Genomic DNA, 72,089 nt, shown 5'->3' on the forward strand with positions numbered 1-72,089 from the left:
TTCAAGGCCTAGTCTGGTTTACTCTTCTGCTGAAAACCTTTGACTGATTCAACGTGCATGGATTTTTGCCTTCTCTGATATTCTCTTGTGCGTCTCGGCAGAACCACAGTTTAGAATGTAACCTTTCTCTCTCTCTTTTTTTTTCTCTTTGAATATATGCATATCCCTTGTCTCCTCAGGACAATGATAAATTTGGGAGAATGGTATCTCAGTTTTACTTGTTTGAGTTAGCATTAGGCTTTTCAGTATAAAATTATAAAGCTAAATATGTTGGATTAACAGAGTAGTAGTTTATTACTCACTAATGTAAAAGGAACCTGGAGCTTGCAGTTTTTGGGTGGTAGGACAGCTCCCCTGTCTTCAAGGACTCAGATTCCTTGCTTTCTTTTGCTCTACCATCCTTAGTATATGACTTCCACCCTCAACCTTGCTTTATTATTCAAGATGACTATCACATTTCCAGCCATCAATTCAGCATTCCTGGAAGGAGGAAAAAGTAAGAGGAATGGACAAAATGGCTGTTCTAAAAGCCCCCAAGATGACTGTGGTTCTTCTATAGCACTTGGCACAGTGACAAGCATCATGTAGCACTATGTGCCAAGAATTGTGCTTAATGCTTTACAAATACCATCTTATATACTCTACCCATTCACTATGTGAGATAGATACTACTGCCCCCTCTTTATGCATTGGTCATTTGAGGCTGGAAAGGCTACATGACCCAAAAGCAGGAATTGATTGAATTAGGATTCCGAACCAGTTTTCCCTAATGCTAAAGATGGTGAGAAGGAACAAACAGTAGCTTTTTCAAATAGGCCAAGTGTCTAGAAATAATGGCACACAATCTTCTGAGCTGATAAAACATTTGGGAAAACAATAATTAGAGGAAATATTCCGTAAAGGAGACCGTGCTTAACTTAGAGTTGGTAGGCTGGGGCATTGACTCCAGACTCTGTGATCCATTCTAGCTGTGTGAACTAGAGTAAAAATTTAACAACTTTGAGTCATATTTCTTATATTTGCACAGAATAGATAATGGACTGTTGGAAAACCTGCTATAGGCTCAGATAAAGCACTAGTTTGTGAACAATCCTGAGCGATGAGAGTCCTGTCCTCTGGGTGCTGTATCTGTGCTGATATACATTCTATGTCCCTATACTGTATTGAAATGCTTCCCTCCCCATCATTCATTACTGTCCAGCTGGAACCGGTAAATGTGACCTGATTTGAAAATAGGGTCTTTGCAGATATAATCAACTTAAGATGAGGTCATACTAGATTAGGGTAGGCCTTAAATCTAGTGACTTGGTCTCCTTATAAGAAGAGGAAAATTTGAACACAGGCTGTCAGAGAGATATGGGGAAAAAACCATGTGATGAAGGAAGCAGAGATTAGAGTGATGCAGCTGTGAGCAAAGGACCATTGAAGACTGACAGCAACCACCAGAAACTAGGAAGAGGCAAGGAATGGTTCACCACTTGAATCTTTTGGGATTTTAAACTTCTAGCCACCAGAACCGTAAAACAAGATCTCTGTTATCTTAAGTCACCCAGTTTGTGGTAATTTGTTATGCCATCCCTAGGGAGCTAATATATTCCCTCTGTAGATGCAACATGTGACTCTCTGAACCAAAAGGTGAAAGTAGGATGAACTCTCTCACCATCATCCTCCACTAACTCACTTGTGGAATTTACATCTCCTGCCCAACAGCTCAAGGTTGTACCATGTTAGAGATCTTAGTTCCTGGGGTGGGAATGATGTCCCACCAGGGGACATACTAGTTCCACTTTAAAGCTACAATTTTAGACTTAAAGCTGCAGTTACAACCTATTCTTTTTGGACACTTCATGCCAGAGTACCAATAGGCAAAGAAAACATAGATGATATTGGTGGGATAATTGATCTTGATTATCAGAAGGAGTTACAATTAATGAAACAAGTCAGAAAGGAGCATATCTGGAATGTAAGGAGTCATTATGGCATTAACTGGTTTTTCTCTGTCCACTGATAATGATGAACAAGTAACTGTTACAACCAAAGCCTGACAAGGGCAAGGCAATTAGGAATGCATATCCTTTACAGATGAAGGTCTGGTTTACCCTAGTAGGCAAGCAACCTAGATCAGCTGAAGTGGCATCTGATGGTGAGGAAAATATGGGATTGGTTTTACTGGCGGGACAGAATGAACATCAATTTTTACTTCAAGACCCGTTTGTTCCACTAACTGTCTTGCATTCATTACATGCAGAGATTGTGGCCATTCACAACCCTAAATAGGACTAAAAGTTTGGACTTAATAAAGATCAAAGTAATAAAAGGAGTGGCTGTATTGGACACCTTTTGTGTGCCATTCAAACCCACTTAGTTCCATCTGTCATTTTAGCCTTTGCTGCAGCAGCATGTTCCATATAATCTTTGACTAGCTTTGCATTGGTGAAACCTGACAACCCTTCTAGTTGGGACTACACTGAATACCTCTTGCTTCCTTTCTTAAGGCTTTGCTGATGCCACAATCTGGGACAGTTGCGGAAGTTGACTTGACATTTATGCCCCTGAGGCCAGTCTTGGCAAGAGGCAAGAGATAATGGGTGAATTCGTCTCCCAACCATACCCAAAGTGTACAGCTTTGTGACTCCCTTCATAAAACCCTTCAGAAAGTCCCATGAGATTGAATCCCAGTTGCCCCTACCTATGGCCAAATTAATTTGCTGTATTGGCTTTTCCTCTCTCTTTCTCTTTTACTCCCTCTGTAACTTATTTTCTCTCCAAGGCATCACTTCCCAAATAAATTACCTGTGTGTCAGCCTTTTTCTTAGCCTTGGTATTTGGGGAAACACATGCTAAGTAAAACAAGATTTAATATTTATTCTGCCTGAGGCATAAATATCTCACAGTGTTTTGATGTTACATTTCTCAGAATACTTGCAGTTTAACTGTGAAAAAAAAATCTATATTCAAAGGACTGACTTCTCATATGCGTTTTTAGATATTAGCGACCCCTGATAAGGTACTTTTGCGTTGAAAGATTTTTTCTTACACTTTTTAACCAAGGCAGGACCTTGAACTAACTTACTTAGTCTTCATTCTGGGTTTTTGACCAGCTTTTATCATCTAAATAATAATAAATCCCAGTAATTTTTTTTGTTTTGAAGAGGTCACAGCTTGAAATAAAAATGCCAAAACCATATTCATGTTAGACTGCTCTACTGCCTTTCACAGTAGGTTTTAGAAAAATGTGCTTATATTTAGCAACCTGACCTCTGACTTCATCCCAACAGGGTTTCACCCATTTTCAGTTATATTAGGCCTTCATGGAGGAGAGCAAACTCCTTCCTGGGGTGACCACAGCTGTATCACTAGTTGTATGTTTATTTTATACAGAACTTAAAACACCCCATTAATTTGGTTCATACTGCTTTGAGAGCTAATTTACTACACTTTATCTGACTGACTTCTGTTTTTCAGCAAGGAGCAGTGCACCTTTTTTAATAATCCATGACATTCAGTCTGAGTGGAGTAGTGTCCTGCAGGAGGTAGCATTGCCTGGCAGACAAGTCCCAGCACCCGGCAGCTAGGACTTCCTTCCAAGTACATGTAAAGGCGTCCCTTGGAGACTCTGAAAAATATTTTGTGGGGGATGGAATACACCAGAATAGAAAGGTTACAGGTCCTGCGTTTGAGGAGGAGTTAAGAATCAGAACAATTTGCTATGCATGTGATTTTTTTTTTCAAAATTGATTCATCTGTTAAGATCTGTGTGAACTCAGTTCACATTATTATTCTCACTTTTAAGTAAAAAGGTTGAGGCACAATCAGGGTAAATTATGTTCTTGAGGGCCAGTCGTGGGAAGGTGGTAAAACAGGAATAAAACTCACAATCTCCAACACAAAATGCTGTGTTAGGCAATATTTGATCCTGAGCAGTGTTCACTGGCTGGAGTTTCAAATCTCCCAGTGTCTTCTTTCCTACAGATTTTGGATAGATTCAATTCTTTGTCAGTCTTTTTTTAAAAATATTTTTAGGGCTCTTTTTCTCTCTGTTTTTATTTCTGTTTTTCAAAGCTTCTCTCACTCTATCACGAGGCATCCATTCCTACTCATGGAACAGGATAGACTCCAGAGTTTAGCCACATGTGACTGCTGAACATTTAAGTACGGCCAATGGGAATTGAGATGAGCATTAAATGTAATATACCTTGGATTTCAAAGGCTAATTATAAAATATTGCAATCATTTTTATATTGATTACATGTGGAAATGACAATGTTTTGGATATATTGGGCTAAGTATATTATTTAAATTAATTTGAACTGTTTCACTTTACTTTTTAAAATGCATCTATCATATTTAAGTCTTTGAAGAATCACCACACTGTCTTCCACAAAGGCTGAACTAATTTACACTCCCACCAACAGAAATACCATTCAACCCATTAATCCCATTACTGGGTATGTACCCAAAGGAATAGAAATCATTCTGTCAAAGATATATGCATGCATGTGTTAACTGCAGCACCATTCACAATAGCAAAGACTTGTATAGCAAAGACATGTAATCAACCTAAATGCCCATCAATGATAGAATGGATGAAGAAAAGTGGGACATATACACTATGGAATACTATGCAGCTATAAACAAGAATGAGATCATATCCTTTACAGGGACATGGATGGAGCTGGAGACCATTATCCTTAGCATACTAACAGGGAACAGGAAACCAAATACCACATCTCCTTACTTATAAGTGGGAGCTAAATGATGTGAACACATAGACACATAGAAGGGAACGACACACACTGGGACCTATCACAGGGTGGAGGGTGGGAGGAGGGAGAGGATTAGGAAAAATAACTAATGGTTACTAGGCTTCATACCTGGGTGATGAAATAATCTGTACAATGAACCCCATGACACAAGCTTACTTATGTAACAAACCTGCACTTGTACCCATGAACTTAAAAGGAAAAGAAAGGCTGGGCATGGTGGCTCATGCTGTAATCCCAGCACTTTGGGAGGCTGAGGCAGGCGGATCATGAGACCAGGAGATCGAGACCATCCTGGCTAACACAGTGAAACCCCGTCTCGACTAAAAATACAAAAAAATTAGCCAGGTGTGGTGGTAGGCGCCTGTAGTCCCAGCTACTCGGGAGGCTGAGGCAGGAGAATGGTATGAACCCAGGAGGCGGAGCTTGCAGTAAGCCAAGATAGTACCACTGCACTCCAGCCTGGGCGATGAAGCGAGACTCCATCTGAAAGAAAAATAAAGTAAAAGAAAAAAAATTTGTTTAAAAAGTGTGACTACCAGATAATTAAAAATTACATATCTATAACTCACACTTGTGACTCAAATTATTTTCTATTTGATAAATAAGCTCTATAGCTTGTCAGTGAGGAGAGAGATATAGGTTAAGGTTCTAAAAACTAAGGCCAGTTAGTAGAGCCCTTGAGAGTACTGAAGACTAAATCACTGAATCTCAGAGTCAATGCAAACTCTGGTTTGCATTGCATAGCATTTAAAACCTCCTTTATTCTGTAAACTTCCAGGAGGCAGAATCAAGGCTTGTCCCATTTACAAGTATAAACAGTGGTACTTAGCTCTATACCTGATGTGTGTAGGAATTCATGAATCCAAAATGGTGGTTGCTGAACAAATTCAAGGACAAGGTCATGTGTGATGTCCATGGCTCTAGTGGGCAGTCATTTCCATGTTTGATGAGGGGCAGAGTCGCTGCTTCAGAAGGCAAGGGGAAGGGGGGAACCATTTTGCTCTTGGTTAATTCTCTCGTTGTGATGTCTTAAGGCTCTGACTTAAGCTATCCTTATTTTATTTTTAATTTCTCCCTGTGTATCTCTCTCTGTAGCTAGAACTCCTGATATAAGATACCCCGGAGTATTTTATGTTGTTGCATAGATTGAGATACCACTGTTATCAGCTCTTCAAAATGTGCTGACAACTGCTTTCATTATTCATTCATTCATTCCCTCACTCACATATTTCATTTAAAATAAATATTTATTTAGTACCTACTTTCCATACAGCACAGTATTAATTATTGTGATCAGATTAAGAAGACAATATCAGAAGTTGACAGTATAAACTCTCTTAAGTAGGGCAGTCTCACTTGTGTATATGTTTTCTCAGTATGACTTTCATAACGCTTTTGCCATTTTGTAAACATATTCTGTATTTACCTTTTTTGTCTTTATCTGTTATGCTCTTTTCATCACCCAAAAGACCCACCATATTATCACTATTTTGAATACTCAATTTAAATTCTTTTGTTTGAAGCCTTTTTTCTTCCTTCCTCCTTCTCATCCCAATAAGATGTGATTTCTCTTCATTGGTGGGAGTTATAATAAAGGGCCCCTAAGTTGCAGTGTTATGGCTACCATTTTAGGTAAAATTAATTGAGACACTGGAGTAATCCAGTCAATGCATGGTCTCAATTGGCTGCTCAGTAGAAAGTGATTTCTCTCATTTAATTTTGATTTATTTTGTTTTGCCTTACTTTAGATATTCATTGAACCTCTCTTGAGTTTCCTCTGCTGTATCTATCCTGCTAATGAGCACACTGAAATGATTTTTTAAAAATTTTGGCTGGGCTCCACGGCTCACTCCTGTAATCCCAGCACTTTGGGAGGCCGAGGCAGGTGAGGAGGTCAGGAGTTTGAGGCCAGCCAGGCCAACATGGAGAAACCCCATCTCTACTAAAAATACAAAAATTAGCCAGGCATGGTGGCGCATGCCTGTAATCCTAGTTACTTGGGAGGCTGAGGTGGGCGAATCACTTGAACCCAGGAGGCAGAGGTTGCTGTGAACTGATATGGCACCATTGCATTCCAGCCTAGGCAACAGAGCAAGACTCCGTCTTAAAAAAAAAAAAAAAAAAAAAAAAAATTCGGATAAGATTTTGTGTATTTCTAGAATATTTTTGACTACTTTCATAACTGATATATTTCTACTGAAATTCTTCATGTGTTCATGCAACTTTTTTCACTAGATTCTTTAAAATATTTAACATAGATATATTAAAATTTGTGTCTGATACTTCCAACATTTGTCAATTTCTGGTTACCGTCTGGTTCTATTCTTAACAGTTTGCCACATTTTCTTGTTTCTTTACATGTCTAGCAATTTATGATTAAATGCCAGACATTATGAGTAAAAGAACCACAGAAACTAAGGTAAATAACATTTAACCTTAGAAAGGTGTGTCAGACTTGTGGGGGTTGGGTGGGAGTTAGTCCCTCTCGTATGTGGTTGACCTGAGTATGAACTTTGTGGTGGCTTTAGTTAGATTCATTTCACTACAAACATCAAATAATTTGAGGGCTGGAACAGAATCTTTCTTTTAGCAGAGAATGTGATCTGAGTTCCTGCAAGTCTCATCTCCATTGTCCCGCTCTGCATTAATACACTTGTGCCTCTAGGGTAGGGATAAGGGATCTCTTGCAGCTCTTCTGTCTCTCGTCCAGCTACAGGTGGCTGCTACTTCACATTCAGTGTAAGGCCTGGAGATTTTAGAGGAATGCTTTGCTCTCAGGCCTCAGTAGGCTCTGTATGCTTTTCTCTCCCTTTCCCAGCTCTTCTATAGCAGCTGCTGCCCAGATTCCATGTGAGGTCAGGAGTCCCTGGAGACTTTCACTTGATCCTCCAGCCCCGTCCTAAGACTTCAGAAGCCTCCCTTTGGACTTTTTTTTGGATGGAGTCTCGCTCTGTCGCCCAGGCTGGAGTGCAGTGGCATGATCTCCGTTCACTGCCAGCTCCCCTCCCGGGTTCACGCCATTCTCCTTCCTCAGCCTCCTGAGTAGCTTGGGACTACAGGCGCCCGCCACCACGCCTGGCTAATTTTTCTTTTTCTGTATTTTTAGTAGAGACGGGGTTTCACTGTGTTAGCCAGGATGGTCTCGATCTCCTGACCTCGTGATCCGCCCGCCTTGGGATTATAGGTGTGAGCCACCGTGCCTGGCCCCCTTTGGATTTTTAACATTTTGAAACTATTCATTCTGTCTTTACCTTTCTGATCTCCTTCAGCACAACTTAACTGCTCCCCATAGTAGCCCCTTACATCATTTATTTTAAAATTGACAAACCATTTCATGTTCTCTCCAAACAGGGCAAGGAGAGTACAGTGAAACTATTTTGAATGTCCTGGGCATTGTGCTGAACACTTCACACACACACACACACACACACACACACACACACACATTTTATTTTTATAATGACAATATTATAATAACTGGTAATATTACCACTATTGTACTGATAATAATAACAACAGTATTATTTTCATCATTGTGCAGATAAAAAAAAACTAGGACTCAAAAAGGTGAGTTCATATATTTATTCAAACATAATTTTGAAGGCTTAATACAGTATTTTTAACGCTAAGATGCCCATTTAAACATTTTTAAAAATTGCAACAAATTTCACAATAGATTTAATGTGGTAGTAGCTCTCCCCTACCAGAATGGTATTATTGAATAATATCTAAATGTTGAGTTGGGAGAACAGGATATAGTGGTGAAAATGCCTCATGCAGACTTCTTGTCTTTATGGAGATGACAGACCAGCTAATCACACAGATCATGGATAGTGGAAAAGGGATTAAAATCTGTATGTCTGCTTCCAAAAATTCCATCTTGACAGCAATCTATGATGCCCCGTTGGTGGCAGTACCCCAGGTGCTGCATTGATTACATATCAATAGCTCGGACTTCACGTTGAGTGCTGAGGTACTGAGTTAATTTTTATTAATTATTGGCTTAAATTTTTTGTCTCAATCTCATCTAGCTTCAACGGACTTCAATTATTGATGATTTCTGCTCTTTTTTCTTGCTTCACTATGTTCCTGACTTAGCTTTTCCATCCTTGGGAACCATTCCTCACCCTAGGTACTATTTATTGTCTGTTTTCGGTGCCGCTATGCTCAGATCCTCTCCTTTCTTTCTGGTGGGAGACTGACTGTGACTCTGTGAGCAGGTGCTGTCCATTAAACACTTTTTTAATCTTTGTTTTTGGCTCATTGACTATTTTGTGCTGGTGGAGCCACTCAGCCCTAATCAGGCTTCTCTTTCGCTATGTGGTTTATACTGGAAAATTTGGCTTGAGCTCTGGCTTCCTGAAAGTTTGCCTAGTTGGCTTTTGGAGGTAGCACCAACCTCTTTGCATGTGATCTGTGCACATGCCTATGATCTCCCTCTTTTGTGTATTACCTGTATCTACAATTCTCCTACCATAACAAGTTAGGAGTAATACATACGGTCACAACAACTGTACAATAAATACTCCTAGGTGTTGTCTTTTGGGAGTGGTGTCTTTCATGCATGGTGAAGTCTTGGCAGTTTTTTTTTTTTTCTTTTTAGAATCTTCCAAAAGAGAAGGTGCAAGATTGTTATTTCACATGTGCTAGAAACACAGTACCTTCAGCCATCATGTGCCTATGATTGTTCTCTTCCACTGCTTTGACTTTCTGCTGTTTTCACCTCCTTTTGTGTCTGTGATACCTAACAAGGGTATTTCACAGCTCAGATGCCTGCCACTGATGTCAAAGTTGTACTGTATCAATGACTCATTGAATTCTAATGTGGCCAAACACCGTGCTTAAGTTTAAAAGTACTTGACGTGAATAAGGAGATGGTGTCCTTTAAACGTGCCCACTGATGAAAGGGAAAATTCTACCTATCTTTGTGCTTTAAAACAAATTACATGACAAGGATGCTAAAGCAGTGCTGTCTTGTAATGCTGTATAATCTGGTGCAGTTCTCATGAAGAAAGTTGCAGTTTCAGCTGTCTTTTTCTGTGACTTGCATGATTCCATTGGCCCAGGCTGAAGGACAAACTAACTGACAGGTATCATGTTGGGCAGAAAATCATGTCCTCTTAGATATACCTGGATATCATAATTGTCCCAAATTTAGGTACCTTACTCTCTCCTTTGGGGAAGGTTTTTCCCAGTTGATTTTTTGGGAGCTCACGCACTGCATACAAATTCTAGAAATACTCAATCCTATAGAGAGGCCATGATACGCAGGAATTCCAGACTGAGCATAGGTTAGATACAAAGTGAAACTCTGTCAACCTCCCTCCTCCACTTTTATAACTCTTTTAGTTGGCAACAAGCTAATTAAAGCTTTTGTCTTCAAGTTTTGCCTTTTATCCAATGAGAGAAGAATTGCATAATATCTTTTTAATGGAAGAAATGAGAAAATCTGCAAAGTAGATCAAAACATTCTTTGCTGTAACTTCTTTGTGTCACTCCAAGTTGCTTTGTGGGACTCTTACAACACTGGCTTTGTATGAGGCGATTAGCATTCACATGTAGTGATCTGTACATATTTGGAATTTGTTAGTATCACATTTGGTGTGTCTGTAGTTTGTAGCTGGTCTTTCCTTGTGCTATTTTCAGAAGCAGAACATCACTATATCCCCAGCATCTGGTAATGAGTTGCTTGCAAAAAGAAGTGACTCTTTTGTTGTGCATCTTCAAAAAAATCAATTGAGATGACTGGAATATAGATTAAAAGGATAAAGTCAGAGTTAATGTATTATGAGGCTAATATTTTCAACATTAAATGTAAAAAAGTAATGTATGGCTTGAAAGGCCTTAAATAGTATGAATAAATTGAGGTAAGTTTAATGCTCACTGAATTGGAAATATTTGAAAAATGCATTAACCATATATATATAATACATGAAATAAATATATAAAAATCAGAGAGACAAATAATGACATGATTTACAAAATAGCATTGCTACACACACTATGGAATACAATGTACTCATTAAACTTCACTAGAGAATAGTCATAATGAAATCTGACATTTTTATTCATAGGCAATAGATTCAATAAGCACCCTTTTGTAAAAAAAATACACTAATGGTCCTATTAAAAATAATGACTTTATGCTTAAGTGCCCATTGATTACTTAAAAACTCACATATAAGTTAGAAGAATAATTAATAGAAGAATCATTTCAAAGTTCAATTTCCCAATTACAAAGTTTGTTTCTACATTTACCATAAGAGACAATATTGTCACAAGCCACCCAGCTGTAATGTTCAATGTTTTCACTACTTCTGCTATTAAGGTCTTCCTGAGGTCACTGCCTCTCACTGCTTCTGCAGGAGTGTGTTGGGCCCCCCATGCCAAGATGGAGCTGTGCCCTGTGACGCCACTGAAAGCCAGACTGTGCAGGACATGTCCTCATGTGCCCTTGGGAATATTTACTTCTCAAATGGAATTAATGTTGCAGAGAGTTGTGTTTAACTCTTCCCAAATATGATCTGCCTTGACAGTCTAAAATTATCGTTGGGGAGATCCTGGATCATGCCCAACCAACTCATTCCTAGCTATCAAGACTTTCAGAGAAGGTATAAAAATAGAGGCAAACAGTAGCCCTACTAAGCAGTCTGCTTACAGTCAATTTTTACTAAAAGGCCAAATAGCCTGTATCTGTTGTGACCCTTTATCTTGGGTGACAAGAAATGCCTAACACCCCAAAGATTACGTTTTGCTACTATGTGCTATGCTCCTAATTTGAGAAAGAGTGAGTATCGAAATGCTTTGGATAATAAAATATCATTGTGTTGGCTTTGCTACTTTAGATTCTGCACTTCCAAGAAATATCAGTCTTCATTTTGCCATTCTAAAAGTAAACAGGGAGATTCTCCCTTTGCAATCTTCCAAATGGAGATTGCATGCCTACATAATAGCTATGCATGTGCTTCTATTAAAAGATGTTGGCCATGCCTGTGGCACACTGTAAGCCCCATGCTCACCAAGAATCTGTGAACCAGGAAATTTCTTTTACCCTTAGATATCCAAAACACACATCATGAATGAGATTTGTCATCTCTGGTTGTAAACCTAAAGATTGTCAGAAACTATGTGACAGTAACATTTGGGATGCTCCAAATTCCAATCAAATCTCCCAGGAATCATTTAAGGGAGGCAGGGCTGAATGTAACTACAGTTGGTAAGGGAAGGCCTAATCCATTTTATTGTAGTCGATCTGGAAAAACAAAAGACAACAACCAGACTTAAAGCATAAACGCAGAATTCCAGAGCCAGAAATTGGCAACATTTGCCTGGGATTGTGTAAAGGAGAAAAACACACCATGAAAGACATCAACTTTCTTTTCACTGTAAAGGAGTTCTCTGTTGTGGCATAGGAATGTTTCATTAGGCCTATGGCTAGCTCTAGACGTTACATTCGGCAACTCTTTTTTCTAAAACAAAAGGAACTATATAAATATTATCTCTACCTGTGAAAACCATTTTTTAAAAAAGGTTGATTTGATACAGACTTTCCCATTACAGTAGTAAAAAACAATTATAAAATAAGCCTGTTTTATAAATAGATACACCTGAAATTATATTGCCAGTAATTCTTTTCTTTGGAACATTGTAAAAATATTTGTGGTTTATACTTCTGTACACACAAATTACATATTTCATAGAGAATATGTAAAAAATATTGTATCTTTTTTATAACAATTATCTTTTAATTCAACAAGGCTTTATGAATACTTACCATGTGCCTCTCTGTAAAGCAGTAGAGACAAAGTACTGATCTTAAGAAGCTTAATAGAAATATGTGTTCAAATGGTTACAGAAAAGGTACCATAAAAGAAGGCAGGGATGTGCTACAAGTATGAAGTCTGACACACACACACACACACACACACACACACACACACACACACACACATATACACCCACCACCCAGGGCATCAATCTCATGAGACATCAGCAGACACTGATCATTTCAGCAGGTGACTGATAGCCAAACAATGTAAACTCTAACAGGAATTCAAGAGGAAAAGGTTCTTTCCTCATTCAATTATTCATCCATTTCCTCATTTATTCATTTATTCAACAAATGTTTTTGATGGCCTACAGTATGTGAGATACCGTGCTAATTTCACTGATTCTACTGGGTGGTGGACATACAATTAGTCACACTCTCAAGAGGAAGAGAACAATTTTTAAAGGTCTGTTGTCCTCAAACTTCTTTTTGGTCAGTCTGAATTTCTCTCTCATCTTGGTTTTCCTCCCATGAAGATGTTCAGTGAGATGTCTTGAAAGCATCTCATGCCCCAATCAAAAGCTGAGGCGAAGCCTTGTTAACTATTGCTAGCCTGGCCTAACCCCTCAGGGAGGACTGTTTTGTTTGGTGGTTTGTTGTTGTTATTCTAGCTCATTTTCTGCTTCCATTATTTCAGTGTCAAGATAAATAAGGTAAGCAATGCAAAGGGCTGGACTAAGAGCAGCCATTTTCTCAGGCTCTAGAAAAAGCCTTCAGCTAAAGGAACAAAGAAACTAGCAGAGCATAGTGAAGACTAGGAAAGGCTACCCCTACAAATGGCATTTAAGTTAAAACTTGTCCAAAGGAAGAACAGAAGAAACTTGGGTAAAGAGTGGGGAAGAGGAAAGGGTATACTGAACAAAAGGATGTTTGAGAAGGGAAAACATGGCACAACTAAAAAACTGAAGGGAAGTTTAGTATGGAAGAAACTCAGGATAGGGTACAGAAACAGGTGGAAGATTTTAAGGAGGGAAGTGTCATTATCTAATTTTACTTTGCAAAGATCAGATTGGACACAAATAGCTGAAAAAAGGTAAGACAATTTTCTAGGGAGAAATAACAGCTACCTAGCTTAGAGTTGTTGCAGTAGAGATGGAAAGATATGGACTTATTGAAGAGATACCTCAGAAAATCTACAGAAATTTATATTGTGAATTGTTTTCTTTAAATTTCTCATAAGGCAGAACCAGAATAGGTGTTGGACAAGGAAGGATAATCATTTTTCTACATGTTGTAAGTTAGGCATTCCTAAAGAAATTCTATCCCCGAATATGATACTTGTAATCTGCAGACCAATGCTTGAAACACTATCATTAATGATTTATTTCTTTTGATAATTGCTATATATTATCTGTTGTCAATTAGATATCTTCATCATGCCCTTCTAAGTTTTACGTGCACTGCAGAAACAACTAGAAGTTACAGGTCCCAGAATCCTTTCCCTTCGTAGTTCTATGTAAGATTCTTTTTTCCAATACGAATAACTCACATGTCATTTAGAAGGTGAAAAAGGAGAAGCCATTATTCTCAGGACACAATTGTGCCAGATGCGAGGGCAAAGGTGAGATTCACAGTGGCTTTTCAGTGAGCTCTTAAGAATCATTCTCATCACTGCTGCAGGCTGACAGTGCAAACTTCTTAGCAGTTTCCTGGCAAGTTTTAAGAGTCACCCACATTGATGTTTGAGTCTAATATCATCAGTGCTGGCTTCCCTGACCTTTGCTCCTGTAGCTTTTCCAAAGATCACACAAACCTGTAATTCTGATATTAAACTTTTTATATCCCAGGTACATTAAATGGCTTCTGTTTTTCTGATGGAAGTCTGATTGAAATAGGTTTCTGTACTAGAAGCGTCCCCAAGGAACAGAACATTTAAAGTGGGTATCTCCAATTAGTTATTTGATCTGATTAGCTTTCGATCATGATTGTTCATGTCATGCAACGACAAAACAGTTGCTTAAATTGTCACCTTCCCCTACCTAAAGTCAAGTGTCTGCAGAAGGTGAGGCTTGAAATAACCAAGTTCTTGTACTAATAGAACTTTATGGTGCATAAAGAGTAGTGTGGATGTGACGACTGGTTCTTCCTGAACTGCAGAATTTGGAGAGAGAAAATCACAAGCTTAAAACCTTACTTATTTATTTATTTATATGAGCTTTACTGAGGTATAGTTGACAAATAATTGTATATATTTAAATAAATGTTTAAGATGGTAAAATTTTGTGAGTATATTTTACCTCCATAAAAACGTTTTAACAAATGTATCGAAGATGTACAACATGATGTTTTTACATACATATACATTGTGAAATGATTGCCACAGTCAGACTAATTAACATCTCTCTCTCCTCACATAGTACTTTTTTATTTTTGTGATGAGAATACTTCTTCCTTTCCCAATTGGATGCCTTTTATTTTCTTTTCTTATCTATTTAAGATTTACTGTCCTAGGAAATTTTAATTTTAGAATACAGTATTATTAACTATAGTCTCCATGCTGTACATTAGATTTCTAGAACTTAGTTAATTCTGCATACCTGAAACCTTGTTCCCTTTGACCAATATCTCCCCATTTTCCCTACTCCCAGTTCCTGGCAACCACCATATTATTCTTTGCTTCTGTGATTTGACATTTTTAGATTCCATACAGAAGTATGATCACGTAGTATTTGTCTTTGTGCTTGGGTTATTTTGTTTAGCATAATATCCTCCAGGTTCATCCATGTGATCACAACTGATAGATTTTCTTCTTTGTTAAAGCTGAATAGTTTTCTGCTATATATAAATGTGTGTGTATATGTGTGTGTGCGTGTGTGTATGTATTTGCCACATTTTCTTTAATCATTCATCCATTGATAAATATTCAGGTTGATTCTACATTTTGAGTATTGTGAATAATGCTACAATGAACAAGATTGTGCAGCTATTTCTTGAAGGTACTGATTTTATTTCCTTTGAATATATACCCAGAAGTGGGATTGGTGGATCATAGGGTAGTTTTATTTTTAGTTTTTTGAAGAACCTCTGTACTGTTTTTCAAAATGGCTGCACCAATTTATTATACATTCCCACCAACAGTGGATAAGAGTTTCCCTTTCTCCACGTCCTGGCCAACACTTAGTTCTTGTTTTTTTGATAACAGCCATTCTAACAGATGTGAGGTGTTATTTCATTGCACTTTTGAGTGGAATGGAACACTTTTTCATATATCCATAAATGACCGTTTATATGTCTTCTTTTGAGAAATGTCTATCAGGTCCTTTGCTCATTCTTTAATTAGGTTGTCTTTTCGCTATTGAGTTGTTTGAGTTCCTAATATATTTTGAATATTAACTCTTTATCAAATGTATGGTTTGAAAATATCATTTCCCCCTTCCATAGGTTGTCTCTTTAATCTGTTTTTTTTCTTTCCTGTGAAGAAGCTTCTAAAGTTGATGTAATCATATTTATATAATTTTGCTTTTGTCTCCTGTGCTTTTAGGGTTATATATTTTTAAAAAATCATTTCCCAGGTCAATATCAATAAACTTTTCTTCTATGTTTTAGTCAAGGAATATTATAGTTTCATGTCTTACATTGAAATCTTTAATGTATTTTGAGTTTATTTTTTTGTACATGATGTGAGATGTGTTTACTTTCATTCTTCTGTATGTGTGTATCTAGTTTTCCCAACAACATTTATTGAAGAGACTGTCCTTTCTGTATTGTGCAATCTTGGCATCTTTTTTTTGAAGGTCAATTGACTGTAAATATATGGATTTATTTCTGGGCTCTCTATTCTGTTCCATTGGTGTATATGTCTATTTTTATGTCAGAAGCATAGTGTTTTGATTACTATAACTTTGTACTATATTTTGTAATTAGGTAGTGTGATGCCTCCAGCTGTGTTCTTTTTACTCAAGATTGCCTTGGCTATAACAGTTTTTTTTTGTGGTTTCATATGAATTTTAAGATTACTATTTTTTCTATTTCTGAAAAAAATGCCATTTTAAACTTTAATAGGGGTTGCATTAAATCACTTTGGGTATTATGAACATTTTAATAGTATTAATGGTTCCTGTCTATAAATATGGGCACTCTTTTCATTTATTTGTGTCTTCATTATTTTCTTTTGTCAATGTCTTATAGCTTTCACCTTATTAATCAAATTTATACCTAAATATTTTACTCTTTTTGATGCTATTGTAAATGGATTATTTTCTTAATTTCTCTTCTGGGACAGTTCATCGTGAGTATATAGAAATGCTACTGGTTTTTGCATGTTGACTTTGTATCCTGCAACTTTACTGAATTTGTTTATAAGTTCTAACTATTTTTTTGGTGGGGTCTTTAGGGTTTTCTATTTATAAAATCTGGTCATCTGTGCACAGAGATAATTTTACTTCTTTCCCAATGGATGTCTTTTCTTTCTTTTTTTCCTCCCCTTCCCCTTCCCCTTCCCCTTCCCCTTCCCCTTTCCCTTTCCCTTTCCCTTTCCCGTTCCCTTTCCCTTCCCTTCCCTTCCTTTCCCTTCCCTTCCCTTCTTTTTCTTCTTTTGTTTTCTTTCTTTTCTTTTTTTTCCTGATTGTTCTAGCTAGGACTTCCAGTACTATATTGAATAAAAGTGGTCAGAATATATATCCTTGTTTTGTTTCTGATCTTAGAGAGAAAATATTTAGCTTTTCACCATTGAGTATGATGTTGGCTGTGGGCTTGTCACATGTAGTTTATGGTCTTGTCTCATACAGTTTTTATTATGTCAAAGTGCTTCCCTGGTATACTTAATTTGTTGAGAGTTCTTATTGTGGAAGGATGTTGAATTTTGTCAAATGCTTTTTCTGCATCTATTGAAATGATCATATCGTTTTTATTCTTCCTTCTGTTAGTGTGGTGTATCACATTTATAGATTTGTGTATGTTGAACTATCCTTACATCTCAGGAATAAATCCCACTCAATCATGGTGTATGAACCCTTAAATGTGCTGGTAATTTCAGTTTGGTAGTATTTTGTTGTCCATTTTTGTATCTATGTTCATCAAAGTTATTGGCCTGTAATTTTCTTTTATTATGGTGTCCTTTGGTATCAGGGTAATGCTGGGCTTGTAAAATGAGAAGAATTCCTTTGCTTTAATTTCTTGGAAGAATTTGAGAAAGATTGGCATTAGTTGTTCTTTAAACGCCTGGTAGAATTCATTAGTGACACACTCAGTTTCTCGTTTTTTTTTTTTTTTTTGCGGGTGCAGGGGAGGTTTTACACTACTGATTCAATATTCTCACTCGTTATTGATCTGTTTAGATTATATATTTCCTCATGATTCAGTCTTGTTAGGTTTTATGTTTCAAGGAATCTATCCATTTCTCTAGGTTATCCAATTTGGTGGTGTATAATTGATCACAGTAGTCTCTTGTATCCTTTGTATTTATGTGGCATCAGTTGTAATGTCTTCTCTTTCATTTATAATTTTATTTTTTTGAGTCTTACCTCTTTTTTCTTAATCTTGCTAAACATTTGTCATTTTTGCTTACTTTTTCAAGAAAACAATTCTTAGTTTCATTTCTATTATTTATTTCTGTTTGATCTTCATTCTTCCCTTTTTTTTCTAATAACTCTAGGCTTAGTTTGTTCTTTTTCATTCTGTGAAATGTAATTTTAGGTTTTCTCATTTGAGAGCTTTCCTTTTCCTTATTGTAGGCACTATTTCTGTACATTTCCTCTTTAAACTGCTTTTACTGCATCCCGTAAAGTTTATGGTGTCTTTCCAATTTTATTTGTCCCAAAATATTTTTTGATTGCCTTCTTGATTTCCTTGTTGAATTATTGGTCGTTTATGAGTGTGCTGTTTAATTTCCACATACTCAAAGATTTGTGAATGTTCCAATTTTTCTCCCATTGCTGAATTTTAGTTCACATTATTGTGGTCAGAAAACATATTTGATATGATTTTCGTTTTAAAAAATTTGTTCAGACTGGTTTTGTGGCCTAACACAAGGTCTGCAAAAAATGTGTAGTCTACGGTTGTTTAAAGGAATACTCTGTATATGTCTGTTAGGTCGATGTGGTCTATAGTTTTATTCAAATCCTCTGTTTTCTTACTGACTTTTTTCTCTGGATGATTTATCTGATATTGACAGTAGGTACTGAGTGCCCTATTATTATTATATTGCTATCTACTTTCCTCTTACATTCTGCTAATATTTGCTTAATATATTTAGGTGCTACAATATTGGGTGCATGCATATTTACAACTGTTATATCCTCTTGATAAAGTGACTCTTTTATCATTATATAATGACCTCCTTTGTATCAAATGAATGTTTTTGACTTAAAGTCTATTTTATCTAAGTATAGTCACACGCTTGCTCTCTTTTAGTTACTATTTGAATGAGATGTCTTTTCCCATTCCTTCACTTTCAGCTTGTGTGTACTCTTAAAGCTAAAGTGTTGCTTGTAGGCAACATACATAGTTGAATATTGCTTTCTCATTTGTTCAGCCAGTCTATGCCTTTTGATTGGAGAAATAATCCATTTACATTTAAAGTAATTGTTGATGGGTAAGGACTTACTACTGCTGTCTAGTTAATTGTTTTCTGACAGCCATTCCTCTGTTTCTTTCTTCCTTTATTGGCCTCTTTTTGTGATTTAACTTTTTATTTTTGTAATTGTATGCTTTGATTCCTTTTTCTTTGAGTGTGTTTTCTACAGGTTTTCTTTTTGTAGTTGCTGTGGGGTTTACAGAAAATATTTTATAGTTATAGCCTATTTTATGCTGATAACTTCAATTGCATTTAAAAACTCTACACTTTATTTTTCTTTTCCCCATGTTTCATGTCACTGATGTCATAATTTACATCTTTTTATATTTTGTATCCATTAATTATTATAGCTATACTTCTTCTTAACACTTTTGTCATTTAACTTAGTTAAAAATAATTTACACATGTCCAATACAGAATGAGAACATTCTTAATGTGATTATATTCTTAACTTTACAATGAGTTTTATTTTATTTATTTATGTCTAACTTTTAGGTTTAGTGGGTACATGTGCATTTTTGTTACATGAATAAGTTGCATGTCATGGGGATTTTGTGCACAGATAATTTTCTTTGCAATCTTGTCAGCATCTGTTGTTTTTTGACTTTTTAATAATAGCCATTCTGACTGGTATGAGAAGCTATCTAATTGTGGTTTTGATTTGCATTTCTCTAATTATTACTGATGTTGAGCATTTTTTATATGTCTTGTTGGCTGTGCTTATGTCTTCTTTTGAGAAGTGTGTGTTTGTGTTCATGTCCTTTGCCCACTTTTTATTGGGGTTGTTTGTTGATTTGTTTAAGTTACTTACAGATTTATTTAGACCCTTATCAGATGCACAGTTTGCAAATATTTTCTCCCATTCTTTGTGTTGTCTGTTTACTCTGTTAACAGTTTTTTTTTTTGTTTTGTTTTTTTTTTTTTTTAATTTACTTGGCCCTGCTCAAAGCAGGACTTCAAAAAATTTGCTTACTAACTCACATCTGTTCCTCTTCGTGGAAATCTTTAATAAAAGGCAAAAGATTTATTTGTTCTGAAGAGAAACCATAATGATAGTTTCCTCACTTGTCAGTTTTTGTTTTTGTTGCAATCACTTTTGGTGTATTTGTTATGAAATCTTTGCCAGTTCTTATGTCCAGAATGGTATTTCCTATGTTTTCTTCAAGGGTTTTTATAGTTTTAGGTTTTACATTTGAGTCTTTAATCCATCTTGAGTTGTTTTTTGTACATAGTGAAATAAAGGGGTCCAATTTTAATCTTCTGTGTATGCTATTCCAGGATCATGTATTGAATAGGGAATCCTTTCCTTATTGCTTGTTTTTGTTGACTTTGTTGACGATCAGATGATTGTAGTTGTGCAGCTTTATTTCAGGGCTCTCTGACCTATTCCGTTGGTCTATGTGTCTGTTTTTGTACCAGTACCATGATGCTTTGGTTACGATAGCCTTGTAGTATAGTTTGAAGCTGGGTAATGTGATGCCTCTGGCTTTTTTTCCCCCTAAAGATTGTTTTGAGTATTTTAACTCTTTTTAGGTTCTGTATATATTTTAGAGTAGTTTTTTCTAATGCTGTGAAAAATAACATTGGTTAGTGTTATAGGAATAGCATTGGATCTATAAGTTGCTTTGGGCATTATGATCATATTAACAATATTGATTCTTCTATCCATGAGCATAGAATGTTTTTCCATTTGTTTGTGTTATCTCTGATTTCTTTCAGCAATGTTTTGTAATTCTTGTTGTAAAGATCTTTTGTTGTAAAGATTTTTAGTCTCCCTGGTTAGCTGTATTTCTACGTAGTTTTTTTTCCTTTTGTGGTTAATATGAATAGAGTTGTGTTCTTTATTTTGCTCTAAGCTTGAACATTATTAGTATGTACTGATTTTTGTACATTGATTTTATATCCCACAAGTTTGTTGAAGTTTATCAGATCTAGAAGCTTTTGGACAGACACCACAGGGTTTTCCTAAGTATAGAATCATGTCATATGTGAAGAGAGATAATTTGAATTCCTCTCTTCCTATTTTGATGTTTTTTATTTCTTTCTCTTGCCTGATTGTTCTGGCTAGAACTTCCAGTACTATGTTGAATGGGAGTGGTGAGAGTAGGTATCCTTGTCTTGTTGTGGTTTTCAAGGGGACTGCTCCCACTTTTTGCCTGCTCAATATGACATTGGTTTGGGTTTCCATAGATGACTCCTATTATTTTGAAGTATATTCCTTTGTAGCCTAATCTTTGTGGGTTTTTAACATGAAGGGATGTTGAATTTTATTGAAAGCCTTTCTGTGTCTGTTGAGATAATCATGTGTCTTTAGTTCTGTTTATGTGATGAATCACATGTATTGATTTGCATACGTTGAACCAACCTTGCTTTCCGGGGCTAAAGCTTACTTGATCATGGTGTGTTTTGATATGTTGCTGGATTTGATTTGTTAGTATTTTTTTGAGGATTTTAGCATGGATGTTCATTAAGGATATTGACCTAAAGTTTTCTATTTTGTTGTGTCTTTGCCAGGTTTTGGTATCAGAATGATGCTGGCCTCATAGAATGAGTCAGGCATGAGTCCCTCTGCCTCAATTTTTTGGAATAGTTTCAGTAGGATTGGTATCAGCTCTTTTTTGTACATCTGCTAGAATTCAGCTGTGCATCTGTCTGGTCCTGAACTTTTTGGTTGGTAAGCTTTTTATTACTCATTTAATGTCAGAATTCATTATTAATCTGTTCAGGGTTCCCATTTCTTTTCCTGTTTCAATCTTGCGAGGTTGTATGTTTCAAGGAATTTATTAGTTTCTTACAGATTTTCTAGTTTGTGTGCTCAGAGGTGCTTACAATAGTTTATGAAGATTTAAAAAATTTCTGTGGGATTGGTGATAGTGTCCCTTTTGTCATTTCTGATTGCATTTTTTTGAATCTTCTCTTTTCCTTTATTAGTCTAGATAGAGGTCTGTCAATCTTATTCTTTCAAAAAACAAATTTTGGTTTTATTGATCTTTTGTATGTTTTTTTTTGTGTGTGTGTGGTCTCAGTTTCATTAAGTTTAGCTGTGGTGTTGGTTATTTCTTTTCTTCTGTTAGTTTTGAGGTTGGTTTCTTCTGTTTCTAATTCCTCTAGGTGTGATGTTAGGTTGTTAATTAGAGATCTTTCTAGATTTTTGATATGGGTGCTTAGCACATAAACTTTTATCTGAATGCTACTTTAGTTGTATCCTAGAGATTCTGGTATGTTGTATCTTTCTTTTCATTAGTTTCAAGAAATTTCTTGATTTCTGCCTTAATTTCATTGTTTACCCAAAAGTCATTCAGGAGCAGGTTGTTAGACTTCCATGCAATTGTATGATTTTGAGAGATCTTCTTATATTAATTTCTATTTTTATTGTACTGTGGTCCAAGGGTGTGACTGGCATGATTTTGATGTTTAAAAAATTTGTTGAGAATTGCTTTATGACTGAGCATGTGGTCAATTTTAGAGTATGTGCCATGTGCAGATGAGAAGAATGTATCTTCTGCTGTTGTTGGGTAGTATGCTCTGTAGATGTCTGTTAGGTGGATTTGGTCAAATATTGAGTTTAGGTACCAAATGTCATTGTTAGTTTTCTGTCTCAATTATCTGTCTAATACTATCAGTGGGGTGTTGAAGTCTCCCTCCATTATCATGTAGTTATCTAAGTCTCTTTGTAGGTCTCTAATAACTTGTTTTATGAATCTGGGTGCTCCAGTGTTGGGTGCATATATATTAGGATAGTTAAGTCTTCTTTTTGAATTGAACCCTTTCCCATTATGAAATGCCCTTCTTTGATCTTTTTGATCATTATTGGTTTAAAGTCTGTTTTGTGTGAAATAAAATAGCAACCCCAGCTCTTCTTAGTTTTCTATTTGCTTGGTAGATTTTCTCTATCCCTTTACTTTGAGCCTATGGGTGTCACTGAATACGAGACAGGTTTCTTCAAGACAGTATACAGTTGGGTCTTGTTTCTTTGTCCAGTTTGCTACCCTGTGCCTTTTAAGTGGGTCATTTAGCATGTTTACATTCAAGATTAGTACTAGTGTGTGTAGATTTGATCCTGTAATCATGTTTTCAGGTTTTTTTTTTCATTTTTTTTAATTTTTATTATACTTTAAGTTCTAGGGTACATGTGCACAATGTGCAGGTTTGTTACATATGTATACATGTGCCATGTAGGTGTGATGTACCTGTTAACTCTTCATTTACATTAGGTATATCTCCCAATGCTATTCCCCCTTCCTCCCTCTACCCCACGACAAGCCCCAGTGTGTGATGTTCCCCACCCTGTGTCCAAGTGTTCTCATTGTTCAATTCCCACCTATGAGTGAGAACATGAGGTGTTTGGTTTCTGTTCTTGTGACAGTTTCTGTCCTGTTTGCTCAGAATGATGGTTTCCAGCTGCATCCATGTCCCCACAAAGGACATGAACTCATCCTTCCTTATGGCTGCATTGTATTCCATGGTGTATATGTGCCACATTTTCTTAATCCAGTCTATCATTGATGTACATTTGGGTTGGTTCCAAGTCTTTGCTATTGTGAATAGTGCCACAATAAACATACCTGTGCATGTGTCTTTATAGCAGCTCTTTGACATGCTGCTGGATTTGGTTTGCCAGTATTTTTTTGAGGATTTTTGCATTGATGTTCATCAGGGATATTGGTCTAAAATTCTGTTTTTTTGTTGTTGTTGTGTCTCTGCCAGGTTTTGGCATCAGGATGATGTTGGCCTCATAAAATGAATTAGGGAGGATTCCCTCTTTTTCAATTGATTGGAATAGTTTCATAAGGAATGGTACCAGCTCCTCTTTGTACCTCTGGTAGAATTCAGCTGTGAATCCATCTGGTCCTGGACTTTTTTTGGTTAGTAGGCTATTAATTATTCCCTCAATTTCAGAACCTGTTATTGGTCTACTCAGGGATTCAGCTTCTTCCTGGTTTAGCCTTGGGAGGGTGTATGTGTCCAGGAATTTATCTATTTCTTCTAGATTTTCTAGTTTATTTGTGTAGAGGTGTTTATAGTATTCTCTTGTGGTAGTTTGTATTTCTGTAGGATCAGTGGTAATATCCCCTTTATCATTTTTTATTACATCTTCTATTTGATTCTTCTCTCTTTTCTTCTTTATTAGTCTTTCTAGTGGTCTATAAATTTTGTTGGTCTTTTCAAAAAATAAGATCCTGGCTTCATTGATTTTTGAAGGGTTTTTTGTGTTTCTATGTCCTTCAGTTCTGCTCTGATCTTAGTTATTTCTTGCCTTCTGCTAGCTTTTGAATGTTTTTGCTCTTGCTTCTCTAGTTCTTTTAATTGTGATGTTAGGGTGTCAATTTTTTATCTTTCCTGCTTTCTCTTGTGGGCATTTAGTGCTATAAGTTTCCCACTACACACTATTTTAAATGTGTCCCAGAGATCTGGTATGTTGTGTCTTTGTTCTCATTGGTTTCAAAGAACATCTTTATTTCTACCTTCATTTTGTTATGTACCCAGTAGTCATTCAGGAGCAGGTTGTTCAGTTTCCATGTAGTTGAGCGGTTTCAAGAGAGTTTCTTAATCCTGAGTTCTAGTTTGATTGCACTGTGGTCTGAGAGTAAGTTTGTTATAATTTCCGTTCTTTTACATTTGCTGAGGAGTTCTTTACTTCCAACTATGTGGTCAATTTTGGAATAAGTGTGATGTGGTGCTGAGAAGAATGTATATTCTGTTGATTTGGGGTGGAGAGTTCTGTAGATGTCTATTAAGTTCACTTGCTGCAGAGATGAGTTCAATTCCTGGATATCCTTGTTAACTTTCTGTCTCGTTGATCTGTCTAATGTTGACAGTGGGGTGATAAAGTCTCCCATAATTATTGTATGGGAGTCTAAGTCTCTTTGTAGGTCTCTAAGGACTTGTTTTATGAATCTGGGTGCTCCTGTATTGGGTGCATATATATTTAGGATAGTTAGCTCTTCCTGATGAAGTGATCCCTTTACCATTATATAATGGCCTTCTTTGTCTCTTTTGATCTTTGTTGGTTTAAAGTCTCTTTTATCAGAGACTAGGATTGCAACCCGTGCTTTTTTTTTGTTTTCCATTTGCTTGGTAGATTTTCCTCCATCCCTTTATTTTGAGCCTATGTGTGTCTCTGCATGTGAGATTGGTCTCCTGAATACAGCACACTGATGAGTCTTGACTCTTTATCCAATTTGCCAGTCTGTGTCTTTTAAATGGAGCATTGAGCCCATTTACATTTAAGGTTAATATTGTTATGTGTGAATTTGATCCTGTCATTATGGTGTTCACTAGTTATTTTGCTTAATAGTTGATGCCGTTTCTTCCAAGCATTGAAGGTCTTTACAATTTGGCATGTTTTTGCAGTGGCTGGTACAGGTTGTTCCTTTCCATGTTTAGTGCTTCCTTCAGGAGCTCTTGTAAGGCAGGCCTGGTAGTGACAAAATCTCTCGGCATTTGTTTGTCTGTAAAGGATTTTATTTCTCCTGCACTGATGAAGCTTAGTTTGGCTGGATATGAAATTCTGGGTTGAAAATTCTTTTCTTTAAGAATGTTGAATATTGGCCCCCACTCTCTTCTGGCTTGTACGGTTTCTGCCTAGAGATCACTGTTAGTCTGATGGGCTTCCCTTTGTGGATAACCTGACCTTTCTCTCTGGCTGCCCTTAACATTGTTCCCTTTATTTCAACTTTGATGAATCTGACAATTATGTGTCTTAGAGTTGCTCCTCTCGAGGAGTATCTTTGTGGTGCTCTCTGTATTTCCTGAATTTGAATGTTGGTCTGCCTTGCTAGGCTGGGGAAGTTCTCCTGGATGATATCCTGAAGAGTGTTTTCCAACTTGGTTCCATTCTCCCGGTGACTTTCAGGTATACCAATCAGACATAGATTAGGTCTTTTCACATAGTCCCATAATTCTTGGAGGCTTTGTTCATTTCTTTTTACTCTTTTTTTTCCCTAAACTTCTCTTCTTGCTTCATTTCATTCATTTGATCTTTAATCACAGATACCCTTTCTTCCACCTGATCGAATCAGCTACTGAAGCTTGTACATGCGTCATGTAGTTCTTGTGGCATGCTTTTCAGCTCCATCAGGTCATTTAAGGACGTCCCTACACTATTTATTCTAGTTAGACATTCGTCTATTCATTTTTTAAGGTTTTTAGCTTCTTTGTGATGGGTTCGAACATCCTCCTTTAGCTCAGAGAAGTTTGTTATTACCGATCGTCTGAAGCCTTCTTCTCTCAACTCATCAAAGTCATTCTCTGTCCAACTTGTTCTGTTGCTGGTGAGGAGCTGCGTTCCAATGGAGGAGAAGAGGCATTCTGATTTTTAGAATTTTCAGCTTTTCTACTCTGGTTTCTCCCCATCTTTTTGGTTTTATCTACCTTTGGTCTTTGATGATGGTGATGTACAGATGGGGCTTTGGTGTGGATGTCCTTTCTGTTTGTTAATTTTCCTTCTGACAGTCAGGACCCTCAGCTGCAGGTCTGTTGGAGTTTGTCGGAGGTCCACTCCAGACCCTGTTTACCTGGGTATCACCAGTGGAGGCTGCAGAGGAGAGAATATTGCAGAATGGTAAATGTTGCTATATGATCCTTCTTCTGGAAGCTTCATCTCAGAGGGGCACCCGGCTGTAAAAGGTGTCAGTCGGCCCCTACTGGGAGATGTCTCACCATTAGGCTACTCAGGGGTCAGGGACCCACTTGAGGAGGCAGTGTGTCCTTTCTCAGATCTCAAACTCCGTGCTGGGAGAAGCACTACTGTCTTCAAGGCTGTCAGACAGGGACATTTAAGTCTGCAGAAGTTTCTGCTGACTTTAATTCAGGTATGCCCTGCCCCCAGAGGTGGAGTCTACAGAGGCAGGCAGGCCCCCTTCAGCTGCGGTGGGCTCCACCCAATTTGAGCTTCCTGACCACTTTGTTTACCTACTCAAGCCTCATCAATGACGGACGCCCCTCCCCCAGCCTCACTCCCACCTTGCAGTTCAATCTCAGACTGCTGTGCTAGCAGCAAGTGAGGCTTTGTGGGCATGGGACCCTCCAAGCCAGGCACGAGATATAATATCTTGGTGTGCTGTTTGCTAAGAGCATTGGAAAAGAGCAATGTTTGGGTGGGAATGTCTCGATTTTCCAGGTACTGTCTGTCACGGCTTCCCTTTTCTAGGAAAGGGAATTCCCCGACCTGTTGCAGTTCCTGGGTGAGGTGATGCCCTGCCCTGCTCTGTGGCCTGCGCCCACTGTCTGACAAGCCCCAGTGAGATGAACCTGGTACCTCAGTTGGAAACGCAGAAATCACTCGCCTTCTGTGTCTCTCACGCTGGGAGCTGCAGACTGGAGTTGTTCCTATTCGGCCATCTTGGAACCTCCCTTGTTTTCATGTTTTTAGCTGGTTGTTGTATAGACTTGATTGTGTAGTTGCTTTACAATGTTAATGGTCTGTGTACTTAAGTGTGTTTTTGTGGTTGCTGGTAACAGTCTTTTGTTTCCATGTTTAGCATTCCTTTAAGGACCTCTTGTAAGGCAGTTCAGATGGTAATAAATTCTCTTAACATTTGCTTGTCTAAAAGGAATTTTATTTCTCCTTTGTTTGTGAAGTTTAGTTTGGCTGGATATAACATTCTTGGTTGAAATTTCTTTTCTTTAAGGATGCTGAATATAGGTCCCCAATTTCTTTTGGCTTGTAGGATTTCTTCTGAAAGGTCTGTTGTTAGCCTGATGGTGTTCCCATTTTGGGTGACCTTCCCCTTCAGTCTAGCAGTCTTTAATATTTTTTTCTTTCATTTTGATCTTGGACAACCTGATAACTATGTGTCTTGGGGATGGTTGTCTTATACAGTATCTTGCAGAGGTTCTCTGAATTCTCTGAATTTGAATGTCAACCTTTCTAGTGAGGTTGGGGAAATTTTTATTAACAATATCCTCAAATATGTTTTCCAAGTTGCTTGCTCTCTCTCCCTCTCTTTCAGGTATACCAATGAGTTGTAGGTTTTGTTTCTTTACATAATCCCATCTTTCTCAAAGTTTTTGTTCATTCTTTTTTATTCATTTTGTTTGTTTGTTTCCAACTGACTGAATTGATTCAAAATGGTCTTCAAGCTCTGAAATTCTTTCCTTAGCTTCGTCTATTCTGCTTTTAATATTTCTAATTGTATTATGAAAATTCGGGAGTGAGTTTTTCATCTGCATAAGATCAGCTTGGTTCTTTCTTAAAGGACTATTTTGTCTTTCACTCCTGTATCCTTTTACTGTATGCCCTAGATTCTTTGAATTAGGTTTCAACTTTCTCCTGAATCTGGATGATCTTCATTGCCATTCAGATTTTGAATTCCATGTCTGTCATTTCAGCTATTTTAGCCTGGTTAAAAGCCATTTCTAGGGAGCTAGTGCAGTTATTTGGAGGAAACAAGAGAGTCTGGCTGTTTGAGTTGCCAGAGTTCTTGTACTGATTTTTCCTCCTCTCAGTGGGCTGATGTTCCTTTAATTTTTTTTTCTGTTGAAAGTTTTATTTGCACACACTTAGGGTAAATGAAAATTTTATGATTTGGGTAAAACTTCACTCTTTGGAAAGTAATATTTTACACAAGGAGAAGTTAAGGATGCTGGCTCCCAAGACAAAGCTTAGATTCAAGCCTGGTTTCACCATTTACACCAATCCTCTGATTTTGCTCAGTTTCCTTATGATATAAGGCACTCAGTAGCACATGCCCAGCACACAGTAAGTGCTCAGTAAGTATTGGCACTATGAAGTTCAAACAGCACCACTGGTAAACTAAGTTCAGATATCAGAGGTAGACACTGTTCATACATCCTCACAGCTGAGGTGATGCCATCGTGAAATTTTTATATCAAGAGGCCTTTGGTAAAAATGATGAGAAGAGCAGAGGAATAGACTTCCTGTAGCACTCAGAAATAAATGTTAAAGGAGCCTATTTAATACTATAGTAACTTCTGGACTTCCAGAACAGTGAAAAAAGAGGCTGGGGTAAGGAAGATAAAAGGCCTCCCACCACCCTGCATGCTGACCTAGGGGATGCTTGCTTCTACTCTGTGGTTAGACCCTCCAGATGGCAAAAAAAAAAAAAAAAAAAAAAAAAAAAAAAAAAAAAAAAAAAAAAAAAAAATGAAAAGCATTCTTCATCCTTTAACCTAAATTATCCCCATGGCTCAATCTCTACACGTTCATCACCAAAGAGAACCCACTTCTCTCTAAAATTTCTGCTGTTCACATAGGTAAACACTACCACAAATGCTCTCCATTCATCTGAATGAAGATGCCAAAGAAGGACTTTCACTGCAGGTTTGTTTGTTGCATTCAAATTATACAATGTAAGGATAAAGTATACAATACACAAAACCCCCAACATCAAACAAACAAGTGAAACAAAACACCAGCATCACACATTTCCTCTAAATTCACAGTACAAAAGCAAATATGGAAATGATTTGGTAGGGAATAAACCATGGCATATTTTCTTCTTCCTCAAAGAAAGTCACATCAGTCATTAATATTTGTTTCCCTGTGAAGTTCATTGTTCTAATTTTTCAGGTCTCCTTCAATTCTTTTTTTCCTCTTTTTTGTTTTTTTGAGACAAGATCTGACTATCACCCAGGTTAGAGTGCAGTGGCACAATCAGACCTCACTGCAACCTCTGCCTCTCGGGTTCAAGCAATACTCCAGCCTCAGCATCCCGAGTAGCTAGGACTACAGGCCCCTGCCACCACACCTGGCTATTTTTTTTTTTTTTTTTTGCATTTTTTGGTAGAGAGGGGATTTTACCATGTTGGCGAGGCTGGTCCTGAACTCCTCACCTCAAGTGATCTGCCTGTGTCGGCTTCCCAAAGTGCTGGAATTACAAGTGTGAGCCACTACGCCTGGCCCCTTGCTTCAACTTGTAAACTTTAGAAAGCTAAGGAACAGAAAAATGACTCTCATCCATAGGATTTGACATTCCAACCTTTCATTCACTTAGTGGATGGATACAAAAACCTGCTACATGTCAGGCTTTGCACCCTCCCTCTCTTTGAGAGTTGGCCGACGGCTTTAGTAAGAGTGAGTTGGGAACTGTAACACATATGTTTACTTAACTTTATTTAATATTTCCCTTTTTTAAACTATAGATTCAGCTCTGACTATACAACTGTACATTTCTAAGTATTTTTTCTTCAGCAGTTACAAACCCTTCATCCAGGATGGTGTAAGTATAAAATAGAAATTGCAAAAAGACAAATTATTCTATTTTCCTTGGAAATTTAACTTTGGTCCTGTTTCTATCATGGGACTATTTTCACAAACCCTAAAACTAATCTACAAAAAACTATTACTGGTCTTTTTCCTTACCAATTGGTAAAATTTCCACAAAATTTTAATCAGTAGCAAACCATGTAACAAGCTTGTGTTTTAACATAAAACTGTGAGTAACTATTTGAGAATACCTACTTTGGTTAAACTTCATAGAAAAAAAAAAAAAAGAAGAGAAAAAGTTGAGGAAAACAGCCCCTTTTTCTGCTTAAACTCACGAATGGCAGATTCACAGTGGGCTGGAACAGAAACAGCAGGGCTCTTCAGAAACTCCAGGATTTTTAAAGACAAGTTCTCACTATTTTTCCCAGGCTGGTCTCAAACTCCTATACTCAAGCTATCCTCCTATTCCTGCCTCCAAAGCAGATAGGATTACAGAGCATGCACCACTGTGCCTCACTTACATCTTTTGATTAAACTAACAGTAAAGGCTAAGTGCATTCAGACTTATAAAATCCATGAATGAGACCCCTCATTCCCTGTGGTTCTCTCAATTCAAGGTAGCATGATGTCATCTCTGAAGTTGTTCCTGAAGATAAAGAGAGGGCGGATGGCCAGGGCTAGAGCATGATCCATAACAAGGCTAAGTAAATGGTTATAAAGTGTAAGACAGCAGCTCTCTATCTCTGAGGGGCATCAGAAATACCTGCATCTTTCTCTCTCTCTCTCTCTCTTTTTTTTTTTTTTTTTTTTTTGATATGGAGTGTTGCTCTGTCACTAGGCTGGAGTGCAGTGGCGCAATCTTGGCTCACTGCAACCTCCGCCTCCCAGGTTCAAGTGATTCTCCTGCCTCAGCCTCCCGAGTAGCTGGTACCTGCATCTTTCTAAACATATGAGTGCTTGGACCTCACTCCCTACCTCCAAAGGTGGACGTCCAGGCAGGTAGGTCTTGCAAAAGTTTAGTCAGCAATTCTGATGTGTGCCACAGAGAACTAACGATTGGTGCAATGCTTCAGCCATGCATATGCACAACCTTTATTTGGAGTAAGTGAAGGTAATTTATCAATGGTTCATTTTATAAGATCACCACTGTAAGTATTCCTTCATCGTCTACCCTGGTGGCAGATTACCCAGCAACAATCATGGATAAAATGTCAATTCCCTTCATAACCAAAGTTAGAATTTTAGGTGAACGTTTGCTTTTCACACTTTGTTTCTTTTATGTGGTAGAGCTAGGATGTACTTGTTAACTTCTTATTTGTAGCTAGTTTCACTGAAAATTCTTCTGGTATTAGTGTGCTGCTAAATCTCTTGTTTTAAAGATAAAGAGATTTGTACATTCTTAAAAAAAAACTTAAGGAAAACATTAATCTTAGCAATTTCTGACAAAAAGAAAAAAAAAAAAAAAAAAACAACAACCCTGTTTCTAACTTACCACTGATTTTTACTAAACTTTAAGCTTAGTTTATGCAACAGGATCACAATTTATTTCCCCAGTTACTCACACCCAGATTGTTTCAAATCCCCAACAGAGAAGTCCAAATCATCATGCTGTAGATTCCTATGCCTTAGCTTCTGCAGTGTTTCTCTGCAAAGAGGCCAGAATGATACCAGAATTCCTGTCTTCACCCTTGGAAGACAGATTATACTTTTTGATAATTACAAATTTTGCTTTTTGATTTATTCTTGGACAAGTTCTCATATCAAGTAGCAAATGCTCTGTCCCCTTCTGAGAGCTCTCCGGATTGTTGTAGATGAGATATCATTAGTGATCCATTCATTCGCTATGTGAATATTGCTCCAGTGTTTTCACAACATGCCAGATTTGTGGATGAATTTCTGAGCATCATTTCCAGCCTGAGTATACATGTGAACTCATATTCTGCCACAATTTGGGTGATGTCTTCTCCCTTCCACAAATTGGGAACACCAAAGGACTCCAATAATCTGTCCCACACAACAGCTTGACCTTTGTCATACCTTTTGTTTTGGACTCCAGGGATTTCTTTCAACTAGAATCCTGTTTTTGTTCAGTGCACTTCCTCTTTTGTCCAGGCCTTTCTAGTGTACGCACATTCTGCTGGTTATCACAGTTACTAACCTCCAGTTTCTCCTGATGTTGTATAAGCACCTTAACATCTCTATCTGCTCCTTCTGAAGACTTTTCCATGTATCAGCTTCCACCCATTTGGCATTCTTGGTGGCAAGTTTTGACATGATGACCCAGTGATGGGCAGGAATGAGTCCATTCTCCTGGTATTGCCAACAGGAGAGATTAAGTCTTTGACTACTCTGTATCTTCCTGTTCCACTCATGTGGTCCTTGGCCGGCTCAAACAACCTGAGGTGCATGTTGGTGATTGGATTAAAAGAATCACAAGCAAGGAGAACCCACTTCAGTCTTCTCTGAATTTTCCATGGTAAGAACTTGAAGTTGTTGATTTCAGTAGAAAACTGTGATGCCTCCCTTGTCTTTTCCATGCTTCTGGATTTGATGCCTTCCCTGAAGGAATGTCTAGATGCAGGGTTTTCCTTAAAGACCCTCTCGGCTTCACTAGGGAAAAACCTTAGAAAGGTTGCGGTAGGCTCAGTCAAGGGAGAAAATGTTTCCTCAGTCTTTACAGTTACTATTCTTTGGATGGGGCCTTTTGCTTCTATTTTCTTTGATGCCCTTGAGAATTTGCCTGTGGTATCAGTTGGGTTCAGCAGACTGGCTTCATTTCTGGATGATTTCAGAGGGACAAGGCTCAACTCAGCACTCCTGAGCCATGTGCTCTAACCCTGGGGGCTGGAACAAGGCCCACAGCTTTGTTCCGTGGCCTATGAAGTGTTAAATACCTGCTGTGCCAGAGGGGCTGAGGTGTTCCTGGTTCACTGGCAACAACACTCCAATGGGAGTGCTGGCAAAATCACTTCACCGGAGTAGTGGCAGAGCAGTTTGTGCATGTGCACTGATGGCAGTGGGATGGTAAAGTCCACCTATGCATGCTGGCAAAGCAGTGGGAGGAGGCTTCACTTGGGTGCATACTGACAGGGTCTAGTCTACAGAAGGTCTTCTACAGATAGGCGGGGTCTGCCAGCAAAGAGACTATGACAGTGGTCACTGTGATGCACCCTGGTTGGGCATCCGAGGCTGCACTGCCAGTGGCACAGTGCAGGCAAGTGGGCACAGTCAGGCTGGGACTTCGAGAAAGATTGGCAGACAGGGTGGCACTCAGATCAGAGTGGCTCTGTCTTATGGGCAAGAGAGCTCTGCTCTGTCCAGCTCCAAAAGTCAACAAAGGCCAAACCTTCTTGAGGAATGTGGCAAGCCTTGGGGGATTGGCACTCCTGGTCATGCTCCACTACAGCCATTCCCATGGCAACCTTTCTGGGCTCCACACAGGTTGGAGTCCTGCCCCTGCCAACTCTACAAGCAGCTCTCTCTACCAGCTCAAATGTTTGTGGGGGTCATGGGATCTCCTGCAGCTAGCATTCTGGAGGTCCATGGTGAGAGTAGGCCACTCCATGCCTATTTAACTAATCCCTTCCCCAGGAGCCACTGGGGGCCAGGAATGAGTCCTGGTGCCTGACAACTTTCTTTAGAGTTCTCAACTTCCTCCCCCTTCAGCCTAATTTCTGCATCCTCCCTTTACCCACTCTCAATGCCTGCCTTCTAAAGATCTGCTTGGGCTGTGCTGGTCTTCTTGATGGCCTGGTTTTTCAGTGGGAGATACTCTTCCTGGCTGCATCTAATCAGCCATCGTGACTCTCCTCCTTTGCTTACAATGAATTTTGTACTTTCATATGTTTTTATGTTGTTAGTGTCCTTTTGTTTCAAGTTGAAAAACTTTCTTTAACTTTTTTTTTTTAAGGGAGGTCTAGTGGTAATGAACTCCCACAGTTTTTGTTGGTCTGGAAAAGTATCTCTCTTTCATGGCTAAAAGATAGTTTCACTGAGTATAGTATTCTTGGTTGACAAAGTCCCTCCCCTACCCGCTAGTCAGCACTTTAAATATATCATCCCAAGCTCTCCTAGCCTACCAGGTTTCTGCTGTGAAATCTGCTGATAGCCTTTGGAAGTTTCCTTGTATATAAATGAGTCACTTTCTTCTTGCTACCTTCAAAATGATCTGAAATTTCAGAATAGAAGCAGTGGGTGCATACTTAAATATCAGAAATAAGGTGGGGAAATTCAGTTTAATGGTCATGAAGGCCCACTATTACTTGAGCTGTATAATAAAATATTAAGCATGAAACCTTCTAGGCCAACCTCTTTGCTAGCAATGGATTTCTTTTCTTTTCTTTTCTTTTGAGATGGAGTTTCTGTTGCCCAGGCTGGAGTGCAATGGTGTGATCTTGGCTCAGTGCCACCTCCATCTCCTGGGATCAAGTGATTCTCCTGACTTAGCCTCCTGAGTAGCTGAGATTACAGGTGTCCGCCACCACACCCAGCTAATTTTTGTATTTTTACTAGAGACAAGGTTTCACCATGTTGGCCAGGCTGGTCTCAAACTCTTGACCTCAGGGGATCCACCTTCCTCGGCCTCCCAAAGTGCTGGGATTACAAGCATGAGTCACTACATCTGGTCTAGCAATGGATTTCTTTTACAGAGTCACTTGTGCTTTGGTTCCAATAATGATTTATAATTTCCCTGTGTTGTGAGATATGGACAGCGGTTTGGCACACACAGAATTAACATTATTGTCATTTCCATGTCTAGGTTTATGAGCAAGACCCTTTGGCTAGCTCATGGGAGCCTTAAGAAATAAGAATTAGACAAGGCTCAGTGGAAGAGTGAAAGCTGTTGTCACTATGGAACCATCTCGTATATTTATTGTTCTTGTTTGCTAATTATTTTTTGTTTTCCTTTTCGTAGCCTCTGTGACAAACTCATGACCCTGTTTCTTTGCACTAAAATCTCTGAGCTTTTTTTTGTGTGTGTGGTTCACTGAATTCACAGGCACTGTCTGAGTGGCACCAAGCATTAAATTTATCTGAGCAATTCATTGGCCTTTTTATCTATGAGACTACCAGAAAATTTAGCAAAGAAAAAAAAAAAAAGACATTATTAACTGATGCCTACAGACTATTCTCTTGCTCAGTAAATAACACTGAGCTCAAGTCAATATGGCTGCTACAGACCTAGTCCATGATATACCCCAAGGCTGAAATTATCAGAGCTAAATGGGCAGAACCTGGATATGAAAATTTGGGGCAGGTACTTGAAGCTGGACTCAACTACTAATGGTAGAAAAAACAGCCAGGCAAGTAAATCTGGGTGTCCAAAAAGCACAGTGATAGATGATTTCTGACTCTTGCCCTTCCTATTGGGAGTACAGGGGCACCTGGTGCTATCTTTATGGGGTGTTGAGTGTCATTGTCTGAGACTGAGAATGCAGAACAATGAGTGTATGAATGCTGAGGAAGTCAGAAAGATTACCAGGTCTTAAAAGCAAGAGGAAAAGCTCATTTGGGATATGGAAGTAGAAGTTCAGAGTTTGAGGGAGAAGGTTCAGCAAGAGCAAAACAAGAAAAATGGAGTGGAGCATGAGAAACTTACATTTAACATCCAGGAAGAGTAGGAGTCATTCCACCAGCAGATGAAGAGTAGTTGGTGAGCAGATATTATTGCCTCAACCTTGGGTTCTGTCTTCAGAGGTAGGGCTTTAATTTTTGAAGAGAATTTCTGGGAGCTATGTATAACTTTTTTTGGAGTAAATGAGGGAAATAGGATACTGGAGTAGAGTTTCAATTACAGTGAAATTATGGAAGTTCAAAGCTTGGATACGGGCAGTAACTTTTTCTTTTTCTTTTCAAATTCATGTTTTTGAAAAGCAGAAATGTTTTCATAAGAACCACATATTCTAGATACCAAAACCAGGGTAATAATTTCAATTACAAATTCACTGCTTCATTAAGTCTTCCTGTGGAATAGAATAGATTCTAAGACCTGGGGTATAATTGAATAGAGGCATTCCCAGCAATGAATAGTGGAGCGTGCTAGACAGTTTGGAACAGTTTATACAAGAACCATAATCAAATGGGAAACAAATAATTGATGGGTATCCACCATACACAAAGAACTAGTCATTGAAAAAATCAGGTATGTAAATGTGTGTGTGTGTGTGTGCATGTGTGCCTGTATATGCATGTACATTTATGTGTTTGTGTGCATGTGTGTGTTTGCCTTGGAGGTGAGAGATAAGATGCAAAAAATAAGATGTTTAAAACTTGGCAAAAGCTTGACAAAAGCTTTTGTTTAGCTCCAAATCTCGTTGAGAAAATATCATAACATTCACTTAAAAAATAATAAACATTGTGATTGAATAAGTGAAAAGAAGGTCAAGGTCACGGGGACTATGGTGTTCAGAGAAGCACTAACCAGAGAGATATATTTGAAACTCGACTCAGTTGGAAATGTAGGATTTGGGTAGGTAGAGAAGAGGAGAGAGGGCATGTGTAGTGAGAGGAAAGGCATTAAATAAGTGTGTGGAGGTGGAGGTGTGTTGACACGCCAGTGAAGATGCCACTATGAGTGGCATAGAAGGTTTTTATAGGAGAGTAGTGTAGCTTAAGCCAAAAGGAAGACATGGAGTTCGTATTCTGAATTTAAACCATTATTTTTGACTCTTTTATTACAGTTTGATGTTTGTCCCATCATAGCTACCTTTCTGTTGTTTTTCTGCTCATTTTGACTTCAACTAGGAATTATATGGGGTAAGGAGGTTTTAGGCAATAAATAGCTAGCATTTCGGTGTAATTGATTCTTGGAGGTATATTTTAAATTTCTTAATTTTAGTGCTACAAAAAAGTGTTTTCTTTGTTTTGTTTGTAGTACAACTAATAAGCTAATAAGAGTTCAAGATTTGAAGCCAGGTGGCCTTTTCTAAATCCTGTATTCTCTCCAATATATGCTGACCCTCTAAATATCCATTCCACCCTGCTTGAACCCCTCTCGGTTGGATATATACACACACACATATACATGTATATATATGTGTATATATACACACACAGACATATATATGTGTGTGTATATATATGCCATATACTGAACTCTTGGGTGCTTCAAGCACCATGCCAGGTATTTTCTACATTAGAATATACAAAACTACATAAGGAATGTGTGTTTGTTTGACCTGCATTTAATTGTACAAGAGTATAAAGCCTTGTTTTCTTTTGTAAGAAGTCATCAATGAGTGAATGGCATTGTGTGTACACAAACTTCCAGAAGGTTGACAGGTGACAGTGATTGACTGTGTGGGTGGGTATTCCAATGAATGCTGAAATGGGAATGATGCATGCAGAAAGTGCGTGAGAGGGAATGTGGTTGTCTTTGACCAAAGTCAATTAGTCAATTGGGTCTACATTAAGGATAACAGCATGGCAGGATATGAGGGCACAGCACTTGGAGTCTTGGTTTCCATTTGGAGGGTAGGGGATTCAATCAGAGTATATAGGCATGGCCTACTATCTTAAAATTATTGCTAAAGGCACAGCAATTACTCTATATGATAAGCTTGGGATAGTCTTCTCTCAGAGGCAAAAAAAATCCCTAGTCAAATCTGCAAAAGAGTTGTTATGCTCTTTGTGTGTTGTCTGTGTGTGTGTGTGTGTGTGTGTCTTTCAAAGCCAGCAGTAAAAGGCCAAGTAAAGCACTGCAAGGCAACATAAATGATTTAAGACCCAACGATTTTGCCAGGGAAACATTCAAGACGGAGTCTAATCCTTTAATCTAACCCCAGTCCCTTTAAAAGCTTTGAGCTAGGAGTTGACTCAGCATGTCAGTGCCAAGAAGATCCATTGACCCTGAGTTCAGTGCTGAGAAATTGAGAAATGTTCTTTTTAATGTCTATTCAATAAATACAGCATCCACCTTGCAAGGGGCTGCACAATCCTCTTCAAATCCATTATGGGATGTTCTTGTGGGCTGACAAGTTGTCCTGAGACAACAGTGGCCATGAAATGAGGTTAACCCTTCCTGTGGAATGTAAATCATCACAGCCACTGCCATTGCTGGCTCTCCTAAGACCTTGGAAAGAAGATGCTTGAATTGATATGAGAACCCTGTGGTGTTCATTTCCCTTCAGACTAAGGCTATCTTTTACAGAATGCATTACCTCATACACAGAGATCTACATATAACCTGCAAAATGGTATTTTAAAAAACAAAAACAATGACAAAAAAGACATCTTTCCTAGAGTAAAGACATTATTTCTGTCTTTACTTGGAGATAGAGATCAGATTTCTCTCACCCTACGTGGCATGGAAAATCTCTATCATGTTGCTTGTGAATACTGTGGCTATGCTTTATAAATTCCTCATAAAAACATGTGAAAATGATGTGTGATAAAGAATAGTTGTGATAATAACAGGTGAATCGAGAAATCTGAGAAATGTAGTTTGGGTGCTGAGGTAATAGATTTTTGTGCACATTTCAGTGGTTTATGAGACAAATGGGAGACAATATATAAAAATCAGGACAATTCCAAAAAATGTTTAATGGAGGCTAACTGTCCTCCTATGAGGCCATAGGGAAAAGTGACCTAGAAATAAACACACTGACAAATTTCTCCAGAGTTGGACAAAGTCAAGGCTGAGGCTCAGTGCTTTGGATTTTTGGCATTATAATAACACATTCTCTGGCATGAAATTATTCACTTCATAGCAACGTGTGCATGTGTTGAATAAATATTTGTGGATTGATAGATTAGCTGGTTTGCTGTATGTGTTATCACATTAACCAAGGTAGACTAATTGTCTATTGTTTGCCAAATTGCTCATCACTGTGGGATCCATTCATTTAGCAAGTTCTTATTGAACATCTTCTATCTATCAAGGACCCATTAAAACTTAAAGTAGGGTTTTGGATAATTGGGATAACAAAGACAATTTGCAAGGTTGCCAAAAGTGCTTTCCTTGAAGCCAGTCTTACAGAATTTGATAGGTATTTTGTGGAAAATGGTTTCTATTGTCAAGTTAGTTTGGGACACACTAATCGAAATACAGAAGTGCTTTTACCAGAATCCCTCTCCAATAATAAGCTTATCTTAACTGTCAATCTCAAGAAGGGGGGATACAACAAGTAATGTTTAGTCAACTTTTGACCATAAAGTTGTCCTTTTTCCAAAAAAAAATATATTTCTTAGAAATAGTGTCTGTAGAGCATACCTTGAAGAATGCTTTCCATTGAATTCAAGTGGGATGACTTTCTCAAAGCAACTAGAAGAATTTTGCAGTCAACCTTGATTTTCTCCTTTGTGTCTGAGAAGTTGCTAGCAATTTGCTTCAGTGGACTCTGAGGAGGCCAGATTTATGCCTCCCAACAGAGTAAAGTGACTTCAGTGTACAGATTGCTGGTGTTGAGAAATGTAAGCTCTGGGGATAAGGGAGGGTTTAAGCAGCCAGGGAATATCTCAGCAGAAAAAAAATGACTACATGGTTCTGCCCTTCTCCATCCCTGCCATGTTCCCCCTGGGTCTATTTAGATCAGGGACAGAGCGCTATGCCCAGAGCTGGGCTGCCTGTTTGCAGGGTTAAGAGTGATTTCTTCTCCCTTTTTGCACTTTCATGTGCCTCTCACTGCACACCCTCACACCCAAGAGTAGAGGTCATATTAATATTGCTTAAACTGACTTTGTCTCCCTTATTGCAGAGGGAAGAGGTATCCCCATTATCCTAATCAGTATTACCCAGCGAGCAGGTGTGGGAGAGAATGGACATTTATTATATTCCATGGCCCAGGTCGGGTGCTAGCATTTTATACATTGACTGTTGGGGCAGGTATTATTTTTCTCATTTTAGAACCAGGGTTAACATAAGTAACTTACTGTAGGTTATGAAACTAGTGAATGGTAAAAATGGGATTGAATCTGGTTCTGCCCAATTCCAAAGTGCACTGCACTATAAGATAGATGCATGTACAGTGCTTTACAGGAGGCAAAAACTTCCACATGAGGCATTTCATTTGAATTCTGATCAGTTTTATTAAATCAGCTTGAAGATTAAAATAAAAATAGAAGAGATTCCCACTTACCCAAGGTCACACAGCAAGTCAAAGGCTCAATGAAAAAGATCCCTATCTAAGCGTGGGCTAGACATCCAGTCTTAAAACGGAGGATGACTTAGGTTGCATTTATTATAATTGTGACTATGATTTATAAATTCATAATGATTCATAAATAATATCCTCCCATTTAATCCTTGAACATTCTCAGAGTAGAATTTTATTATTTTCTGTTTATTTCAAAGAGGAATATAGGGACAGAAAAAGCACTAAGATGTGATCATCATCAAGGCTAGATACAATGCTAACAATTTGGCAGTTACTATTTTATTTAATCCTCAATGATCTTAATCCCCATTTTACAGAAGAGGAAAGTGATGTTTCAAAAGCTTCAGGCTTCTTCAGATTCTAGAGCCTCAATTGTCACCCACTGCCTGCCTGCCTCCCAAATTAAGACTCATCCTTAAGACTTCTGTTTCTGATTCACACTCTCTTTCCAATATAGTCATAAACTGTCAAAAGATATGGATGTAAAGTGAGAGCAAATCAATAACCCAAGTACCTTCTCTATGAGAGAAATCATGTGTGTGCATGTCAAAATATGTGCATGCATACGGTCATAAATTGAAACCCAGCACACTGTGTCTTAAACAGTTCATTTGTTTTAGAACTGTGAGTTCAAGGTTCTTTGTATGTCCCATCTCCACGGCTTTTGCTCATCTTTCAGTGAAATCCTGTCATGAGTCAATCTCTATATCCAAGTCCTCGTGAGTTTTCCTGATTGATTAGGATGGAGTATCTGTGACTCGATCAGAACTGCATATTGTGAATAGTGTGACAGCCCCGTGTGTCACCCTGGGACTCCGTCATTGCAGTAGCTGGAGTCCCAGATTGGATTGCGTCCGAGCATTGACAATCCAGTATTGATGTTCATGTGACACTGGGAGCTACTGTAACAATCTTTATTTTATCTGTGGCTTTTGCTCTCGGGCTTGGGTTGAGCCCCCATAGGGCTACCATGATAATCAACACCTCTAATTAGCACTTAGAAATGTCTGGCTCCCAAGGCTGTCATTAGAAGACAAGCTTGGTATGCAAAATACTGAAGCTCTTACATTTCCCAAGCAAAATTTTCCTCCCAGGCCTATGTCATGGAGGGTGCTTTCAACACTCTGCCAGCAGGAGAACTCCCTCCCTGCCCCTCTCATTTAGGAAGAGCTGAATTCAGAGGATGAGGTCTGCTTAGGCAATTGGGAGGCTGGAAATTAGACATCATGTCTCATACCTGATTCTTGCGCTCACAAAGGCAGGTCCCTGACTTGGGTCTCCACCAACTCTCCACTGCAGTGATTGGGATGATGATGTGTGCAGTGATCAATGCAAAAGAAAGTAACAGGAAAACTTTTCCTCTGTTCTACCCTCTCTTTTTCCTTTTATGAATGAAATGGTGGAGGAAGAGCTAAGCAGTCTCATACCTCAGTATTCAACAGGCCAAGGGGACTACTACGAAAGATGTTTCCATTCTACTCACTTCCACCTTTCCTCCAGCAGGGAGAGGCAGCAAGATAGCTGCACTGAGGAGGTTTTATATGGGGAGGGAACCATGGTGTACCTGAGAAGGGGCTGGCAGTTTATTTTCCACAAGCCATCACCAAGTCAAGTTTAAGCTAATGCTGATAACAATTTATTGCCATTATCATTGTTGCAGAGCAATGAGAGAGCATTAGGACACCCATCTGCAGCGGATGTCTTTGACTCCCTCCTCTAAATGCATTAGCCTCTTTAATCAGCTGATGTCATATCATGTCCCCCATGCAATTTTTAGAGAGTCATCCTTAGATGACTTCATTTATTTTGAAGGACAAGTCAAATGTAGGAAATAGTAAAGAAGAGGGAATGAGGAATAGTGAGACTGGCCTAAACCACCATTGAAAGGGCTCTGCTGCCCTTCATTCTTACCTCCATCCCCATCCCCTACCCAGTTCTTGCAACCATGGTGGATGGATTTCTCCAGAACCAGATCCAGGGCAAAGTTTTGTGAATAGAAGAGTGGCTAGAAAAGTCCAGTGAACCTTCCGAACATTGCCAGGGATAGATGTAGAAGACTTGCTTTGTGGTCTTCTCTGATCTGCTCACTGTCAAAGTGTTCGGGTCATTATTTTGGTTTCATCTGAAGGAAACAACAGTATTTACTTCTTGAAGGTTGGAGGCAATGACCTCTGAAAACTCCTTCCAATCTAAGGATTTAGGAAAATAGCTTTTGTACCATGTGTTCTTTTTCTTTTTTCTTTTCTTTTCTTTTTTTTTTTTTGAGACAGAGTCTTGCTCTGTTGCCCAGGCTGGAGTGTAGTGGTGCCATCTCTGCTCACTGTAACTTCTGCATCCCAAGTTCAAGCAGTTTTCCTGCCTCAGCCTCCTGAGTAGCTGGGACTACAGGTGCATGCCACCATGCCCAGCTAATTTTTGTATTTTTAGTACAGACAGGGTTTCACCATGTTGGCCAGGCTGGTCTCGAACTCCTGACCTCAGGTGATCTGTCCATCTTGGCCTCCCAAAGTGCTGGGATTATAGGCATGAGCCACTGTGCCCAGACCATCTTTTCATATTTTTAAAAACAAATTTGACATCATTACTCTCATTTGCAGAATAAAGCTTCAGGCTGGTGTCTACTTTCTCTTATGAATATACCTGTGCAGTCCTCATCTAGTTATCAAGATTGAAAAGTGAGCAGGTGCTACTCACAAATAACCAGTTTATTTTGTTACCTTTCCACCCACCCACACACACACACACACACACACACACACGTCCACCCGCACAATTTAACTGAGATCTATTACCCTGACAATATTTTAAGTCAAAAAACTGCTTATAGTAGTATTTCAGTTCTTCTCTTATGAAGGAAGTATGATTCCTATTCAAATTCAGTTCTTAAGCACCTAATATTTATTGGGAATGGTTCTAGGCATCTTTTTGCATACACTATCTCTTAAAGCTACTTTAGCACTCGAAATGAAAACTTGAGGTTCTTATTCTTTGTATTTTACACATTAGGAAACTGAATTATGAAGAAAGTGTAATTTACTCAACAAAAAGCAGGCAAGGATTTGGGATTGAAATGCCTTTTGATTTTTCTTCAAATTAAACAACATGAAGGTAGGTTATTTTCATTTTCCCACAAGGCTTAATCAGGCGCCACTTTGCTAAGAGCAGAAGAAGCAGTCTGGCAAATGTCTGCTCACTGTGGAGTAGCAGGTGTGGTGTGGTGAGTTGGGGGTGCCACCTAATCTTGAGCTCACAGGTGGTGTAACTAGGAACAGGCACCCAACCACTTGAGCCTCAATATTCTCTGTAAAATAGGGATTAGTGTACCTTCCTTAAAATTGATGATGGTAGTTGGTAATGAAGTAAAGCACCTGCCAAATAGTAGGTACTCAATACAAATGATTTCCCTTCTTTTGGACAATGATAAAATTGTGCTTCTTCTGATAATAACAGCTAGTATTTCTGGAGCGGGTTATATTTTGCCACACACTTTCAGATATTCTTTTTTTTTTGAAATGGAGTCCTGCTGTGTTGCCCAGGCTGGAGTGCAGTGGTGCGATGTCGGCTCACTGCAACCTCCATCTCCCAGGTTCAAACGATTCTTCTGCTTCAGCCTTGTGAGTAGCTGGGACTACAGCTACTCACCATGTCCAACTAAATGTTTTGTATTTTTAGTAGAGACAGGGTTTCACCATATTGGCAAGGCTGGTCTCGAACTCCTGACCTCGTGATCCACCTGCCTTGGCCTCCCAAAGTGCTGGGATTATAGGCATGAGCCACTTCACCTAGCCCAGTATTCTTTACTCTGTCACCTCACCCCTCTAAACAAGTAAATATCAGAGGTAGTCACAGACTAAGTATTTTTGTATTGTTACCTATCAAGTAGTTTATTCTAAAAGAATAAAAAATAGAACCAGTGGTTAAGGCAGACTTGGAAATGGGGGATGTGATGTTGTTTTCTTGAATGAGTACTTGGGAAAAGTAGGAGGTGGGAAATTAGCTTTCTACTTTTTATATCCAGTTGAAGCATTCATGTTTGTTTCCACACCTGCCTTGTCAATATGACCAGGATGAATCCTGTTTTGTCTGTTTACTTGATATTTACCCAAGTCTGCCATCAACAAGAAAACACATCTCAGCATCTCACTTGGCAAGAGGAAGAATTGAGGCAGCAAAGCAGCTGTCATATTTATTTCAGTGGCAAAGCAGGTCAGGAAAATTGATAAAATTAATCATACAAACTAGCAAACATCAGGAGTGAGAACGTGAAGAACAGATGAGTTCTTGCTTCATTCCAGGCTGCACCTGCCCTTAGTTCTAATGGAATCTGTGCAATCAGCTGATGAAAGCAAGGAAAGAGGGAGTTGTGGCAATGGAAATAAAGGCCTGAAGAGAAATGGGAACATGAGCAATTATTGGGGCAGGTCTTAGTCTGTGGACCTGTGGTGTCTGCGAAACTCTATTAAGTTGTCTGAGGCTGCGGAAAATCCATCTTTAGGTGTCCCATGAAGAGAATAAGTTCAGGACCTAATATTGGCTTGGATCTATGGCAGATGATCCTAACTTATTTGGGCAGCATTTCTTTCCTGTTATAAGAGGAAGCATGGCTTTTACTGTAGTAGTTTTTGACTCTAGATGTGCCTTAGTGTCACCTGGAGAGCTTTTAAAACTACTGATGGCCCCCCAGTCAGCCCCAGGTGAATTGAATCAGGACCCAGGCATTGATGATTTTTATAAACTTTCCAGGTGAATTCTAAGAGGAGGCCAGTGCTGAGAGCTCCTGGCCTATAGCAGTGGTCCACAAACATTAGCATTCATCAGAATCATCTGGAAGGCTTGTTAAAACTGAGTTTGCTGGGTCCTATTTCTGTGGTTTTTGATTCAGTAGGTCTGGTTTAGGGCTTAAGAATTTTTATTTCCAGGTTGGGCGCGGTGGCTCACGTCTGTACTCCCAGCACTTTGGGAGGCTAAGACGGGTGGATCACGAGGTCAGGATATCGAAACCATCCTGGCTTACACGGTGAAACTCCATCTCTACTAAAAATCCAAAAAAAAAAAAAAAAAATTAGTCGGGCATAGTGGCGGGCACCTGTAGTCCCAGATACTCGGGAGGCTGAGGCAGGAGAATGGTGTGAACCCGGGAGGTGGAGGTTGCAGTGAGCTGAGATTGCGCCACTGCACTCCAGCCTGGGCTACTGAGTGAGACTCGGTATCCCAAAAAAAAAAAAAAAAAAAAAAAAAAAAATTTATTTCTAATAGACTCCGGGGGATGCTTACATTGCTGATCAGGGACAATGCTTTGAGAGCCACTGACTAGAGGAAATGGCACGAGGTTCTTTTTTCTGATCCTGTATTAGTCTGTTCTCACACTGCTGATAAAGACACACCCAAGACTGGGTAATTTATAAATAAAAAGAGGTTTAATGGACTCAGTTGCATGTGGCTGGGAGGCCTCACAGTGGAAAGCAAAAGGCATGTCTTACATGGCGGCAGAAAAGAGATAAATGATAGCCAAGTGAAACCCCCTTATACAATCATCAGATCTCCTGAAACTTATTCACTACCAGGAGAACAGCGGAAACCGCTCCCATGATTCAATTATCTCCTACCTGGTTCCTCCCACAACACATGGGAAGTAGGAGAGCTACAATTCAAGATGAGATTTGGGTGGGGACACAGTAAAACCAACATTTATTAGCTGTATTACCTTAGGAAATCATTTAGTTTCTTAAACTCACAATTATAATAATAATCATCTTTCTTATCTCAAAGATTTTGGTAGATCAACTGAGATAATGTATATGGTAATACTTTGTAAATTATAAAGCATAGGATAAAAATTAAGTTTTACTAATTTCTATTCAAATTCTCATTATGCTTTGGGCTTGTAGGCTTGTAGATCCAACTATGATTGTGACAACTTAAAGCAAGGGTCATTGATTCACTAAAAAGGTAATTAATAAGTACCATTATGTACCCGGCCCTGGATTGAATGCTGGAGATGACAATGACCATGACAAATGGATCTCTTCCCTCATGAAGCTTATTTTCTGGTGCAGGACCAAATTCACCTCTTTATGTACGGCCAGTGGGCTAGCTATGGTTTTCACATTTTTATAATTGTTTAAAAAACTGGAAAATTATTTTTTGATGCACATAAACTATATGGCATTCAAATTTTAGTGTCCATAAGTGAAGCGTTATTGGAACACAGATATGATCATTCATTTTTGTATTTTTAACAGCTGCTTTCATGTTATAATGGCCAAGTAGAGTAGTTCAACAAAGACTATATGGCCCACAAGGCCTAAAATATCTACTATCTGGTCCTTTACAGAAAGTTTGTGAACTCCTGTTCTAGTGGAAGAGTTAAACTCCACTGCAGCAAAAACTGAATGGCAAGCAAACAAAATGAGGGACAGAATAACAGACAGGAGGCCGGGTGCGGTGGCTCACGCCTGTAATCCCAGCACTTTGGGAAGCTGAGACAGGCGGATCACTAATCCCAGCACTTTGGGAAGCCGAGACAGGCGGATCACGAGGTCCGGAGATCGAGACCATCCTGGCTAACACGGTGAAACCCCGTCTCTACTAAAAATACAAAAAAAATTGCCCGGCGTAGTGGCGGGCGCCTGTAGTCCCAGCTACTCGGGAGGCTGAGGCAGGAGAATGGTGTGAACCCAGGAGGCAGAGCTTGCAGTGAGCCGAGATCGTGCCACTGCACTCCAGCCTGGGGGACTAAGCAAGACTCTGTCTCAAAAATAAATAAATAAATAAAGAGAATAACAGACAGGGTGCTCTAGAGGGGCCTCTCTGAAGAGATGACCAGGTTTTTAGGTCCTGGTAAAATGAAAGGAGTTAACCAGGCAACACTTCAGGGAACAGAATAGCATATATAAAGGGCCTGAACTTGGCTTTTTTGAGGCAGTCTAAGAAGACCAGTGTCACTGAAATCAGATTCAAGGGGGCGTGGTTATTACTAGTTCAAGATGAAGGCATATACTCTCAGGGGGCAGATCGGGAAGGACCTTGTATGCCTTATGAGCTTGATTTTATTCTACGTACAATGGGCACTATTTTAAGGAAGGGAAGAAGGTGATGATAAAAATAGCTAACTTTTTTTTTTTTTTTTTTAAGATAGAGTCTCACTCTGTCGCCCAGGCTGGAGTGCAGTGGTGCAATCTTGGCTCACTGCAACCTCTGCCTCTGGGGTTCAAGCCATTCTCCTGCCTCAGCCTCCCAAGTAGCTGGGACTACAGGCATGTGCCACTATGCCTGGCTAATTTTTGTATTTTCAGTAGAGACGGAGTTTCACCATGTTGGCCAGGCTGGTCTCGAACTTCTGACCTCAGGTGATCTGTCCACCTTGGCCTCCCAAAGTGCTGGGATTACAGGCATGAGCCACTGCACCCAGCCCAAAATAGCTAACTCTTATTGAGCACTTACCATGTGCCAAGTGTTGTTCTGAGGACAGTACAATCTTCAAAACGATGCTATTAAATATTGTTATTATCCTCATTTTACTGATGACGAAAGTAAGTTACAGAGATGTTAATCACCTAATGTCATGCAGCTGGGAAAGTCAGACCTGGGATTTGAACACAGAGTGTGACTTCTCAGTTGTTTCATTTATTTATTTTTAACTTTTATTTTAGGTTCAGGGGTAAGCTGTATATCTGTTATACAGGTAAAGTCTGTTACGTAGATAAATTGCATGTCATGGGGTTTGGTATATAGATTATTTCATCACCCAGATAATAAGCCTAGTACTCGATAGGTACTTTTTCAATCCTCGCCCTTCTCCCACGCTTCAAGTAGGCCCCAGTGTCTACTGTTCCCTTCTTTGTGTCCATATGTACTCAGTGTTTAGCTCCCACTTACAAGTGAGAACATGTGGTATTTGGTTTTTGTTCCAATGTTAGTTTGCTTAGGATAATGGCCTCTAGCTACATTCACATTGCTACAAATGTCATGATCTCATTCTTTTTTTATGGCTGTGTAGTATTCCATGGTGTATATATTCCAAAGTTTCTTTATCCAGTCTACTATTGATGGGTATTTGAGTGGATTACAAGTATTTGCTATTGTGAATAGTGCAGTGAAAAATTTATACATGCAAGTGTCTTTATGGTACAATGATTTATATTCCTTTGGGTATTTACCCACTAATGAGGTTGCTGGGTCAAATGGTACTTCTGTTTTAAGTTCTATGAAAAATTGCCACACTGCTTTCCACAATAGCTAAACTAATTTATGTCCCACTAGGAGTGTATATATATATTTTCTTTTCTTTGCAACCTCACCAGCATCTGTTATTTTTTGACTTTTTAATAATAGCGATTCTGATTGGTGTGAGATGGTATCTCATTGTGGTTTTGATTTGCATTTCTCTAATGGTTAGTGATGTTGAGCATTTTTTCATATGCTTTTTGGCCACATGTATGTCTTTTTTTGAAAACTGTCTGTTCATGTCCTTTGCCCACTTTTTAATTTTTTTTTCTTGTAAATTTGTTAAAGTTCCTTATAATTACTGGACATTAGGCCTTTGTTGAATGCATAGTTTGCCTATATTTTTTCCCATTTAGTAGATTGTCCCTTTACTCTGTGTATAGTATCTTTTGCTGTGCAGAAGCTTTTCAGTTTAGTTAGGTCCCACTGGTCAATTTTTGTTTTTGTTGCAATTGCTTTTGGCATCTTCGTCATGAGATTGTTGCTAGATTCTATGTCCAGAATGGTATTTCCTAGGTTTTCTTCCAGGGTTTACAGTTTTACATTCAAGTCTTTAATCCACCTTGACTTGATTTTTGTATATGGTATAAGGAAAAGGTCCAGCTTTATTCTTCTGCATGTGGCTAACCAGTTATCCCAGCACCATTTATTGAATAGGGAGTCCTTTCCCCATTGCTCATTTTTGTCACTTTGTCAAAGATCAGATGGCAGTAGGCGTGTGGTTTTATTTCTGAGCTGGCTATTCTGTTCCATTGATCTATGTGTCTGTTTTTGTACCAGTACCATGCTGTTTTGGTTACTGTACCCATGTAGTATAGTTTGAAGTCAGGTAATGTGATGGCTCCAGCTTTGTTCTTTCTGCTTAAGATTGCCTTTCTCTATTGTTTTGAAGGTATAGTAAGAGAAGAAACAAGCCAGTGGGGAAGCTATTCCTCAAGTCTAAGCAAGAGGTAGTATGGACCAGTCTGAGAAGTTAGCACAGGAGATAGGCAGGAATAGACAAGGCTGAGATATGAGAGGACCTGTGATTGTCTAGCTATGAGAAGAAAGAGAGAGAAGGGCCAAGGACAATGTAAAAGTTTCAGGTGGATGGCTGGTGTATTCATTGATAATACTATGGCCAGAAACCTTGTCAGATGATATACGTTGATTTGGGACAGTAATTGCAAATGCATGCAAATATATATTTGTTTCTTACTCCCCTTAGGACTATAATAACCCGTTGAGAGCAGATATAATGCTGCCTCCATCTATCTCTAGCCTGCAATATAGTGTATGGCATATTGCAGTTGTCCAATATAATTTACAGAAAATTGAACAAATTTTAGTATTTTATTCATGTTGCATAAATATAGGTTGACTAGGCTAAGCCAAACTAAATTTTGACTAGCACACTGATATTTCAATGTTTGAACATTAGTATTCAGGTGGATTCGTTTATTTTGGGAAATTGTTTTTTGGCTTCATCATGTCTAAAACTTTTGCCTGACCAATTATTGAAATTGTCTGTGTATTCCTCAAAGTACTTATAACTCTTAAACTTAAAAATAAACATAGGTAAGAAGAGCACATAGAAATGTATGGACCTACAGATCCTTCAACTGCAGCTCACAGATGAGGATCAGGTCCATTTGAAACAATTAATGTAAGATCAGTTGAGACCATTGTGGATCCTCAGTGACCTTTCCCTTCCCTCGATTCTGATGCCATGACCTCTCCCGACTCACTGGACCCCTTCACATTCTCCAAGATGTCACCCGTAGGTTGCCAGGCAACGCTAACAAGGCTGGTCTTTACCCTGCAGTTAGGCATCAGCTGCTGTCATCACATTTTAAGTTATTATTACTATTTAACAAAACAATGGCTAAGGCTTGTGTAGCTCTCAGTGGGGTACCCTCTCCGGAGAAAATGCTCATGTAGATTTCCTGGGAAACTAATTTATTTTCTTTTCTTAAAACAGATCACAGTTAAGTCTGTAAAAGATAGAAAAGGTCTAGAATGGGGTGGAATGGAGTGTGCTGCTGGACTGATGAAAAGACACAACACAGGGAGTCTTGAGCAGATAATCAGTATGTGCAAATTATACGTAGGAATGGAGCAGAAGGCACATTTATTTTCTGACAGTTGCTAAGACTACCAGTGTTTTGGTAAATTCCTGAGTATGAGCCTGAACTTGAATTATAGAAACTGTGTACCCAGGAGCCAGGCTTTCCAATATTGAGGATGGGCTCAACAAGCAGTATTTTCGTTTCTTAGAATTTTAGGGAATTTTTGGTTTTAATTCTTTACCAGTGTATGACTAACACAACCATAGCACAATTCCTTGATCATACTCTTTACTTGGTAAATATTTGTGGATTTGGGTTGTGAATATAACAAACTTTTTTCATTGTGCTTAGAGCTTGAATTTATCAGTCAAGCATGTATTCAAGCTTCTACTATTTGTCTTTCTATATGCCAGAGACTCTAAGATACATAAAAAAGTAGAAGACCTGACTGTGTAATGAAGTGCACAACTTATTTGAGACCATAAATAAAACAATAGTTAACATTTATCGAGCACCTACTATAGGTTCAGGCACAGTGATAAACACTGTTAGCCCCTGTCTCTGGTCTTTACAACAGCCCTCCATGGTAGATGTTGTTGCCTATGTCATCCTGTCCAAGGTCACACAGCTACTTATTGGGGGAATCAAGTTCTATACCAGGTTGGCCTGGATCCAAAGCCCTCATATTTGTTCCTGTGTCTGTGGCACTAGCACACATGAATATACCTATATATACATATAAATATAGATATATACATACCTACAAATGTGAATATACCTATATATAGGTATATTCATGTGTGCTAGTGCCCCAGGCACAGGAAATATATATTATATATACATACACACACATATATGTGTGTATATATACACATATATGAATGTACATATATGTATATATGTATATACGTGTATATATGTATATCCGTGTATATATACATGTATATATGCATATACGTGTATATACGTGTATGTATATATACATGTATATATGCATATACGTGTATATACGTGTATGTATATATACATATATACGTGTATACGTGTATGTATATATACATATATGTATCTACGTGTATCTATGTAAATCCAGGTATATATACACATGTATATGTATATATGTGTATATATGTATATCCATGTGTATATATACACATATATACATATATACACACATACGTATATACATATATGTGTGTATATATGTGTATATATACATATATCTGTATATACGTATATGTGTGTATATATGTATATATGTGTATATATACATATATATGTACATGTATATATGCATGTATATGTGTGTATATATGTGTACATAGATGTATATTCATATATACATGTACATATGTGTATATATGTATACATATATATGTGTATTCATCTGTTCATTCATCTAATATCTATAAGAGTTTAACATATACCTGCGAGTGTACTCAAAGCATCAAAGAAAGGGAGAGAAAGACATGGTGCACTATTGGACAACACAAAGTTCTTGACTTAATGGAGCTTACATTCCAATGGAAAGGAAGACAAGCAAGTAACCAAGCAAATAAGCACAAGGATGAGCAAGCAAGCAAGAATCTATAATATCTTATAGTAAAATATGCTATGACTAAACTGAAACAGGCTAAGGGGACACGGAGTTAAAATGACCTGCTCCAGTTTTCATATTATAAACCCAGAATTGCTGACCTCTAGTGCAGGGTACTTTCCACTTCAGGATACCCTGGAAAAAAACAAAATCTCAAAGCATTCCAGATCATGGACATGGGATTTAGACTACAAAATTTGCTAATTGTGTTTTCTTTAATATTACAATATGATATTCCATTTAGAATTAGGACAAATAACTTTGAGACAGAAAGTCAAACCAAAATCATATCTTTGTGATATATGTAACTTGACCATCTGCCTATTATTAGAAGCCCGATTCTTTGCTAATGTTGATAGCTGTGATAACAGTAGTAATGAAACAATAAACATTTTTGAGTGCATACTATATGATAGGTCCTGTGCTACTAGTAAAAACAACAAGGAACACAAAACCTTGCTTTTGCCCAGTGTATTATGACTGAGAAGAGAAGCAGCACTAAAGGTCTTTTAAATTCTGTTGCCTATGCCTTATCTCCCACACCCTGCCAAATAATGCAACATTGAAAGTAGTAAAAAATTGCTGCCAATGCGAAGAGTAATTTTAATATTAAAGAAGAACAACCCAGGAAGACACAATCACTAACAAGCGTTAAAAAAAGGCAGAACAAACCCTCGTATAGAATCTTGCTGACAAGTGCTATTAAATATTAATTCTATAGACCGTGGAGACATCATTAAACAAACATATACACCCTGATGCTGAATGTGCACTGGTCCAAGCATTTGTTTTACATGTGGTGGTTGGCTAGGTGTAGTCTTTTGTGTTGTTTTACCAGGCAAAAGACAATTTTCCCCCTACTTCCATTAATTGTATCCTTACCCATCACTGAAATTCTCATTGCCTTTTTGGTTATTCGTCTTGTCTTTGCCTTTCATTTAATTGGAAAGACATTTTTTTAGGGAGAATGAAGGGAGTTACCTGTTTTAAGGCTGTCATGCATGGATAAAAACGTTTCATGTTTAGATAGTGATCTAGATTTAAAGAACCAGTGCTACATGCAGGGCATTTAGAGAAATTCGAGCACTGCATGACCTTTGCCAGTTTCATATCTCTTTCCAATTTCACTTCAAGACTCTTTAATAAAGATCCTAAATATTAGGGAAGAAATAAAATTCTAACCCATAGAAGCTAGCAAAGTTTATCTATTCAGTTTATTTCTAAAATAGGACTGTAATTTAAATACCATAGATGTGAAGGGATAACTGTACCATATTTGGAATCATAATCGCAGAGCTGCAAAGGGCCTTAGCATTTAGTGCAGTGGTTCTCAAACTTCAGTGACGTCAAAACATCCTTGTTAAGGTACAGTTTGTCACCCCCAACCCCCAGAGTTTCTGATTCAGTAGGACTGGGTGGAGGCTCAAGAATTTGTATTTCTAACAAATTTCCAGGTGATGCAGATGCTGCTGGTTTGGGACCACAGTTTGAGTATCACTGATCCAGTGTAACTCTCACTTTTTACAGATCAAGAAACAGACTTGGAGAAGTTGCTACGATTTTCCTAAGGTTACCCTTTAGCTAACAGCTAATTCTCCACTGTAACTTAAGTCTCTGGGCTCTACACCATGCTTTTCCCACTTTGCCATGGAGAATTTGAGAGATATTATGGGGAGATCGTAACTATGTTACTCTATCAGGTTTAGTCATTCTACTGAGGAATCTGAGACCCATTCAGGGGAAGCATGAGAGGCCGTCTAAGGGATCCCCCAGCCTTACTGTTCTCTTGCATGGCAATAACCAAGTTTTGGATGTGACATGTCCAGGGCTGAATCACTATGCAGTGATTGAGATGGAATGAAAATCCAGCTCTCCAGAATCCCAGAGTGGGCTCTCTCTGCCCCTCATCTCACCAGATGAGGCAACCATGGTCAGCCTCTTGTGCCAGATGTTGGGACTACCTCACAAAATGGTAACTATTATCACCCATTGTCAAGGAAGACTTCAAGCAGATCCATAGCCTGGACTTACATTTCAAAACCTAGAGAGTATACCATGAATAGGAGCTCTCCAGGTTGCCTTATGGCCTTCTTGGGCCTTTTGCCTTCATGGACCTCTTTTTCCATGGGAGGCCAAGGCAGGTGGATGACGAGGTCAGGAGTTCAACACCATCCTGGACCGGGCACGGTGGCTCACGCCTGTAATCCCAGCACTTTGGGAGGAGAGGCTGGCGGATCACCTGAGGTCAGGAGTTCGAGACCAGCCTGGCCAACATGGTGAAATCCCATCTCTACTAAAAATACAAAAATTAGCCGGGCATGGTAGCGGGCACCTGTAATCCCAGCTACTCGGGAGGCTGGGACAGGAGAATCTCTTGAACCCCAGAACCGGAGGTTGCAGTGAGCCAAGATCGCACTACTGCACTCCAGCCTGGGCAACAAAGAGAGAAACTCCGTCACAAAAAAAAAAAAAAAAAAAAAAAGGCCAGCCTGGCCATGATGGTGAAACCCCATCTGTACTGTAAATACAATAATTAACCTGGCATGGTGGCGGGTGCCTGTAATCCCAGCTACTTGGGAGGCTGAGGCAGGAGAATCGCTTGAACCCCGGAGGAAGCAGAGGTTGCAGTAAACCGAGATTGCGCCACTGCACTCCAGCCTGGGAGACAGTGAGACTCCATCTCAAAAGAAAAAATAAATAAATAAAAACAAAGTAATAAACATGACCTTTTACGACTGCATTGGCAGAAAAACACATGCAATCCAAGCTGGCTTCATTATTTTCTATCTACTATTATTTCTTCTGATTTTAACATAAATTAAAACGGAAACATTTGCATGGGCTCCTCCAAGTACCGAAGGCCCCAGGCACGGTGTCACCGGGTGCCTAATGGGCAAGTGGGCCCTGGGTTGTTGGCGATTCAGCTCCGGGATTTGCATTGAAGACAAGGGCCTTTGAGTCCGATTCTGGGGGCAGCAGCCACCGCCAGGCCGCCCCGCGCAGCTCTCAAGTGGAGCAGCCCGGGCGCCTGCAGAGTCCGGGAGCAGGGCGGCGGCGGCGCGCAGGGGAGCGGCCGGGATCTGCAATTCCCGGGCGGCGGGGCGGGCCCCGCCGGCTGCGGGTGGCTGGAAGCGCGGCCCCCAGAGCTGGCGGCGGCGCCTGCGACCTGCGTAAGCCGAGGAGGCGCGGCCCAGGCCCCCCGAACGCGGCGCACACAACAGAGAAGAACACGGCGCAGTTTTTTTGCATACAATTATAGTGATGGCATCATTTTTTTTGAAACAAACTGTCCATAAATGTCACTGAAAATCCGGGTCTCCTTTTATTAAAACTGAAAAATGTGTATAAATGTAAATAACAAATGACTGATACAGGGATAAGAACACCACAGCGGCTGCTGGCATCTCTCTTCTTTCTCTCTTTTTTTCTCTCCTCCTCATGTAATTTGCATTAATAAAGAGGCTGTTCCTTGTCGGAATGTGTTTCATCCGGTTTAAAATCCCAGGGCGATCCACTAGGAAGAGCTCTGGGAGAATCCAACTGTCAGAGCCGACAAGACAAATGAATCCCGGTGTCAGGAGCGTGTGGTTCAACGATGACAGATTGAGAAGAACTGTCCCCCTCTCGACAGGCGGGCTTCATTTTCAAATTAATAAATCTGAATAAAATATTTTTCCTTTCATTACGAGCGGAGCCTGTTTGACAGTTCCAGTGACAGGAGGGAGTAGCAGTGTTGATGAGAACAGTTTGCATGAATTCCACCTGGGCTTTTTCTGTTTTATTTTTACCTGCAATCTCTTCCCTGTTTGCCTCTCTCCTTACCCCCTCCCTTACCTCCCATATTTTCCTTTTCCCCTCCCTTCTATTCCATTCTATCTTCTGTTTCCCCTCATATTCTTGTCTCATGATCCTTCCCTACATTCCGTTCCCCTCTTCACTATTCTGGGTCTCTGAAATGTCACCCTCTTCTATTTTTTTTTTTTTTTTGGCTATTCTTTTTATTCACCTGCAGGCTATTGCCCTGATTAAAGTCCACAGCATTATTTCACTTTTAAAAATGTCCACAACTAATTATTATGAAATATTTTCTTTATTCCTGTGTTCGCTTAGTACTGATCGTATTATGATAATAGCTCAAGTCTAAGCTAGAGGAAATAGCCGATTTCTCTAATTTAGAATTCCAACTTAGGAAACCTCATCATTTTCTCTTCACACAAAAATAAAAGCAACCCTTCCAAACAGACAAAAACATAAAAAATAAAAAAAATCCCTTTGTTGTTGGTTTCCCTCCCAAAGCCAAAGGGATGAGATTGCATATACTTTAGGAATTGTATCTGCATTGGCAAATCTTAATGCATGGGGTGACAGGCTGTTCCTCTTAAATAATTTAGGAGCACTTTCTGGGAAACAATATGTGATCATTAGAGAAATACTATTGAGAAAAGTGACTTCTTGATAACAGAGGGGTTTTTGTTTTTGCATTTGGTAGAGAATCCAGTCACAGCAGGCAACTTTCAATGTCCTGGTTCTGCCGCCTAAGATCCACAGAGTTGGAGGAAAATTAGTCTGAGTGCAGCAGTCAGTGTCTCCCAGATCCCCCACCTTAAATGCAGAACTCTCTCCTCTCCTCCCTCCTCAACCTGGAAGGAAGGAAGGAGATCTGCCAAAGTCGCCAAAAGAAAATGGTAGGGGTGCCAGGAGATCCTGAGGTTTTAGCTTAAGGGTCTAGTCTCTAACCCTGATTTGTTCTATTCTGCCCATCTGTTGTTCCTATTCCTTCCCATCCCTCCACAAGGTGATGGCTTTGTGGTGCAATTTTATAGGACAAACGTAGGTCCCAGGGTTGTATATCTGATGTATATCATGGAACATCTGCTGTCTTAACTCCCAGTAGTCTCTGAGAACACAGGCCATAAAGATACCAAGCTTGTGTTTGAGTAAATGGATGTAGGTGGACTCTTCAAGCAACAATGTGAGATCGTAGAAGCTTACAGGAGAAATACATGTATTATATATATGTGCATATATATGTATACATATATAAAATATGTAAATATATACCATTTTGGATATGATACTTAGATTATTCGAGTCATAGGAATTAAAACAAGGGAAAAAATGAGCAGGGCTTTCTAATAACCATGTTTAATCAAGTATGGAAAACTGCACTAGATAGGAAGACAGAGTATAATACTCAAATATCTCAGAGACATGTCGTCTAGCTTTAATCTTGTTGAAATCCTAGCTTAATTACTATGATAAATGGAAGCGCCATCTATACTAAAAGGTCCAAAGCAAGTCATTACTGGTAGGATGGGAAGAAGTTGATGGTCAGCATCAAGATTCTAGAAATTCTTATATAAATTGTTATGGTTGCTTTATCATTCATTTCCTCATTTGCACTTTTTCCACGTAGATAAAAAATATCATTCTGCTAATACTGTCTAACAGTGACTTCAAAACACAGTTTCAGGCTGGGTATGGTGGCTCACACCTGTAATTCCAGCACTTTGGGAGGCCAAGGTGGGTAGATCACTTGAGGTCAGGAGTTTGAGACCAGCCTGGCCCAAATGGCAAAACCCTGTTTCTACTAAAAATACAAAAGTTAGCCAGGCGTGGTGGTGGGCTAACTCAGGAGGCTGACACAGGAAAATCTCTTGAACCTGCGGGGCAGAGATTGAAGTGAGCTGAGGTCACACCACTTCACTCCAGCCTGGGCAAGAGTGAAACTCTGTCTCAAACAAAAAATAAACAAAAAAACAGACCAGGTGTGGTGGCTCACGCCTGTAATCCCAGCACTTTGGGAGGCCGAGGCGGGTGGATCATGAGGTCAGGAGATTGAGACCATCCTGGCTAACATGGTGAAACCCTGTCTCTACTAAAAATACAAAAAATTAGCCGGGTGTGGTGGCAGGTTCCTGTAGTCCCAGCTACTTGGGAGGCTGAGGCAGGAGAATGGCGTGAACCTGGGAGGCGGAGCTTGCAGTGAGCCGAGATCATGCCACTGCACTCCAGCGTGGGCGACAGAGGGAGACTGTGTCTCAAAAAACAAAAACAAACTGAAAAAAAAACCCCTACAGTTTCATATCATCTAGATTTGAATGTTTAAATAGCTATTATAAAGATATAGAAATGTGAATATTCCAATATTTTTTACATATATTCATTTGATTTTCACAATAACCTGGGTAGACAAGAGGAGTATTGTAATCTGCATTTTAGAGTTTACAGTTTACAGGAAACTGAGTGTCAGAATTAAGTGACTTAAATGAAATCGTTTGGCCCACAAATAGAAGAGGAGGAACTGATTTTTTTTCCCTTACTCCAAGTGCTATTACCTTTTCACTAAATTATGCTGCACTCTGCAGTATGTGTATGCAAAGAAGTCTTCATGTATATCACACAATAGTAGAATTGATTACTATTAATTCACCAATGGTTGAAAATTGCTGCCCTCAAGTTTTGGCGACCCACATTCCAGTATGCTGATTGATTTGTATCTGCCTCTCAAAATCTTGTTTTTCAGAATTTTTCTTCCATTTTATTTCTGGATAATATTTAGGTGGCTAAGAAATAGTCATATGAAGACTGCCACTTCTCTCAGGCAAGTGTTGTTATTGACTACTGTATAGAAAAGAAGCCTACAACAATGTGAAATCCTTCGTCGTATTGAAAGAGGATAAGATCATAATAGATACAGTGATTTATATATTTATTCTTTTAAGATGTAGTTTACTTTTAAATTGTGTGAGGACAGGGAATTATACCCTATCACTGTGATTCAGTAAGCTGGTCACTTATTGGGTATTGGATTTTTTTTTTTTTAATAGCAATCTCACTTGCTTCAGCCTTTATTAATAAAAATGGGTGATAATTACTTTCACAGAAAGACTTGAATATAATATCTTGAATCTTGACTATAATATCTTACATTTACATCTTATAATTTCAGGGCTATCACAAAAACATTGCTACTTGTTCTTCATGAATCAGGCAGAAAATGAATGAATAAATGAGTGAAAAACACACAGGTAACAAAAGTCTTCATCTCCATGACAGCCCTGTAAGGTAGGCATGATTATTCCTTCACTGCTAAGGACAATCTGAGAGATGAATGGCTTAGAATGGCCAAAGAACTAACATGAGACAGAGCCAAATTCAAATCCAGGTTGTCTCAGTGTAGGGTTCTTTCTACTATATCGTAGGTACGTTTTGAATCAAATTTCTAAAATGACCTTTGTAGGCTGGGGTTGGGTCTTTCATGTTACTAGAGCAGACAATCAGCTTGGCTTACTATGTAATGCACTCAAGGAACAATAGTATTTCGCACTAGCCCATGCTTGGTAATGCAGAGGTAGTGAAAAGATAAAATGGGGTCACACCACTCCATGGGTCCCCTTTCCATTTAGAATTCATTAAATGTAAATCAATAGTTTACTAAGCAGATATGGCCCCAGGCTTAGCATACAGTTGTAACTCCCTGAGCCCAAGGCCGCTGTGAACACCAAGGACACTGGGAACATAAGAGTTCATGGCAAGCACAAGACAGCCCAGGCCAGTGCAAGACCTTCTTCCTTCCAGGTCTCCTGGGTGGTGCTGCAGAAAGTCAAATGATGACCGCTTCTTTTGCCTCCTTACATAAAGGAAGCACTAAAGGAAGTTGGAAGTGAAGAGCAAGGTCATTCACTTAACAAACATTTTCTGAGCATTGTGCTAGGATATGAGGCTAGAAAGCTCAGCAAGACTCATTCCTGCCTTCATGTAGCTGACAGTCACACAAAAATACATAATTCTGTGTGCTAAGTTCTTTAACAGAGTCATGTTCACTATGCTCTGGGAGCAGAGGATGAAGCCACTAACTTTGGGTGGGGGATTCATGGGATTTCTTTTTGATTGATGCAGAGAAACAGGAGAATTTCATTGTAAGGCACATGCAACATATGGAGGTGTGTAAAGCCCGTATTAACCTTATATTTCCATTATTCTTTTATATACATTCAATTTCCCACTTAAATTGAATTGCTTTCATTTTTGTAGTAATAATAACTGCCATTAGTGTTATCACTATACCATCTATTGGACATCTACTGAGGGCCAGGCACTGTGCTATGCCTTCTATACACTTCTCATTAATCCTGACAATAGCTTTGTAAAAGTATTTTTTTTAATTTTTTAATTTTTATTTTTTTTCTGTTCTATAGATGAGTCGATTGAGGTTTAGAAATCAAGGACTTATCCTAGGCTATGTGACTAATATACAGTAGAGCTAAGATTCAAATAATAAATTTCTTAACTTCAAAGTCTGAATCATTGATTACAAGGCATAGTATCACTTATCCCATATACACAATGTCTCAATGCTTTTGTTCATTTGCCTAGAATTGCCTTTCTCTGTATTTCCACTTGTCAAATCTCACTCGGGCTCAGTTCAAATGTTTATTTCACCATGAAATCTTTCCTGATTTTGTATTGCTAGAGTGATGGCTCCACATCAAGGAGATCCTTGAACCTGGAAATCAAGGCAATCATTTTAGAATAACTGCAAATTATGATCTAAGAGCTCGCAGTCCTGCCTTGAGACAGACTTGGTCCATTGTGTCCCTCCCTCAAGAGATGTGAATCACCATTCTTCCTTAAACATCTCCAGGAATAGAACTTCTACAGTCTCTCTAAGTAGTCCATTTCTTTTGGCAAATCAACATTTTCCTTGCTTAATCTAAATGCATTCCCTCTTGTTTGGTATTCTGCAGTGGTAGAGGCTACCTGTTCATAGATAATGCACCATCTGAAAACCATCCCTAGGCTGAAAAACAGTAACCAAGCAACCCTTTGCCTTCTCCTTTCTGACTAACCTTTTGCAATTCTTGTGACCTTTCCTCCAAAGTCTATTTTTCATCCCTTTAATCTTTTTGTCACTGCCCTTTTTCACCTTTAGCGTCAACAGCAAGGAGACCAGGTTCTGACACACAAAAATGCCACTAGCAGGTGGCAGGCAAATTGGCATGCTTAGCACAGCCCCGTGCACCCTCCAGGGATTAATAATAAATACTATTTGATGATGAAATCTGAGTGCATTTTCTTTTCAATGAGACAGTGTCAACTGTTTTCTTCTGAAATAGAAATGAGCAGAATACAAAATTCAACAGCCTTCATTTTTCCCCACTCAGGAGGCTGTTATTACCGATCTGGTTGGCATTCTTCCTGGTTCAGCCCAGACAGGAAGAATCTTAGCAGTGCCATTGCCCGTTCCCTTGATAATTAGCTATGATTTATGAAAAATCGATGATGAGTACTTTGAATACTTTGTTTTCTCTATTTCCTGGTCTGACTGGTATATCTTGAATTTGTTGAAGTAAATGATTTTAAACATAAACTAGACTCCAAGTAGAAAAATCAAAGCACAAAGATCATATACATGTGTGTGTGTGTGTGTATATATACACATTTTTTTTAAGGTGGACAACTGTGCCAAGGTTAGCAGGATTTATCCTTTTGACATTTACTGAGCACTTTCTGTATTCTCAGGTTAGAGTGGCTTGGGGAGATGAGTGTGAGGAAAGAAGAGAGGGTAGATATATCCTCAGGGTAATCTAATCCAAATCCTTTCTTTCCCAAATAAGCAATCTGAGGCTCAGAGAGGCTGAGTTACATGTACATAATTACCCAAGTGTTTATTGGTAGAATTTGGGTCAAGATTTCATGTCTCATTATGCTTACTTCAGGTCTATTTCTAGTATTACTCTGCTACCTCTGTTTTCGCTTAAAAAGCACTAAGTCAGTGCTATGGCAGAAAGAAGTACACAATGGTGGTTAAGACATTCAAGGAGTATGAAACCCAAAATATGGATTAAGTCAACTTGGCATTGATCTCTCTAGATTTGGAATGGAGGCCTGGAGTACTGCTCACTGTGCCTCCCTTCCCCCTCCCCCCCCCCCGCCCCCCGCTTCTAGAACCTGGGACTTTGAAGAGCAGATAACAAAATTATTTTTTCTTTGAGATGCAAAGAAAAATATGATACTCTTTCTTTCTGGGTCAAGGAAAGTCCACATTAGTTAATGTTGAATGTCAGAAAAATGCTGAGTTAAATGATAATGCCAGATATAAACAAACCAATAACATATACACTAAAAGTATGAGCACCTGATTAATTGCCAGATGAATAATACTATAAATGCTGTAAGACTGTAGATGTGGGAGAAAAACTCTGGATAAGGAAGAGAGAAATTTTGGCCACCTCTGCAAGAATGTATAATCTGAATATATAAAAAGGAAAGGCAAAAAGCCTTTAGGGAGATACGGGGGAGATTTTGAATCAAGAAAATGTAAAGTGCATTTGGATAATAATGAATAAATCATTTATTCTACTGGAGTTTTGATAAAGTGAGTTGTTAGAGATAATACTGAAAAGGCAAGTTTGGGTCAGACAGTGAAAAGTGCTGAAAGTCAGGCCAAGGAAAATGGAATTTATTTAAACTCCTTAGAAGAGGATTGTTTCAGTATTACGCAGTGAGGCAGCCCTTAATAACAAATCCACACAAGCTTCCAGGGTTGACTTTAAATTTTTAAATGACTTTCACACAATCTCTAATTTATGAACCGACAGTGACATCTACCACTTGTTCTAGTTGAGTTTGGCAAGAAGTTTTCAAGGGTGTGCCCTTCCCCCTCATCTCATTTCCAAGGCATGGCAGACATTGTTCTCCAATCCTATCACAGCAACTGACCACAAAATACTTCTTTACACTGTGCTGCCTCCACTCACTAGGGAATGACACACGGCATAAAACCAATTTGTTCATCTGACTTTAGTTGTATAGCCAAAATATGACTTCCTGAGCAATATTAGCTGCATCTTCCTATCTATAAAATGGGGTTGGTACTCAGATTTTATGCTCCTTATTGGTAGGCATGTGGCTATTCTAATTCACAAAATATTAAATGTAAATACCACATGTAAAATAATCAATGGAGATTTTATGGATCTATTGAAAAATCTAGGACCTATGGGCAACGTGAAAGGAGACTAAAATGTATTATTGCTATGTGATGGAGGTTAACTAACAAACATAATAAATCAGAAATTGTTAGGAATGTACCTATCAATATAATTAGGGTACACTATTTAGAAAGACAGTCGACTGGAGAATTACTTGGTTCAGAATTATTTGATTGTATTTAGCAGTCCATATGACGTTCACGATTGTTATCTGCTTTGTGGTCAAAGATAAAAAACAGTGTTGTTGCTAGACGTAGAGTAAAATATTTTCAAAAGGAGGATCAGTTTCTAATGACGAAAAGCAAGTTATTGGAAGAAACATTAACAACAGGACAGAGAGACAATAAAGGGAATTCATAGCTACCATCATATTATGGAAATATGGTAAATCTTTGAATAGAATAGCTTAGAAACTTCCCTTATATACTTATCAAAAATGTAAAAAATCCTGGAAAAACATTTTAAGTGCCCATATGAGAGAAATAATGTGCTAAATTTGGGCCCTTTTAGTAAGACTGTGATTTGGAGTAAGTCACTTGCTGAGGACCAAGTGATTTTCTGAAGATGATATAACATGTAATATAAGAAAGGTACTCAATTTACCGTATAACACAGAAAAAGTTGTGAAGTGTTTGAGGCTAATCTCAACCTGAACTTTCCAATTTTGTAACTTTGGAATTTCCTGTCACACAAACCAGAGTGTTTTTTTCCCTCAGTAATTCTCCACAGAACCTTTACAAGATGGCCTGCAGGAACTCCTTTTGTGTGGTGGCTTTGATCTTCTACTGCACTGTTCACAAGACAGGTTAGCAGTTTGTCTGTATAGTATATAGTTTTTAAATGATGGCATCTAAATTATATTAACTGACAAATATTTGAATTATTTTACCATTTATCAAATGTTTTCACATACATTTATCATAAATTTAAAAATAAAACTTTATGAGATAAACAATAAATCTATAACCTATCATGGCCGTAGCCAGAACTTGAACCTAAATTCTCTGGCTCCAAATTCTATGTGCTTTCTAATCTATCATGCATCCAATGTATCATATATAATTTACCATCCAATGCAAGAAACCTGGAAATTTTTAGTTGAGTTTCTTGGCTTATTTCACTCCCTGAAAGTAGATGAAAAAGAGTCAACACTTAAGTAAAGGTCACAATATTTATACTCAGCTTTAGTGCCAGAAGGTGCCAGAAAAATAAAATATGAAAGTCCCTGAGGAATCAATGATGACAAATTAAAATCAATGACTCCTATGGACAAATCCATGTTAAATAAAAAATATTCTTTGTGTTTGAAAATGCCTAAAACACTTTGTTAAAAAAAGTGTCACCATCATTTATGACTCCTAAGTTGGTTGGGTGACCCTAGCAACGTAGAGATTCAATCTCGCTTTTCCTGTCTGTGAAATGGAGTTAATGGTACCTGCCATCTCTGTTTGCAAAGAGACTGTCAAGATAAGTGATCCTATGGATGCATGGCTCCTTGGAGTAGGGAAGTTGTATAAATCCAAAGTATTATCATCAAGACGCTGACTGATATTTACATAGCTCTCTTCTCCAGGGCATAACAGGCTTTTATTGCTTTACAGAGCTCTAAGAAATAGAACAGTAATGCTCTCCCCAGACTGGAAGCTGACCAATAGAGTGGAGAGGTGGCTGACCTCTGCATGGCACAGTGAGGTGATAGCCTTATTGTTGAGTGATGTTGATTAATATTTGTCTGTTCAACAATTAGTTCAGTGAGTCTAGCTTGCTGCTGCCTATCACTACCGTAATGAAAGACCTCCTGTTATAGAAAAGCTCATAGTTTCCAGGACGAAATTTAAACTAAACTTTTTTATTTTCTTGCTGCTCTTAAATTTTCAGATAACTTTCTCCTACACTACTTTCTGGTTTCAATAGAAACAGCGGGAAAATGCTGACTGTGCAATTCCTGGCCATCAGAACAGGAGAGGGCTTGAATGTCGTCAGAAATATTGGTTTCCTTGAGGCTTTCAGACATTTTTTTCTAACTACATAAATAGCTTAGGGGTGAAAGAAAGAGAAGGCAAGTGATGGGGACGGAGTTGACAAGAGGGTAGAAATGTTACATTTTCAAAAGAGAGGTAGGTAGGATAAATCTGCTCTTCCTCATTTAAAAAAAAAGGTGTGTGTGTTAAGTAGGAAAAACAGGAATGGTGAAGTAAAATAGTGGGTATCAGGAAATTGGCAGATCTGGGTCCTATTCTTAATTCTGCCACTGAATTTGATCTTGAACTAGTTATTTAATCAAACTTGGCTTTCATGTTTGACTCTAAAATTAGAAAGGTATACTAGAAGATCTTTAAGTGATGTTTTAGCTCTAAAATTTGCTTTGTTTCCCAAACATCACAAAATCACCTGCTGCATTGGCTGAATGTAATTAACTCCACCCTCTCTGCCATGAGAGGACTTTTGCATATGGAAAAGTCACCATGAGAAAAGCTCCAAATCTGGAAGCCCCAAATTCATCATTTGGCTTTTTTTTTTTTTTTTTTAATTGTGAACTGTTCCATGAGGCTCCAATATCCTTTTTCAAGGTTGAATTTCTCTTGATGACAGAAGGAAGACTCTTATATGGACTTGGGAATCCAAGGGTATCTCTCTGTGACCCAAAGAACTTAGGAGAGAGTTTGTTTTATTCACAGGATCCAAGAATGAGTTCCTATCTCTATCAGCTTTGTATTCCAGTAGCTTTGAATCCCGGGTTTGCTAATTCATTTACATACGTATCTCAGCATTTAACCTCAACACAAAGCTCTGGAAAAACAACAAGAAATACATGAAGAAGAGATAAAACTGCTAATTAATATGCTGAAGTTCTAAGATAATAAGTCAACATAATTGGAAATCTGGATGCCTGAAAATTTTGGTTGACCTAAATAATTTATCTTAAATGACCAGAAATCTTTCAATGAGTGAAAAATTTATCTGATTGGGTCTAGGCAGAAACTGATTCACTGAGCTAAGGTTGTTAGCAAATGGCTCATTATTCATTCAATGCAATTAATTTTAATAATGATAATTCAAAGATACGCTGTTAGAAAAACAAGGCTCTTGAATCACCCACTTTTGAACCGTACTTTGTGTCTTCCTAACAGTATGTAGTTCTTGACTAACACACTAAATATTCTTAGGCAAATATCTTAGATCATTTTCCTGCCAGAAATAGTTGAAATTCTATTTTTCCACCTTAAACAAGTAGTTAATACTTCCACTGTGATGTTGTAATAAAATCCATTAAATTTACAGGTGCTTTTCATTTTACAAATTATTTCAAGAGCAGCCCTGATTCTTGAGAGGGATAAATTGAGCATCAAGAAATTCAAGCCTTCTCTTCTCTCTAGTTGAGATATTTTCCTTTTGATTGTGCCTTGAGATCTTGGTGCTATTTCATAATGCAGTTACCATAGGAAATTTCTCTTGTGATCTTCCTGGTAGTGGCTATAGAGAAATATCAACTGAATATCAATAGTATACCCAAAAGTTTTAATTTGCTTTTTCAGACTACTTTACCTTGGATCGGAACAGTTATTGCTTTCTTAGTGAATTCAATTGCAACTTCCAGTTTATATACACTTCATAGTTTGAACCGAGGTAGGATGACCATAAAAAGTGGAAAATCTCAGCTCTGATTTAAACTAAAGGTTATGTGTAGGTATTATTTTCATTCTACAAATGAACAGTTGTTTTAATTTGCTGGATGATTATGGAATTATCCCTCCATGGCTAGCCAGCTCAGGACCAAAGCTTAGAATATTAATCAAATGGAATTGAACAATTCTCTCGTCCAGCTTCACATTTTGAAGCATGGAAACTTTACTTATAGAAGCTGTAGTTGTTCCCCATCCATTTTTATCTGTTAATCCAATGTATTGAACACTGAGCATTCTCACAAATATCCCCAGGTGATGTCACATGTTCCAAGAACCTCTTTGGCCAAAGGCTCTCCAGTCCCCTGGGTTGGACTACAAGGAGCCTCAAATTCTCTCTCTCTCTCTCTCTTTTTTTTTGAGAAGGAGTTGAGAAGGAGTCTCACTTTTGCCACCCAGGCTGGAGTACAGTGGCACTATCTTGGCTTGCTGCAACCTCTGCCTCCCAAGTTCAAGTGATTCTCCTTCTCAGCCTCTCCAGTAGCTGGGATTACAGGCATGTGCCACCATGTCTAGGTAGTTTTTATATTTTTAATAGAGACGGGGTTTCTCCATGTTGGCCAGGCTGGTCTTGTACTCCTGACCTCAAGTGATCTGCCTGCCTCGGCCTCCCAAAATATTGGGATTACAGATGTGAGTCAAGGCGTCTGGCTGGGAGGCTCAGATGCTTATATGAGGGACACATGCCATTTGTCCTAGGATAGTGTCTGGTACAATCAAAATGGTAAACAAATTGTTCTTAAATGGTTACATTCAAAGCATTTACACCGGACTGAAGGTAGTAGAGAGGTGGTAGTCAGTTAGAATAGCCAAGACCAGATGCCAACAGGCTGATGTCAGAGTGACTCTGCTCCATAGAGGGCCTAGTTTATCTCAATTCAGTACGATGATCTGGACCCACAGGAAGTGGAGGACACTGTAGAGCTTTCTCCTTATGTGTCAAAAAGAACACTTTATGGCTCCGTATAATTTTTATTTTGAGGAAATGCGATATGATATATATAGTCAATATTGGTTATTAGGGCCTTACTACGTGCCAGTCACTGTACTAATATCCAAGGCAAACAAGACTCCCAAAATCTTTCCCAATAAAAAATGTATCAGGTGGTTATAAACTAAGCAATTATAATGAAATATGACAAATACATGGATAGGAGAATGGGATGCAATAGGAGTATATAGGAGGAATGTCAGTCCCAGAATATGGAGGGTCAAGGAAGCCTTTTCAGAAAAAAATGAAAAGAGGCATTCAATTTGGATTAGACCTGGGTTTGAAGCCCTGCCCAGTCATTTCATAGTTGTAAGACCGAAGTTGTTTAATCCATCAAAGCTTCAGTTTTCCCATCTATAAAGCAGAGAAAATTAAAATAACCATTCATATTTATTTCAATGATCATGTGAATTAAAGTACTTAAAATACCAAGCATGGTGCTTGACACAAAACAGATGCTCAAGAAAATATTCATCCTTTCCCCTTTTCCTCATTCCTGTTATAATACTAACATGCAGTAGTGGCCAGGCTGGCATACAGTACATGTTCAACAAATGTTTCTTGAATTGATGTGAATTTCAGCAAAACCACATAACAATCAGCTTGTGCCAACTTTTCTGGAATATTTGTATTTGTAACATCATGTAGAGTCTATACTCATGAGGTCATTTCTTACAGTTATAGCATCCAGATAATACTTCTCATCAATCAAAATATATTCAACTCTTATGAAAATGCAGAATATTATAGAGTTTTAGATAATGTCTAGCATGTGTAAATAATGTATGGGTCCTCAGTTTTTCAGAATGGTTGTCCATATTTTGGTAAAATTTACTTCTCTTGGGCATGTGTTCAGGATCTGGAAATACTGAATAGAGGAGTGGGAGAGTTTATGGACTAAAGACAATCCTTAATTTTGCCTTCATAGAAGTTGCATCATAGAGTGAAATAAGAGTAGAAAATTCAGCGGAGATGCTAACAGGAGTACCCTGAAAGTGATTACAATATTTATATCTCTTTGTTCCAGAAATACGCACAGATTTGGAATGCATACAACTAATATGGTAGCAAAGCAGGCACAAGTCCCAGCCATGCCATCACTGTGGAGACTTAGCATAAGAGTTTTAGGCTTCTATACGCAAACCTACAAAACTCTATCCCTCTTGACTTTCACACACCAACAATAACAACAACACAAGGGAGCAACACTTGTGCACTCAGGAGCTCCACGAGAGCTGCATTCACTGCTTCCTGGAAGAGACCTCGGGCCCTTTGCGGGATTGGACCACAGCGTCTTCTGAAATGCAATTCTAAAAACACTTAATAATTTCCATTACTTTATGAGAAAAAAGAAAACTCCTGGGGGCATCTGAACTTATTTGGCTGAAAATGTGAAGTGTACCAGTGCCCTATAATTTTTTTCTTGTTTTGTGGCCATGGGGCTCTTTCGAATAGAATGTTTCATTCATTTCCAAAGGGAAGAACTAGAAATCATGCAGATAGTCCTTGAAGACCAGCATTAGGATAGATGTAACAAGGAGCTATGCAAAAACTGGAGAGGAGAACAGCAGGGTCTGAAATCCAGCTTGGAACCCTTTTCTGAACAGCTGTGAAAATGTTAATGGGAGAATTAGGGCAAGGAGTACTCAGAGGGTGTATTCCTTCCTCTCTTTATGACATGTCAACTCCTTGGTCCAGGAATGTTGTCCTGAATTGGCTTTGTTTCTCTTCCTGTTACACAGACACTCTTAAGATGTCTGGTTGTATATTTATAACACCTAAGAGTTGTATAAAGTACCTTGTTTCATTTTTCATTTAAAAAGAGACAGATACCTTTTTCTCCCACAGAAGGAGAAATAGATATCATGGAATTTTTAGAACAGTGGTAGAATTGGGGTTAGGGACCATTATGCAGCCATCTCTGTCCTGGCTCTCACTGAATTTCAATGTGGGGCTGATTACTCCATTATTGACTAATGGCATGAGGTTGTATCATCAAGAGATGCACATAATGAGATTTCTCTTTCTCTTCCCTCCTGAGTCACAGCAAAGCCATTTGTGCATGCTAGAATCAAGTTCCTCCATCTATAACATAGAGGGAGCAGGCAAAGAACTAGGGAGAGTTATATTCTACCTTTCTTCCTACAGATGATTCCATGACTACATACATACATGAGATAGTAATTACCAGGTAAGCAATTCGAGCTTTCACTGAAAAAAAATAGATGTCATATAAATCTAAGGCATTATCACTATTTTTATTACTTGGATTAATTGGGTCTTAACACACTATAACAATAAAGATGTTATTGAGATATATTTTAATTATCTGTTTTGAGGCAAAAATATGTCAGGTGTATAGAAATCTAATTTGATGCCAGGGTGTAATAATTCTGCAACTCCTCAGTGTATGTGGAACCATTCTCATCAGTGAACTGCCTGACTTTTGTCTAATTCCCTGCAACCTCTGTTTTCATTTCAGCTCCTATAATTATAAGAAATGCATTCTTATTAAACATCTTGGCATATGTTATTGGGATATTGCAATTTTAAAAAATCTCTCTTTTTGCAATTCACTGTTTTCAAACTGTCAATCTCTGGTTCAGGTCTCATCATGAAGTAACACTGTGCTTCCTGCAGGCTGCCAGGCACATTCTCCTATGGCGCATTCTATGTATGGCTCTAGATGGACATAATATTCACACCCTTGCTTCAGTAAACAGTGGAGCCAAAGAGGATTTGCCTGGGTTTGAATACCAGCTCCAGTACTTATTATATGCAGGATGGTCATATTCCTGATTTTTTCCTGGCAATCCAGGCTTTTTCTATTTGGTTAGCATAATTACTGATAGTTCTGTTTTCACTCTCAAAAGGTTCTAGCCACCCATATATATGCGGCACCCCAGGCAGATTACACCCTCTTTAATCCTTACCTTTTTCATTTGAAAAAGTTTTGAAAAATTTAAACTCCTAGCATATAGCAAGTATTCAAGAAATATTAACTAATGTGATTATATTCTACAATGTTATATCTATGGGCCTTTGGAGGATGATGACTTATCTCTTTGTTTTTCAGTGGCAGTACTGAAGAACAGCTGCTTGATTCCATTCTTTGTAAGACCCCCGTCTAACTATCTGCCCACCTCTGCCCTGGGTTGACAAGACATTTGGAGTTTTTCTATTTGATAACTGCCATTCCTGGCAGAGAAGAACTTCTCTCTTACCTAGCTGGACATTTGGGCACTGTTGGTATTGTTTTTCTAGACTGGGGCTGACTCTGGTCTTCTTCAATGCATATTAGACAGATTTCTCTGGATACCTGTGTTCTGCCTCTACTCGAAAGTCTTGAGATCTTACCCTGGCATGCCCACTTCCCTTCTCAATAATTGTATGGCATACGGTGAGTGGAGGTGAACATATGGTACAGCCAAACAGCCTATGAGGAGAGGAGGGAAACTGTGGGTTCAAGGTGAAGACCCAGGGGGCCAGCCAACACTGAGGCCCTTGAAAGAAAGTTGAAATTAAATGCTGGTTACAGACACCAGGTACAAAGGGCAAAGGCAGAATCAAGGTGAACCTATAGAATTGGGAGCTTACCATTTGACAGATGCAGGTTCAGAGGAAAAGCAGACAGAGTACAAATGAGCCTGGGTGATTGTTGCAGACAACTCAGAGATGTGCTGTACTTGCCTAACTGACTGATTGGAGTGGTGTGTGGGAGTCTCATGGACTTAAAAGACAGGGGTGAGAGTGAATGCTCTTCTACTCTCTGAGCTGGGATGCTTTCCTGGATATGAATGCCTTCTTGGACCCAGAATGGAGTTGCTACTGTCTCAATTAATGTACTCTTGATTGATAATTCTTGACTCCTCTTTGGCCCATTGCTTGTCCTGAAATCTCACTAAACTTTTCCCCAGAACTCAGTCTGCCTTTGTTTCCCAAATGTTGTGCCCTTCTGTGGCTTAAGCCTGTCCTGGGAAGTAAAGTAGTCACAAACTGCAGATTGGAGTCCCCCACCCAGGGAAGCTAATAAGAATCCCATGCCCAGCCCCAGAACAAAATGTAAAGCCCCGTACTGCAATCCAGATTCTAAGAATGAACTAGAGACGTGGTAGTTCTGGATCTAGCCAACACTAAACGTTGCTAACTGTATTAACTATATTTTTAAATGTTCT

At 38.7% G+C, this 72,089-nt stretch overlaps 1 non-coding gene and 1 pseudogene across 1 annotated transcript; both read right to left on the reverse strand.

Annotated features, from left to right (window-relative positions):
• Positions 1–20,043: 20,043 nt before the first annotated feature.
• Positions 20,044–20,161, reverse strand: LOC119619906 (U5 spliceosomal RNA). The gene has a single exon (XR_005236336.1). It is a non-coding gene; the product is annotated as a U5 spliceosomal RNA (small nuclear RNA).
• Positions 20,162–31,896: 11,735 nt separating this feature from the next.
• On the reverse strand, positions 31,897–32,753 carry LOC103230702 (nicotinamide/nicotinic acid mononucleotide adenylyltransferase 1 pseudogene; annotated as a pseudogene).
• Between the last annotated feature and the right edge of the window lie 39,336 nt (positions 32,754–72,089).

This window comes from Chlorocebus sabaeus, chromosome 25, assembly GCF_047675955.1.
Source record: "Chlorocebus sabaeus isolate Y175 chromosome 25, mChlSab1.0.hap1, whole genome shotgun sequence".
Classification (NCBI taxonomy): Eukaryota; Metazoa; Chordata; class Mammalia; order Primates; family Cercopithecidae; genus Chlorocebus; species Chlorocebus sabaeus.